The sequence below is a fragment of the Capsicum annuum genome, chromosome 6 (genome assembly GCF_002878395.1).
Source record: "Capsicum annuum cultivar UCD-10X-F1 chromosome 6, UCD10Xv1.1, whole genome shotgun sequence".
Taxonomy (NCBI): domain Eukaryota; kingdom Viridiplantae; phylum Streptophyta; class Magnoliopsida; order Solanales; family Solanaceae; genus Capsicum; species Capsicum annuum.
The window spans coordinates 148417274-148489362 of NC_061116.1; the positions used below are offsets into that span (position 1 = coordinate 148417274).

The 72089-nt window shown below is 31.4% G+C and overlaps 1 protein-coding gene across 3 annotated transcripts; it reads left to right on the top strand.

Annotated features, from left to right (window-relative positions):
• Positions 1–23931: 23931 nt before the first annotated feature.
• LOC107874156 lies at positions 23932–54248 on the top strand. Of its 3 annotated transcripts, XR_007057220.1 has the most exons (3): positions 23932–25300; positions 26120–26319; positions 53924–54248. XR_007057220.1 is itself a non-coding variant. In XM_047414912.1 (2 exons), the coding sequence occupies exons 1-2, from the start codon at positions 24234–24236 to the stop codon at positions 53934–53936; spliced, it is 1080 nt and encodes a 359-aa protein (XP_047270868.1). In that variant the 5' UTR covers positions 23932–24233; the 3' UTR covers positions 53937–54248. The 3 variants fall into 3 exon arrangements, 2 of the variants coding, with proteins under 2 accessions (XP_047270868.1, XP_016576504.2); XM_047414912.1 differs by lacking the exon at positions 26120–26319; XM_016721018.2 differs by lacking the exon at positions 53924–54248 and having other exon boundaries at positions 26120–26533.
• The last annotated feature ends 17841 nt before the right edge of the window (positions 54249–72089 follow it).

Consider the following 72089-nt stretch of genomic DNA (forward strand, 5'->3'; position numbering starts at 1 on the left):
GGGAATGTGGGTTCAGCGCATCCTATTCTCCAAAAATTATGTGCCAGTGTAGGTTTATATTTAGTGTTCTTGCTAGAGAGTGTCCTCTCCTCTACACAATATGGTCTAAGTACAGTGATCACTTTAAGTTTAGGTTCTATTTCTATGGCAAGGATAGAATAACTCTTCTCAATGTGGGTAAGTGATAGCGCCTAAGCGCACACGCAAGTGTACGTGGTCTTATCAAGTAGTAAAGTGGCTTCAATAAAGCCCAAGTATCGATCTCTCAGGGACTTGTGTTCGCCGTCTATACAATTCTTGTTTAACAATTGAGAAAAAGTAATCAAGTAGGTTTAAGAATTGTAAACTAAAAAGAAACTAAACTGATGTGGAAAGGTAAATCACTTAGGACAATTAATGGATAGAAGCACAGGGTTAAGGCTTATGAGCAATCATACTACGTTATTGAACTTCATTCATTACATTGCTTATCTTGGTTGTTGATTCATAGGGTCAGTTACATGATTATGGTTTCCCAACCTCTAATCTTTTACCTAAGTTGAACCTTACAACTACATCGTTGAGCAAAGATGTAATAGTCCACTTAAGTTCTATAAAGCTATCATCCTATGTGTGAATCGTGTAAGGCATCTAAGTACATCCATGTCCTAGATAATAATTCAAATTCCTTATTTTATAAAAAAAGAATCATACTTTGCTTATTTCCATGTTCTATCTCCCTATTCCTTCTCCCGAGATCACAAGGTTGACAATTGATGTATTCTAAGGGTAGCTAATCCTTAAAATAGTTAAAACAAGAATAAAAAAGCACCCATAATGATAAATGAATCAAATAAAATTAATTCAAATCAAAAGTAATCATGAACATGGCCTTAACCCCGGAAAAGGAGTTTTAGCCTTTGTGGAAAATATTCGTCATCCAATCCCTTGGATTGATGATACAAACCATGAAAGAAACTAAAGTAAAGAGATATAGACACTAAAAAGAAGTTTTGGTAGCCTCTTTAATACTCCAAGATGTCCAAAAGTAAGTCAAAACATGTATAAGGTCCTATTTATAGTAGAAGATATAGCCCATGCCTTGTTGAACAAGGAAATAATTTCTGGTCGTCTGCGAACCCAGTGATTAATGCATTGGAGGGCCTCGCATCGTATCTAAATTGTGTTGGTTCACTGTTTTGGGTGCCTTATAAATCCATTAATGTGTCTCATGTGCCCAGACTCCTTCCTACGTGCCCACACTCTCTCAATACTTTTCAGGTGTCCAAATTGGCATCAAGCTGTGTTTTGTGCTTCCGTGATCCATTCCAAGCCTTTTTGAGTTGTTTCCACTTGATTTGAAGCTTCTAAATCCTTCATATATCATGATAGTCCATTAAAAAAGCATGTTATAGCATTAAACACAATAATTTAGAGCTCAAAAAAATACAACATCCTCAACGATGAAATAGAAGCACGAGCTAAGCACAAGCTAAATTCATATTGAGCTTTAACTTATTGTTTTGACTCTTTTCTTGATCCAATTGACCCTTGAACATTATAACTAAGTTGTTTCACATATAAATACATAATAACAACCTTATTAACTCATCAAAACACATTAGAACCCAACACAATAGACTAGAAAAACACCTAGCTTAAGCTAATTATACTAGTTTTCTCGGTTGAACTCTAAATGCTCAAATTGAATCAAAACTCAAGTGAAACCACCATTAAACATTGTAAACACATACTTGGACACATAAATGCTCATTTATATCATTATTAACCAATTAATCACATGAATTATCCTCAAGAAAAGGCTAAATAGGCTAGAATAGTAGCGCTAGAATGCATAAATACACCCAACATCACCACCCCACACTTATAGCCTTGTTCATCCTAGAACAAATCTTAACTAAGAGCATCATGAGCTGGAATGACTCCACACTTCTATTACATGTAAGAAATTCAAGCTAGCACTACAATGACTACATGGAATTCAAGTTTACAATACTAAGCATGTTATACACAATTGAAAGCTCAAGAATCCTACTCCAAACCATCCTAGCCTCAAGAATTTACTCAATACATGGCAAACTCATGCATATTGCTCAATATACGACATCATACAAATCACCCACATTCATCAAATATGTGCCCTCACAATAAGAGAGTTACCCATAAACACTCACAATAAAGCAATTGTCATAATGGGTATACAAATCAAGTTACGCTCACTCTCACAAAGAATTCACAAATTACAAATAATGAACCATAGGTTTGCCCTTAGTGTCATGCTCCACTAATATTCGAATGATGAACCTAAGATCAAATAGGTCTTTTCCGGGTTGTAATATATGCTAAGGGACGGTTAGGAACTATTTTGGCCAAGAATAGTGACTAACCTTTGTAAGTACTTTAATACACTATATCATATATTTAAAACAAATCACTAACAACCAAATTACACTTTTTCATCCACCCATATATTTTGTTTTTGCCCCATCTCTTTTAAGCTTTTTCACAAACACTTGGTGGGCATATAGTTTATTACACAAGAATTAATTTTTTTTCTTTTTTCTCAACCATGGCAATATTTCTAGCATCAATTACATCACACCCAACCACCACACATCAATTATCAATGCCAATAACTATTACCTTAGGGCATCAAATTCACTTTTTTCTTCTTATTTCTCAAACTCCTTACTAATTCAAAAAAAAAATTATTAAAGCACTTAGGAGCTTTTTGGATCAAATTATGGTTTATAAAAGAAGGGAATTAGGCTACATATGAGGCTACCAAGGAAAATAAGCTAAAGGCAAAATGGGGTTGACTAGGATAATGCATAAAGGATAGGACAAATAGAAGGTATAAACCAAGGCTAACAAAGAAATGCCTGTATCATCTCCTAAACCCACATTCTTTATTTCGCTTCACACACATACCAAGCAAGTTCTAGACATCATATGCAACAAGAAATATACAAAAAACATTAAACACACATAGAACATGCTCAACTCAATAGGATCATCATAGACTCCCAACCAATAAAAGCATGAATTCAAATTTAAGACACAAATACAAAAGTCAAAAACATGAGCCTAAGAGTCTTAAAAGTAGAAATTCACACAATTCAACATGCTTTTACAAACAAACTCACTTGCATCATGCAATCAAAAATAGCACCAACTCAAATATCTTACTTATTCCTATCCTAAAAATTTTAAATTGAGCAAAAAATTGGAAACTTCCCCGCCCCACACTTAAAAATCTACTTTGTCCCGAAAGTGACTTAAAAAGTAAGAGATAGAAATACACCCTAAGGCCTCTAGGCCTAGTTATTAGCATCATTTTGCATAAAAAGGGGCCTATGGGACCCCACACTCAGTTTTTGCCATGCTTCTTAGCTCCAGTTTTCGATACTTAGACTTCCCATCAACCTGTGACTCGAAAAAAAAACAAAAACTATGTGAAGTAAAAAAAAATAAAAAATAAAAAGAAAACATACCTTAGCTTGGGTTGCCTCCCAAGAAGAGCCTAATTTAGTGTCACGGCCCCAATTAATTTTTTCCTCCGCCTTAAGGATATGAATTCCACCCCCAACTTAGCATCCATCTTTTTGCCTCGCTCATAGGGTGGTGGTACAAACATTAAGGAACCGAGTAATGGAATGTTCATGGTAAATCACTCAGCATTAGAGTGAGGTGTGTTGTTATGTTGCTTGTCCGGTGTAAAATCAAGAATATCGTATTTTTGTTCCTCATCTTCACGCTCTTATACTATTTTAAATGACTCCACAGACAAGATATCATCTAAACATAATGTAGAAAAGTGTTTTGAATGAGGCCCAACCAATCCTACTTCAAAATTTACACAATCTACTACACACTCACTTTTATTCACCTTCTCAATTTTAGTCTTAAGATAAAGATTATAATCAAGCGACTACTATTCTTGTGTTGCTCCACAAATTTTCTAATATCCTTCTCATATTTTTCTTTGCTTAGCCACTGTAGACATGGTGGCAATGGTATCTCCTCAACCTTTCCAACAATTTTAATTTTCGAGTACTCAGACTTCCTTGAATTATCTGCAACTTCATCTACAACAGGTTGGGAAGTCACTGTTCTCTAGCCTCCCTTTGTTTCTTCATGTATGCCAACAACTCAACATAAGATGCTAAAACTTGTTTCATTATCTCTTCCAAAAAAATTCATTTGAGTTCTGGCCTGCTTGTTTAGTTGTTGCTGCTGAAACTGCTGCTGGTTGGTCCATAATTGAATTTGTGACTGATTTAGCCCCGTTCGATTGTAGTAGATCATATAATTTTTCCTTTCAACAAAGCCTAAAAATAATTCTGAATCAGTATTGATAGCTCACATAACTGTAGTTTGACCACAAACCATACACCATATAGAATCGTCATCACTCAGAAACTATCTATCCCAGACTGTCATGTCAAGAAGTGTGATAAAAAGAATAATAAAAGAAAATAAATAAAAATATTTACAACTCAATATTTAAAAACTAAAATAAGATAGTTTCCTAGTTACAAGTCCCCAGCAACGGCGCCAAAAACTTGACAGGGCACACGCAAGTGTATGTGGTTTTATCAAGTAGTAAAGTGGCTTCAAGAAATTCCAAGTATCGATCTCTCAAGGACTTTCGTTCACCGCCTAACCAATTCTAGTTTAAAATTAAGAAAAAGTAATCAAAGAGGTTTAAGAATTGTAAACTAAAAAGAAACTAAACTAATGCGGAAAAGTAAATGACTTAGGACAATCAATGGATAGAAGCCCAGGGTTAAGTCTTACGAATAATCATACTACGTTATTGAACTTCATTCATTACATTGCTTATCTTGGTTATTGATTCATAGGATCAGTTGCATGATTATGGTTTCTCAACCTCTAATCCTTTACCTAAGTTGAACCTTACAACTACATCGTTGAGCGGGGATGTAATAGTCCACTTAAGTTCTTTAAAGTTATCATCCTACATGTGAATCAAGTAAGGCATCTAAGTACATCCCTATCCTAGATACTAATTCAAATTCCTTATTTTATAAAAAAAACAAGAACCATACTTTGCTTATTCCCATGTTCTATCTCCCTATTCCCTCTCTCGAGATCACAAGGCTGATAATTGATGTATTCTAAAGGTAGCTAATCCTTAGAATAGTTAAAACAAGAATAACAAAAACCCATAAATATAAGTGAATAAAACAAAATTAATTCAAAAAAAAAGTAATTACGAATGTGGCCTTAACCCCGAAAAAGGAGTTTTAGCCTTTAATGGAAATATTCATTATCCAATCCCTTGGATTGATGATACAAACCATGAAAGAAACTAAAGTAAAGATATATAAACCCTAAAAAGAAGTTGGATAACCTCCTTAATCCCCTAACAAGTCCAAAAGTAAGTAAAAACGTGTATAAGTTCCTATTTATAGTAGAAGAAAAGTCAATGCCTTGTTGAACAAGGAAACAATTTTTGGTCGTCTGTGAACCCAGTGATTAACGCGTTGGAGGACGTCGCATCGTGTCTAAATTGCACTGGCTCACTGTTTTGGGTTTCATCTGAATCCATTGATGAGTCGTATGAACCCATGCTCCTTACCATGCACCCACACTCTCTCAATACTTTTTAGGTGTCCAAATTGGCGTTAGGTTGTGTTTTGTGCTTCTATGATCCATTACAATCCTTTTTGAGTTGTTTCCACTTGATTTGAAGCTTCTAAATACTTTATATATCATCATAGTCCATTAAAAAGTATCCTATAGCATTAAAAACATTAATTTAGAGCTCAAAAAAATACAAAATCCTCAAAGATGAACTTGAAACATGAGCTAAGCATAGGCTAAATTCACATTGAGCTTTACCTTATTGTTTTGACTCTTTTTTGGATCCAATTGACCCTTGAACATTATAAATAAGTTGTTTCATATATAAATACATAATAAAAACCTTAGTAACTCATCAAAACACATTATAACCCAACACAATAGACTAGAAAAATACCTAGCTCAAGCTAGTTATACTAGTTTTCTCAGTTGAACTCTAAATGCTCAAATTGAATCATAACTCATGTGAAACAACCATTAAACATTGTAAACACATACTTGAACACATAAATGCTCATTTATATCACTCTTAACCCATTAATCACATAAATCATCCTCAAAACAAGGCTAAATAGGCTAGAATAGTAGCACTAGAATGCATAAATACACCCAACATCAGTAAGACGTTGGACTCCATGATAGCTCATATAGTTTATGTTGATTATAAGAATATCCCACAAAGAAATAAAGTAAAGATTCAGAAACTAAGTGTAATGACTCATAAAGCTTATCAAATTATGCTTTATTATTCATGATTTATGGTATTTTGGCTTTTTAATTTTATTCATGATCAAGGTAAGTCCTTTTACACTTTGTATGCATGATTTAAAAGTATGTTCAACTTTAGTTTTACTTATTACGTTCACATCCACATACTCAGTATATTCTAAAGTACTGACCACATATATATGTCTGTGGCTACATTACTTCATGATGTAGGTACCAGTTATAGCCCACAACAACATGATCAGAACACAATGTCCAGCTAGCAGGTAATGAGTTCTTTTGATTTGAGAACTTGATTCAACTCTAGTTCCAGTATTATATTACATTTAATCGCATCAATTAGAGATGGTTGGGGGTCATGTCCCGGCTACCTATAGTCAGTATTAGTTGAGGCTTCATAGACAATCAGCCAGATTTTATGTATTCAGCCTTAGTTTTTTTTGTATAATCCAATGATGTAAATGTTCTCAAACAGTGTTGTATTTAATAAGTTCAGCTAAGGACATCTCTTCCGCTTATTACTTCCAGTTTTATGTCTTTATTTTAGTTATTTATAATTTATGTCGGTATCATAGGTTAGTTTGGGATCACTTGTGGTTCTAAGCATCTTGTGACATTCAGGGTGTAGTCTTGAGGCGTTATAGGTTATTTGAAGCTTATGTACCTAGCTATGCTCAAGTATGCAAATGCAATTGTGTCTAATAGTTGGGGCACTGCAAACTTAGCGTACTTGTATCATTTTCTTTATAAAGCCTCATAAAGTACCCAAAATGAAATAGCAGGATTCCTACCACTACTTAGGGTATATCTAACAAGTGCAAAAATTATTTATTGATGTTTTTTAGTTTATACACACAGACACAGACACATATATATGTATGTATGTATGTATGCATAAGGTGTGGGCGTAGGAGAGGATCAATGTCCTTAGATCCCAGATATTAGGACAAAGAGGTACAATAAATATTTTTCCTATTGGTTTGCCTCGGGGTCTACATGCTACTAGATAATTTGCATATTTTAGTTGGACAAACACTACTAAGCATGTGCTAAAAGTTTGTAGGGATGCACCTGCCTCTATGACAGAGGATCAAGCAAAATGTTTATTAATTTTATTTTAATTTTATGTAGATTGTAAATAAATATATTTGCTTTTTTCTTTCCATGTAGTTTATTTGGGAACCACATAGTGATGATTTTATTGAGAGTATTTCTGACTATTACCACACTGGATAAGACACATAGCGTATTAGAGTTTCAATCTTTTGTTGGGATGTGGTGGAGGTTCACTTGCCTAATAAAGTAATGGGGAAATTTGGTTGCAATAGGTGATTCTAACTCTTTTTTCATTTAATTTCGCCCACTTTCATCAAAATCATTGTGGAAGTTCAAATACAAACTGGGAGTTAGAACATGCATAGTGATTATCTTTTTGAAATGAATGAGACCAAAATATTTATAATACACCGATCAATCATGGACTACTTTGGTATGATGAGCCTACCTTATTTGATTCAGATGCATTACTCTTCTTCTTATAGGTAATCTCACTCCTCATCCTCAATGTCAACAAGGTTATGTTCCTAATTCAACGGCATATGAAATAATGGTAAGTTGAACTTTGCTTGTCTGATTTTGCTTTATCTATTATATATTAATAATAATCAAAACCTCCAAATTAGGAACTTAGATTTTCTTTAGTCTTTTTCAAATTGTATAGTTAAATGACTTACAATTTAATTTCACAGGCGTGCATCACATTCATTTGATGCTTGATGGAGCTAAATTACTTGGATATATGCCATTATGTGAAGACTTATACATGTTTATAAAAATGATGTTGGATCAAGGTTCTAATTATTTAAGATATATCCACAAGGCTAATAAGATTTATGTATCATTCGGTTATAGAAGAATTGAGGTACAACTTGACAGTTATGCCCCCTATTCGTAAGTGAGAAAAATGTGATGTTGTTGGAAGGAAGGAATGTGCTATTGCGAGATACCAAATGCCTGTTGAAATGAATTAAATGGATCAGTCCATGCAAAATGCCCAACCAAATTCAGAAGATGATTAAGCAATAATTAATTATTATAGTGATTTCATTTCAAGGGGTTGCATTCAGGAATTCACTCAAGTATCAGGTATGACATGTCAACTTATAGATATTATGTCATACATGATGCCACAGACTCCAAAAATATCAGGGTATTCAAGTCCTTTATCATTTGAGAATATCTTTGGTAGTTATCGACCTTAACATTTTGAAAATGCCTCAAACTTTACCTTATCACTTGTACTTGTCCATTGATATCTATGATTCCATTAATAATTTAGAGGATTTGAACAATGATATGGAAGATAATGAGTAGGATGATTTCAATAATGAAGTGAAATGTAATAATCCGGAGGATGCAAGTAAAGATTGTGATACGACTATTCATCATGGTGAATCATCAATGAAAGAGAAGCGTATAATTATTGCTAAGATTTGTGGCACTGGTGTTTTACCATCTTTATGTTAGTTTTTTACTTAGCTGCACTTTTTAAGTTGAACATTTAAAAATTTAGCTTTGCATGAGAGAGAGTCATTATGTTTACTAGCACGCCAAAAAGATAAAAGCAAAATCAAAAAAGGCAAAGGGTAAAAATGGACTATTTGTATAGTTAACTATCAGCAAACAAATATATTTTTCTACTTAGCTGTTCTTTTTTTTTTTTGAATTTCATTAGGATTTTTGGTTCTACTAATGTGGCTTTCAGTCTGATTTGTGTGGACAATCTATATAGCTAATTAAGTGTTGATTTGTTTGTTTTTTGGGAGATGTTAATATGAGTATTATAATATAATTTTTAATATTCATCCTTGATTTTCAACCCTGAGTTAAGTATTTTAGCAAGTTGTGTTGGACTTAGCAATTAATTCTCTTTGACTTGAGAAAATATCCAAATTTCATATTTGCTAGCTCTAACGTTCATAAGAACATAAGTTTTTCTGATACATTTGAACTATTGTCATGCCTTTAGAATTTAACTAATTAATTAATTAGATTATATAATCAAATTTGTTATGTTGTTGTTGTTGCCGCTATAGATTTTATAAAAATTGCATGTTTTATGATGCTACAATAGAAGGTGCATCTGATATATCTTCCTCTCCCTGTATCGACTAACTAGGGAGAGTCTGTATATGAAGAACGAGCAAAAATTTTTGCAAAATGACTGTATCAAAATGCAACTTAAATTTTTCATTAAAAAAGAAAATTAGTAGTTTTAATAGTGTAAGTTAGTAGTAATTTTTTTGGTTTCTCAAGGTATCCCCACAGCTGACAGCCGTGAGATTAATCCTTCATTCCTGTGTCAGTACACTAAAAGGTAGAAAACTAGCCACAGAGCTTTCTCCATTCGCCAGAGGCAGGGATCGAACCCCCGACCTCTTGCTTAAGGAACACAAGTTAGTAGTAATTGTTATGTGTATTGATATTAGATTGTTGCAAGTATTGTATCAAGTACTAAAATGCTTACCGAATAAAAAGTCATGTTGATTGTCTTAAATAGAATTATTTTATAAAAGCACCACTATGGTTAGATTGCTTACTTCTCTCCTTTATTCATAAACTAGTGAAATAATTCGCGTTTCGCGCGGTTATAAATAAGATTAATAGAAAATTAAATTATTATAAATTTGTTAATATATAATAGCAAAAAAATTTCATGAATATGCTTATAATAATCAATTATTACATAAATTGTTAAATTACAAATATAAAATTATATGTGTTTGTGTATGTGTGACTTCTATCTATAATATATATTTTATCTCAAAAAAGTAAGTGTAAATATCATACATAAATATTTTAAATAAATAGTAACGGAAGATGTAATATTTGTCGATTCATTCACATTTTTATTATCTACGATAATTTATTTCCTTTCCTTATATTTTTTTTTCTTATTGTTGTTCCTTTTTTCTTCTTAATTTTTTTATTCCTTAATGTATGTCTCTAAAAATTTTCTACCTCAAATAAGTTTGCTTTTTCTTCTCAAATGTTAATTATTTTAAATTATCAATATTAAGTATGATAAATATCACGTTTCATGCTATTAAATTCTTCTTAAAAAAGAAGAGAAAGTTAAAGGCCTTACGTTTCTAAGTCTTATTCGATGAATCAAAAGAATATTTACAATATCAGTAAGCAGTAATATCATCCTAATAATGAACCTATTTTGCAAGAAAAAATTGTTAATTAATGACAATAGGCTATATTTTGTGAAATTATAGATTAATTATCTACCATGCAACTTTGAAATATATATACCCGCAGAAATATGATAAAAGACAAGAACAAAAATTATATAATTCAAAATTACCTTAATTTTTATGCATGCATGAAACACATGAATCGTGATGAACCTTCCCTTTTCTCACTTTCATTGTTTAGTTATATGATTTACAATATCACTATCTAATTAAAAAGAAAAATATAAAACAACTAGATACCATCTTTGAGAAATCTAACAATGCTTAGCTTTATAACTATAGTAAATATGTACAGATGAATAAATTATATATCGCTACCTTATCGATGTTGTCCCATAAAGATAGGAATAGATCGCTTAAAAATTATATATAGGGAAAAGGCATCGTTTCCACCCTAAACTATACTCGAAAAGTCTAAGCCACACCTAAACTATACTAGTGACCTATTACACACCTTAACTATAAAAAGGTGATATTATTACCTCCCCGCAACCCCCATTCTAAGGCGCATGTCTTGCACTTATTTTAGGCGCATCCAGACTATTAAATAACAAAAGTAAACGGCTAAAAACATTAAGGAAAAAGTCATCGTTTCCACCCCAAACTATAGTCGAAAAGTTGAATCCACACCTAAACTATATAAGTGACCTATTACACACCTTAACTATAAAAAATGATACTTTTTTCTGACGTGGTGCTGATGTGGCAGCGCGTGTAAAACACTACACCACATGCAAGTGGTGGTAGCCTGACAGGGTGTAAATAGTTTCACTTTTTTATAGTTTAGGTGTGTAATAGGTCAGTAGTATAGTTTAGGTGTGGCTTCGACTTTTCGGGTATAGTTTGGGGTGAAAACGATACCTTTTTCCTTATATAATTCAAAACTACCTTAATTTTTATGCATGAAGCACATGAATCGATGAACCATCCCTTTGCTCACTTTTGTTGTTTAGTTATATGATTTACAATAGCACTATCTAATTAAAAAGAAAAATATAAAACAACTATATACCATCTTTGAGAAATTAACAATGCTTAGTTTTATAACTATAGTAAATATGTACAGATGAATAAGTTATATATTGCTACCTTATCGATGTTGTCCATAAAGATAGGAATAGATCGCTTTATGCTTAAAATGAGCAATAGTAACCTCGTATGATTTCGTCAAATTATTTTTTTTAGTAATATTTTTGTCCAAGCTTTTAGAGTCTCTTGGGAATCTCCCAAGTCAAACCACCTACAAAGACAATAGTTTGAAAGATAGAGGAAGACAAACACATTTATAATAATTAATAAGAAGTATAAAGAAAGAAATTATTTTAAATATACTAATAGATTAGAAAAACTAATCAAGATTTTCAGTGATAACAAAATTCTAACATAATTTTCATATACGTCCTAAGAGGAATAGGATCTCCCCTAAAAAACATAAGGTCGACTCTGTTGTGTAGGTTTTTTTCTTTGACAAATACTTTGAAAACTCTATATGAAGCTCGTGCATTTTAGAACATGAAGAGGAGTTTATTTTTTATATTACCTACTTTTCCCTTCAAAGAATTGAAACTCATTGTTAAATTTTGCTAATCTTCATGTTGTTTATATATTTATTTTTATAAGGTATAAAGTCTCTTGACATTCAATATTATTTAATATAATTAAGAGAGTTAGAGGAGTGACTTTTGAATTCTTTTATTATAGAATAAAAATAATTTAAAAAAAGGGCAAAGAAAATGAAAATCTTCACTGCTAAGGGAAAAAGCATCGTAGCAGCCAAAAGGAGAAAGTAATGAAAATTAAAATATTACTTTATTGAATTAAATGATATCTAATTTAATGAAAATGACTTTTAGGGTATGTAAACTGAAAAATAAATGAATAACTAAGAGAATGTAATTTAAGAATTAATTTTCAGATTTTCTGGTGAATCATATACTTGAAATTTAAAAAAAAGTGTCAAAAATTTGAGAAAAAAGACAAATGTCATTCTTGGCTTTAGAAGTATGTCACATCATCACTCCTATGTTTCTCTTTTATATTATATATAGATTAGTAACTTTTTGTCTTACTAGAAATCAATATTTTTAGTAACTGTGACCTCCTGACAACCTTTATATGTAAAATCCATTACTGCTACTTAGTTTTATAATGTAAGCTCGTGTTGACTGTTTCATAATTTAGTAAAATACATTTAGTATTACAATATTAATAGTAGCGGGTTTAGATATCACAAAAAAGAAATTCTAATTGAAAGAAAAATAATATTTAAGCCAAGTGATGCTATGCAAATTGAAATGAACCAAAATACATAATTAAGCTAATTGAAAGTAAAATACAACTCAAAAGAATAGGAATATTTAAAGTATCCACTTAAGTTTGATTACGAGTTGGACATCAATGTCTATCATGCTCGATCAGCCAACAGTTCGTGCATATATTGTAGGGTCATGCTCCATCTCATTGGGTATTTTAGTTGTCCTTTGTCAATTAGGGTGACGATAGAATTCATTATTTATCATTATAAAATTTGAAATGGTCAATATGCCCCGTGCTAAATTGGTGAGAATGATCCAGAATATGTAGCAACATAAATCTGTATTGTGAAATGCTTGCTAACAAAATTTCTAGCTAGTTGTCTCAATCTTTCAGTAACTTTCATAACTTCTGAACACAAATAGTGTTAATTATACTATTTTTCACAATCATAGTTTTTTATCATTTAGTGAAACACAATGAGAATTACCACCAGTACCATCAACTTGTATAGATCTAACCTTATATACCCTGTGGATATATTTCAATAAAAAATAAAAGTGTCTTTTTGAACATTCATAGTTCTTCTCCCACTTTATTTTGAAACTGTTTGTCTATAATTACTTTTGCTCTACAAGTGGGTGCACTATTTGAGATCTACAGGTATATCGTTCAATAGTTTATGCTAATGAAAGTCGAAACATGGCAGTGACAGCCAAGCCTCAAGCTTACTTTAGAAGTCGATTGAAAGACTCTGAAAAATTTGTTGTCAACACTTTTCACTTTTTTAATCATGGCTAACCATCCATTTGTTCAATGAAATTTGCATGAGGCATTCATATGTTTCTTTATTCTCTTTCTTAATTTCCTACAGCAAACCTTCGAACTTTCTAACTTGATCAGCCAAAGAAGCACCCCAAATCAGATTACTAAGGTCCCTGTTTGAAAATTGAGATTGAAAGTTACTCTTAAGATGATTTAGGTAAAATTGATGAAAGTCCTGAGTTTTCTAGAACCTCCATAACTTCGATAAACTGATCAAGATTTTTTCCCTATCAGAGGTAATATCTACATCTTCTCTATTATTTATCACATATGCGCTTAGTTTTCTAAAAAAATTATTTTATGGATCTTTCGACTCCCTGTCAACAATAGCAAATGCTAGAGGAAGAATGTTATCATTTTCATCAATTTCAAAAATAATTAATAATTTTATCTCATATTACCAAACATAAGAGTTTTATCTACTTGAAAAAATAGGACAACATGTTTGGAATTCATCAATGCATGACTTCAAAGACCAAAATACAAACTTGAAAGTTTTTACCTTTAGTGAACTCTTTGACTCTCCGTTTTTCATTCTATAACTATTCCATGATTAAAGTTCTAAAAAGCTAAAAAAAATTAGGAAGCTCACTAAATGATTTGTGAAAATCACCATACACCAATTTAAATATGTGTTGACGTCCAAGCCACGCTTTCTTATATGTTATTTGATACTACCAACAATTTGAATTTTTACGTATAATAAAGATGAACTTAAATTGGTATCTAGGTTAGCATGACTTGTAGTAATCCCTTCAGCATCACATATATGATTATTAAAATACCTTTCTATCTTCCAAAGGCTACCTCCAACCTTCTGGCCTCAAAGAAATCATAGACAACCCAATGAATTATAAAACCTGCATCTCACAATCCATAGTTTCTTACTTCATGTTACAACCTTGAATTCTTTATTTTTTCTCAAACTCCAAATCGTCATGGCCCATTTCAATTTAGATTTGTTGCTAAAATATATTTTTTTCAAATATCTTTTGATATCCTGAGACCAAACAAAACAACATTTTATCTTGAATTCACGTATAGAGATAAAAATATCTTCTTCATTCCCAATGTTGTAAAGAAGGTTATATTATGATTTTGTATTTCAGACACACTTTGATTAAATTGATTATCAAAATTTACACCAATATCATTTTGAGGTAAATCTACATTATCACCAGTATCTACATCGAATTCACTTTCTATGGTTTCGCTCTTTCCATCATTTTCTGAAGTTTCATCTTTCTCTAAACTTTCCTCGTGAATTTTAGCATGTGCATAATTATACAAATCAAATCTATCTCATCTTCTCTGTGAAAAAGTAATAGATTAGTGAAATAGTCATGCACGAGATTTCTTATTATTTTAAAAAAATAAAATAAAGATCACTCATCTGATGTCATATTGTCTGTGGTTACTTCTAATATATCATTGACTACTTTAGCCTTCATCAGATGATCGATATCCATATTCATTAGGGCCATCATCAAATAATTAGTGGATACTAGATGTTGCATTATATTCAACATAATGTGGCAAATTCATAATTTAGAGTCAATAAATTCATATGATAACTATGTTGGCCATTCATTTGAAATAGATTTTATTGATTTGTTGGTCTAGTCTTTACATACCTCTCCAAAAGATTTATATCAGCTCTATTTGAAAATTTTTGAGAAATGGCAAAAAATTATAGCAAAGGCTGGTCATTCTCAATTTTAAACTCAATGAACTTTGTAATGTTACCTTGAAATGAGCATGAATATTTTTTAGAAATATCCATTTGAATATTTAGTTGGATGAAATAGATATGCTAACAACCATTCTAGAACCTTTGTTGTATCTGAAGTCATTTATTTCAGTAATTATTTCACCACCTCAATACAGAGCAACCATACGTATCACATTTTTTTATAAATTAGTCATCTTTCTTGCTACAATTATAATTATTAAAATAGAGAAATAATTTTAATACATTATAAAATATTGACTAGTCATACCTATTAAAATTTTATAAATATTGTTTCAACAACGAGGCACATAAGCAGAAGCTTTGCTTAAAATTGTAGAAATGTGTTAAACATTCTACTCAGACCATCTCTTATTAATATGTGGTTACTTTTTGCAATGTAACTTGTTGTTAATTGTTATTGTTAGTCACATTTTAGAGTTAAAATATTATTAGAAGTAACATTTTATTGGTAAATCAAACAGCAAAATTTTAACTTTGCAGGCTTGTAATTTAATTCGATAGAATGGTTATTCATAGTAATGTTTTTCCCCTTAAAACGTGATTACTGATAACGACTTTAATGTCAAATTTCGTTCAAAGATTCTGATGTGACAAAGTTCTAATTTGATTTGATAGTATCTTTACTCGGAGTAATGTTTCAAAACTAACTTCATAATGACGAATTTAACGTCAGATTTGTAAAAAGATTCTGATGTGGCAGAGTTGAAGAGTCTTGTTATTGTTGGTAACATTTTAAGTCAAAAATATTACTAACAGTAATGATTCCTACTCTAATGTTATATGCAACTCTTTTTCGTTCGTTAATTTTTTTTTAAAACATAATATGTCACTGCAACAAAATTCATAATAGTTTTTAAAGTTATCAAAAAATATATTACCTAAGTGAATTGATTTAAAAAATAATTTATTTTGATCAAAAATTAAAGAAAACTTTGATTAAACATAAACATATATACTACAATAATGGTTGGCTGGAGTTTATTTTTGTTTCTTTTTGACCTATTAGTTGTAACTTGTGAAGAAGAAATGTATGTAATTACATGAAGTATGAGTTGATTTTTTCAAGTATAAAGGCTAATAGAATGAGATGAGCAGCAGTCGTCTAGTTGACAATTAATTCATTTGGAATAGATCATCAGCCTCTTCTTCGTTTTATGTATGATGAATATGTCGTACCCCAATGGCGCGCAAGCAGTCAGTTAATGAGTCAATTTTTTAAAAAATAATCTCAAACAGCTCATATAAAAATCAAGATCCCCACACATCATCACTACCACTATTATGATTCAAAAAACTTCCATTAAAAATCTATTTAGATGGTGATTAATGATTGTGTCATAATACATCATATAATATTATCGTATTGAGTTGTATAGTAATGTATATAAAAAACATAAGTGATGTATAAATTGTTGGGTTCAAGGTGTATGTATGAATGGAAAATGGAGGGAAAATAGTGGAGGAAAATAGAGTCACTAAAATGGAAAGTGTACTCTTTTATGGAAAGTCTACTAAATTCTCCCACATTGGTGGGAGAAAGAAGCTTTCAAGTGTTTATATTGAAAAGCACAACTCACCATGGATAAGTGAATCAAAGAACAAGAGCTGCCTCACGCCGCTGTCGTCGCTCGCTCGGCTTCAGATTCAAATTTGGATTTTTCAAATGATCGATCGATGAGATCTACCTTTTTGGACAAAATTAATTTCAAACTTGATGAACAAGTAAAATTTTAATCCAAAAAACCTGATAAAAATATTTTTCTCCATGTGGGGGCGCATTTCAGATGGATGTGACCCTTCGAGGGAAGAGGCACACTATTTTGCGTAAAGTGGCATCTAAGCGTGCACCCTAGCGACCTGCGGCCGCAGGTATAGCACGGAAGACACTGGAATTTTGATAGTTTTACCTGCGGCCGTAGATCAGGAGTAGTTCCAGCACAGACTAGGCGCAGGTGACGTGACTGTATTTAATAGGTGTCTTATTGCTGAACCAATTCTTTCTTTTCGAAGGGGCACCTTAAGGCTATAAATACCTGACATATTCCTCAAGTATTGACATGAATTTTTATAGCAAAAACAATCTTCTTCTCTTTAAGAACTCCTTGTGATCATTAATTTTTGAGTGAGTTTGACGAATCCAATAATTTGAGGTACCACTATTGTTGGATTAAAAGCCATTTTATCCTAGGATGAAAATTTTGTAACCTCAGGTACTTGAGGGAAATTATTTCCTTAAGGACACTCTATGAATTTGGGGGACTTGGCTTTAACTTACTGTTTCATCTTATTTCTAAAAGAATAACGCACTTCTTGGATAGATCGCTTTTGATCTTGTGTTGAAGGTGTTGATACTTCAAAGTTGTTCTTGAAAAAGCTTTGGTCTTGAACTTGGTTGAAGTGTAATGTACATAAAATATAGATTTCTGTTTTACCCAAAAACATAGAAAATAGCAATCTTAAGAAAATAAATAATTTTACAGAATCTGTATTTTTTTGGTTTCTGGAAATTAAACCTTTAAGCTTTCTACTCCGTTTGAGCTTAACTAGTGGTTTACAAAAATAAAATCTCCATCACAAGTTAAAGATCACTCGGTTGATGATTGGAAGTCATAAAAACTTCATCGTTAAACTAGAAACAAGGAGTGTTTAAAGTTGGTACAACTTTATAAGTATTATTTCTATATACTAAAGTTATTGTCTTGTTGTGACAGGAAAATGACTAGTGAAAGTCAAATGCATGATACTGCAGCGACTATGTCAACAACTAGTATTACCACGATGAGTCGTACTAATACTCTGTAAGCAATGACACCAGCGGAGAAACCCAAAAAATACACGGGTATTGACTTCAAAAGGTGGCAGCATAAAATATTCTTCTACCTTACAACTCTTTGTCTTCAAAGGTTAACATTTGAAGAAGCCCAGAGGTGTCCGAGGGAACCTCTGACCAAGAGAAATTTGTTATTGTGGAGGCTTGAAAACAATCTAATATCCTTTGCAGGAATTATATTTTGAGTGGTCTCCAAGATGACATTTACAGTGTGTATAGTGAAACAAAGACAGCAAAAGAGTTGTGGGAAGCGCTAGAAAGAAGTATAAGACTAAGGATGCGGGAACCAAAAAGTTATTCATTGCAAGATTCCTAAAATATAAAATGATTGACAGCAAGTCTGTTGTATCCCAAGTGTAGGAACTGCAAGTGATTATCTATGATCTCCTCGCAGAAGGTTTGATCGTGAACGAGGTATTTTAAGTCACAGCAATTATAGAGAAGGTACCACCATTATGGAAAGACTTTAAGAACTACTTTAAACACAAGCGAAAGGAGATGTCAGTCGAAGATCTGATAGTGAGACTGCGCATTGAAGAAGATAATAAAGGTGCAAAAAGAAGGTTGAAAGAAAATTCTACAATAAGTGGAGCAAATGTTGTAGAAGATGACCACAACAACTCCAAAAATAAAAGAAATATGGACAGGAAAGAAATCAACCCAAGAAGAAATTCAAGGGAAAATTCTTTAACTATGGCAAGATTGGCCACAAGTCTACAGATTGTCCTGCCCCGAAGAAAGAAAAGAATAAGGACCAAGCAAATATGGCTGAGTCCAAGAAAGAAACAGATAATCTGTGTGCCATGTTATCTAAATGAAACTTGGTGGAAAATCCTCGAGAATAGTGGATAGATTCTGGTGCTATCTGCCATGTTTGTGCTAATAAGGAGTTGTTTGCAATGTTCACTCTGGCTCAAGGAGAAGAAAAAATCTACATGGCTAACTCCGCTACTACAAAAGTAGAGGAACAGGAAAAGTATGCTTGAAAATGACTTCAGGTAAAGTGTTGACACTCAACAATGTCCTGTATATACCGGAGTTAAGAAAGAAGTTGATTTCTGTATCACTTCTAGACAAAAACAGATTCAAATGTGTAACTGTTTCGGAAAAAGTTGTAATTAGCAAAGGAGAAGTATATGTAGGAAAAGGCTATCTCACTGTGGGCCTATATAAGATGAATGTAATGACTATTGAAATCAATAAAAGTTCTGTTTCTTCTTAATTACTTGAGTCTAATGAATTATGGCATGAACGTTTAGGACATGTCAATTATAAAACTTTGCAAAAACTTATTAACTTAGAAGTTTTGCCAAACTTTGGCTGTAATAAATCAAAATATCAAACGTGTGTGGAATCAAAGTATGCCAAGAATTCGTATGAGTCCGTGAAAGGAATTCCAATTCCTTAGACTTAATACACACTGACATTTGTGATATAAAGTCAACACCATCAAGTGGTGGAAAAAAGTATTTTATAACTTTTATTGAAAATCAGTTACAGAAAAAGATCAAAACTATAAGAAGTGATAGGGACGGAGAATATGAATCTCCCTTTGCAAAATATGTGTAGAGAATGAAATTGTCCATCAAACTACAGCCCCGTATTCACCTTAATCTAATGGAATTGCGGAAAGGAAAAACTGAACTTTGAAGGAAATTATGAATGTCTTACTTATAAGTACAATTTTACCCTAAAACTTGGGGGGGAGGGGGGGCTATCCTTACAGCTAACTAAATACTCAATAGAGTTCCCCACAGTAAGACACAATCTATTCCATATGAAAAACAAAAAGGAAGGAAACCCAACTTGAGATATTTCAAAGTGTGGGGGTGTCTAGCGAAAGTCCAAGTTCCTCTACCTAAGAGATTAAAGATAAGACCTAAGACGGTGAACTGTATATTCATAAGACATGCTAAAAGTAGCAAAGCATATCGATTTTTGGTTCATAAATTTGAACATCCGGATATCAATGAAAATACGATATTGAATCAGACAATGTTGAATTCTTTAAAAATATTTATCCGTATAGAAATAGACATGAACGGTCTAGTGGGGGGTCTAAACGACCTCAAGATGAACCAAGTGAGAATGTACATAATGATGAAAATCCAAGACGTAGTACATGTCAAAGAACTTCAACTTCGTTTGGATCAGATTTTGTAATATTTCTCTTAGAAAATAAACCTCAAACTTGTAAGGAGGCGATGTTGTCGTTAAACTCATCCTTTTGGAAAGAGACAGTCAATGGTGAGATTAATTTAATCATAAGAAACCATACATGGGAGTTGGTTAATCTTCCTCCGAAAAATAAACCTTTAGGTTCTAAATGGATCTTCAAAAGAAAAATGAAAGCAAATGGTACTATTGACAAATACAAGGCAAGACTTATGGTAAAAGGCTTCAAACAGAAAGAAGGCCTTGATTACTTTGATACATACTCGCCAGTAAAAAGGATAACATCGATTTGAATGTTAATTGCCTTGGCGGCAGTATATGATCTTGAAATCCATCAAATTGATATACAAACAGCATTCCTGAATGGAAAATTGGAGGAAGAAATCTATATGGAACAACCCAAGGAGTTGTGGTTCTAGGAAAAGAAAATAAGGTGTGTAAACTTATTAAGTCATTGTATGGACTAAAATAAGTACCTAAACAATGGCATGCGAAGTTTAACCAAACCATGTTGGCAAATGGGTTCAAGATAAATAAATATGATAAGTGTGTCTACATTAAAGATACTCCAAATCATCAAGTCATTATTTGTTTATATGTGGATGATATGTTGATCATCAGTAGAGACATTTCTAACATAAATGCAACGGAACGAATGTTCAAGAGCAAGTTCGATATGAAAGACCTTGGAGTTGCAGATGTGATCTTAGGAATAAGAATCCATAGAACTCCACAAGAGTTGGCATTGTCACAGTCTCATTATATCAAAAAGGTACTTGACAAATTCAAGTATATGAAATTTGGTATTGCAAAGACTCCATTGGATGTGATTTTCACACTTTGAAAGAATGAAGGTGAAAGTGACTCACAATTGAAGTATGTAAGAGTATTGGGATGTCTAACGTATATAATAAATTGTACACGACCAAATATAGCATGTGCTATTAGTAAGTTGAGTTGGTACACTAGTAATCTCAACAAGACTCATTGGATGGCAATGAAAAGGGTTTTGGGTTCTAAAATACACCCAAGACTATGCTTTGCATTATAATTAAATATCCTACGGTTCTTGAAGGATATAGTGATGCAAATTGGATCACCTGTTCAAATGAAGTAAAATCCATTAGTGGATACGTATTTATAATAGCTAGAGGAGCAGTCTTTTGGAAATCATCCAAACAAACATGTATTGCTCGCTCTACAATGGAATCAGAATTTATCGCATTAGATAAAGCTGGTGAAGAAGCAGAATGGCTCTGGAATTTCTTGGAAGATATTTCTTATTAGCCCAAACCAGTGGTACCAGTGTGCATACACTGTGATAATCAAGTAGTAATATGTACGGCAGGGAGCACAATGTACAACGGTAAATCTCGTCACATAAGAAGGAGACATAATACCATTAGAGAACTTCTCTCTAGTGGAATTATCACTGTTGACTATGTAAAGTCAAAGGATAATGTGTCGGATCCACTTATAAAAGGCCTATCTAGAGAAGGAGTTGAAAGGACATCCAAGGGAATGGGTTTAAGGCCTAGGACAAGTCAGCATGGCGATAACTCTACCTAGAAGACTGGAGATCCCAAGATCTAGGTTCAAGGAGATCTAAGAAAGTTATGTCTGACAAGTTCAACATTGTCAGTATACCAACTCATTCTCGTGATATAGACAATGTTTAGTAAACAAGGATAAGACTTAAGCTGAAAAGTCTTTTAATAATTATCTAAATTTGATAGATTTGACCAAATAGTTTAATCTATAGGATTGAACATTTAGAAATCACCTATGTAAGGGCAAAGTGGAAGCCGCTTCAAGGAGGATGTTCGTAAAGTCCATTCTCTAAGCTCTCATGAAACTGAGACGTGTTCATGGCTGAAAAAAACAAAATCGTGAGAACCATAAATGGTAAAAGACTGGTTGTGTGACATGTGTTGTCTAGGTGTACATTAAAGCTTGACAGTTCAAAGATATCAAATCTAACGATTGACCGAGTGCATCCGATGCATGTTAACTACGGAACGTTCAAAGGAAAACCCACTTATCCAGATGCATTCAGTCTTTGCTCAATGATCACATGTTTGTTCGTAAATTCTTCAAAACATAGTCATTCCCCATTCATTTGGGGGATTGTTAGGTTCAAGATGTATGTATGAATGGAAAATTGAGGAAAAATAGTGGAGGGAAATAGAGTCACTAATATGGAAAATGTACTCTTTTATGGAAAGTCTACAAAATTCTCCTACATTGGTGGGAGAAAGAAGCTTTCAAGTGTTTATATTGAGAAACACAACTCCACTTGGATAAGAAAGGAAAAGAACAACAGGTGTCTCGCATCATTGTCGCCGTCGCTCGCTCAGCTCGGCTTCGGCTTTTGATTCGGATTTGGATTTGGATCTGGATCAATCGATAATATCTATCATTTTAGACAAAATTTATTTGAAACTTGATGAACAAGTGAAATTTTAATCCAAAGAGTCTAATACAAATATTTTTCTCCATGCATGGGCGCATATCGGATGTCATGCAAACGCATGCACAACACACCTCGAACGGATGCAACCCTTCAAGGAAAGAGGCACACTGTTTCGCGTAAAGTGGCATCTACGCGCGCACACTGGCGACCTGCGGCCACAGGTCCACCGCAGGTATAGCACGAAAGACACTGGAATTTAGGCAGTGTCACCTGCAGCCGCAGATCAGGAGCAGTTCCAGTACAGACTGGGCTCAGGTGACGTGACTGTACTGAATAGGTGCCTTTTTGCTGAACAAATGCTTCCTTTCCAAATGGACACCTTAAGGCTATAAATACCTGACATACTCCTTAGGTATTGACACGAATTTTTACAGCAAAAACAATCTTCTTCTCTTCAAAAACTTCTTGTGATCATTAACTGTTGAGTGAGTTCGACGAATCCAATAATTTGAGGTACCACTATTGTTGGATTGAAAGCCATTTTATCCTGGGAGAAAAATTCCATAACCTCGGGTACTTAAGGAGAATTATTTCCTTAACGACACTCCATAAATTCGGGGAACTTGGCTTTAACTTTTTGTTTCATCTTATTTCTGAAAGAATAACACACTTCTTGGATTGATCACTTTTGATCTTGTGTTGAAGGTGTAGATACTTCAAAGTTGTTCCTGACAAAGCTTTGATCTTGAATTTAGTTGAAGCGTATGGTACATAAAATACAAATTTCTATTATATCCGAAAATATAGAAAATAACATAAATAAGATTGATAACTGACAAAATGAGAAAATAACTTAACAAAGTGATCATATTAAATCAATCATTACAAGACTTTCGTCAATACCTAAGATGAATTCAACAATATCATATAATTAATCTTAAATACCAATCACAACAAGCATTTATATTTAAGCTAAGGACTAAAAATCAATAAAGCCATCCAAACAAGCTGTAAAAAGACCATATCTTAATCATGATAAATTAATAATAGAATACAAGCGATTAAAGATCAAGACAACCATACGATAGCGGAGTATTAGGAGTCATCTCACAAAATCCACCCACCACCTTTCTGTGTTCGATTTACTCTCTCTCTTGATGGAACCTGAAATTCTTTAGTAAAATTGAAACATTCAGTTTTACCTGTCTCTTTGGGAGAAGAAGAGAAGGGAGAAAAATTACAACCTTTCCCTTCTCCTCTCTTCTCTCTCTCCCCCCTAACAAAAAACTATGCAATTCCAGGCCAGCTTCTTCATTAGCAACTTATTCCCTTTCCCATTGCGGCCGGGACTTAAACGTCCTCGGCCATCACCCACCGCTTCATCCTATGAGACTCCTCTCTTCTGCCTCTGCTCCCTCTGTTAATTCCGATGGCTTGGCGCCCTCGCCCTCGCCTTCCACGTCTTCATCCTTGTCCCGTTTGATTGCTTCTCCGCATGGTCCATTTGAATTAATATTCACAGATCCAACTTCTAAACCCACTGTCATCCTCCCTACTATTCCTGCTGTTGACGGCATTTCTGATTTGGCTGACATCTCGTTAGTTCTCGGTATTCTTTTTCTCTCCCTTTTCTCTTTCGCTCTTATTTTCCACCTCCGTATTAGATCCCGTCAATTGCCTCATTTACAGAATTTCAATTCTCTCTGGGTTGTCAGATTGCTTCTCGTCTTTTTTGCTTGTCTTGGTGCTGTTAACGAAGTCATTCGCCTGCCCTTCATTCGCCAAAAATATCTTTACCCTCTTTTACCATCTCTCTCCCTGGATGAACAAGCTGAGATTTGTAAGGTTCACGTGGTTCTCTCTTTGGGATTCTTCGAACCAGGTTTCCTAATTACTCTTCTTTTCTTGGTCAACGAGTCGATCAAGACGCAAAATCCTTTTCGAACGTGGGGGGTTGCACTCGTCTGCTTGGCGTGTTCTCCAATCCTCCTACTGCAATCGTTCTTCGTGTTCTTTCCACCTTTGGAAGCAAAATTACCCCCATACATTCACGCGAGTTTTTACCTTTCAACTGACCAGGTCGGAAACAAATCAGTTCTTTGCACCTATCCAATGTTCAGTTGCGTTGCGTTTGGGGTATTCAGCGTTGCTTATTCGTTAGCATTTTTGTTGTCATGTTGGAGGGTGGTTGCGTTTGTGATCAACAAGAAAATTCGGGTACGGCTGAACATGCTTGCCACATCGTTCATGATATTATTGCCGTTACAGATTCTTTGCTTAGGATTGTCGGCGTTGTGGCCACCGGCACATCCTACACATGAATACATTGTACTGGCGATGGACCTTGCCTTTGCATGGTGCGTGGTGATTGGGGAGGTCATTTTGGTAATAAAGCCAATTGCAGATGCATTAGATGCCGGTGGAGCATGTTTCGCCTGGAGTCCCGGAAGCAGGTCAGTGATCTGTCCTTTTCGAGTAGATGCACCATGTTCTAATATAATTTAAAAGGCCAATATACCCCTGTTACTGCATTAAATAAGTTCATATTCTTATGGTTGGAAAATTATCTCTTATTTGCTTTGATCCTAATGAAACTCCCATTTGAAGTGTAATTTTAATTCATAATAATAAATAGAACAATAAATCTGGTCTTCTATCTAGAAGTATTTTGACACGTCGGATCCATCTCATCTATGCTGAAGCGCCTTTAATTCAATGAAAAATAGATTGAGAGTATTTGCTAATAGCAAGTGTGTGGGATTGTTCCACAGCACAATGAAAGGTAACTTTTAAGATTTTGTCAATTAGAAAGTGCTTATAAATTGTAAAATTAAGGGTGACCAACTTAAGGTGACTGATTTTGGCGTATAACACTTATAAACATATTTTATAAAATTTGTCAAACACGTATTAAGTTATAAAAACAAAAAAGAAGAAGAAGCTAGTTTGAAAGCATACACCTACATAAAACAACAGAAGTTATTGTCCACCTTCTCGCCAATTAAGGAGGAGCTAAGAAGAAAAACTTTTTGATAGGCGAAGAATTTTGATAGTTAGCTTCGGTGTTTGCAAATGGTGTCGTATGAGTTGACATTCTAGTAACTATGTTTAGGAGACAACTTATAATTTGTAGTGGTGAGGTAGACATTACTGAAACTACTAACTAATGTTCTCACTAACTTTTATTTTTTCTTAGTATGTATGCATGGGTATGTGTGTGTGTTTATGCAGTTAATAAAATAAAATTCTGAATACGAAATTGGCACTTCCAGGTCAGGGTGTCCTAGAAGTGAGGGGAAGAGGGTGGATAATGGGAATCTATAGCAATGAACAGAGGACATGAAGGGCATCATGGTCTGATCACGTTCCAATCATTGTTTTTCAAGAGAGAAATGAGGGGGCCAATTTTTGACTATTTCAGTGTGTATATGCTTGGTGGATTCATCAAGCATAGAGGGGAGGGGGTTATTTAGTAAGTTACACTTCGTTTATACTCTATTTATTACTCCTTGGAGGAAAATGTGTACATCATTCAGTTTGATATTCAGCACTTTCTTCTGCCCTCTTGTACAAATCTTTTTCTTCTTCTTTTTAGGAGTTATATATGTCAAATTACGAAAAAGAATTTACTAAGTTTGATTTGTCTAATATGATTTTTGTTAATATGAATAATCTTGTCTTGAAAATCAAAAGAACTTGTTTTTGAGAGAAGCTATCTTTTAGCTTTTGCTTAAAATATTTACGGAAAAAATTTTGGTACACAAGATAAGTATAATAATTTTGGGATAAAATTTGAGATTAATTTTATCTCATATTGGTGTAAAAAGTTACCTATACTCGGCGTATACACCAAACTGATGTAATTTTCAATAATTAAATGATTTAGTGAAGTAAAATATATATTAATTAATTATGGTTAAGTAAAATGAACTTTAAATTTAAATACATAGCATGCATTTATTGACTTAACATATACATAGTGTGTAGGTAAGTTTTTACCACTTACGGGTCATTTACCGGTTGGTTAGAATAATAGAGGTACTACTAATGTAGGAAGTAGTTATGAGGTAATCTATGTTAGAATTTAATTATTTATTTATTAGTTATTCTACTTTCTAAACTGCATAACTCAAAAAATTTTAAGTGTTTTAGTTATGGAAGATTCAAAATAGCAAACCAAATAGTGTATTAATTAAATACATGAATAACTTATCTCCTAATGGCTATCAAACCTTGTACAGTATTATTTACATAGGATTTTACATCTATACATAACTCATCTCCAAATCGACTAGCAAATGATTCCTAATTTTTTTAAAACCAAAAGCTTGGCCAAACTCTTCATTCTCTAAATTCGAGGATACCTTTTTTATATAAATAAGTAATTACTTTTAACCTTTCATCAAAAATTTGGCCAAAGAAGTTATTAATTCAGTTCAGTATATCTCAGTCGACTTATGTTATAGTTCTATTTTCAAAGATTCCAATTTTCATTTGTTAAAAGTTGTTATGTAATAAATCTTGTGATGATTTTTAGTTTTGTTTTGTTTTTTTAATTATTTTGCCTTTTTCCGTTGTTGTATCATTTATGAGTTGTGCGGATGGTGACACGGTGTTCGAAGTGTTCAGTAGTAATTTATATGAGTTTGAGGTTTTGAATAGCCTTTAAAAGTGATATAGTTGACTTTGATCAATATTTTGTGATTCGAATGACGGATGAAATTTTTCATCAGTTCTATTAGATTTAAAATGTCAAATTTGAACTAGTAGCATGATTGATTTGGATTTTAAACCTATATAATGAGTTTTAAGTGCTTGAGCGAGAAACTATTTCCTTTGGCCTAATGGGGTTCCCGGGGTGAAACCTAATGATAACTATCTCTTTTGGTAAATCTGATGATTAAGTCCAAACATCAAAATTAGCCTCGTATCGCTATTGATTGTGCCGAATAAATATTAAGGGTCCATTCAAAATACTTATTCACTTAAAATTCAGCTAGTGCAATCGTTAGCCCTTCTTCGCATTCGTAGCCCTGCGATCGCGTTCACGGGAAGGAAATTATTATCCTTCGCATACCCACTGATGGATCCGCATTCACAAAGACTAACCGAGTCCAAATTGTTTTTTTCCTTCTATGCATTCGCGACCGATCCACAGTATTCACAGTTGGTCTACGTCAGTAGCCTTCGAGAATGTGAGGGGATGACCGCATTCGCAATGAAGGCACTGTTGACCAGAACAGTATAAGTATCCCATTTTCATGATTTAACTCCATTTTCACCTTTTTCAAGCTTGGGAAATACGATTTTAGGAGAATCTAAGAGGGTTTTGCATCAACTTTGATTTGGTGTAAGCTTTTAAACCTATTTTTATCTATTATCCATTGATTTTACTGCAAAATAATCTCCAAAACATGGATTTTATACTTGAAATTTTGGATTTTTATCGGTAAAGAGAGAAATGAGTATTTTGGTGATTGCTAATTCAATTTCAACTTGATTTTTTATGGGATTTTAGATTTAAAACTCTTATGGTATGGGTAATGTGATTCTTCATTAAAAATTCAGTTTTACCCTTTTATTTTTGGGATTGATTTTCGAGATTATTTTGGATCCAAAATCAAATGTATGCCAATATGGGTATCATAAACTCCTAATTAAGTAAACAAATCATTTTTGGTAGATCGAGAGCATTCTGAGTCCACTCGAAAAGAAAAGACTTCATATTAAGGGCTTCATGCTCGTGTCCTTGATTTTTGAGATAGGTTATGACTTAATACTATGAGTTGGGTTTAATCTCATTTTTTATATTATTTAAGATTGATTATTATTATTATCATGATGCTTGAAGGAGGGCTTGTGTTGACTTTATTTTGGTTGGAGAGCTTATTTCGTTGTGATGCCCGAGCGGGAACTTGTATTGACGTTTTTATTTATTTGAGAGCTTATTATCACGAGCAGGGACTTGTCTTGAATTCATCCATGTCTTGTATGGTTCTTTATTGCCATGAGGGGCTTGTATCATGATTTGTTGAGTTTTGGGTTATTTAAATCATTTATATTTTTTTTTCCTTTGATCATGCATACTCATTCATCACTCATTTTTATGAAATTGGTACTACTATGGAACTTGAATTTTTTTGAAAAATAAAATGAATAATTTTATAAAATGCCTTAGTCGAGGAAAGTGCCAGCAAGGTTGATTGATGAGCTTGCATTAGTATATGGGTTGCAAACTTTCTATGAGGGAAAAAACTTACCCACCCCCGAAGTACACATCAAATAATATAATTTATCATAGTTAAATAATTTAGTGAAGTAAAATACATGTTTATTAATTATGGTTAAGTAAAATAAACTTTAAATTCAAAACATGACATGCATGTATTGGCTTGATGTATACACTGGGTATGCTTAAGTTTTTACCTCTATGAATCCTCTCTTGGAATCTTAAACTCAGAGGGTGTATACGATGTGAGTGTTGAAACATCACATTAATACCATACCATCTGTTTCTCTACATTGCATCTCTTATACATGGGTGATATTGTGTTTTAGATATCTTTTTATGCGATGTTGTTATACTTATATTGTTGTTGAGATTGTATCATTATATTGTTAGGAGCAGTGTGGCTTCATCCACTGAGACGTTTTTGTATGTAAAGCACTTATCATATCTGTAGTATTATTTTGCTTATTCAATTGTCTACTTATCTTGGTCGATCTATGATATCTATTGGGTACAAGTGGACCGTAATCACTCCTACCTTTTAGTGCCTTTTTTATGTAGATCCTAGTTTGAGTTCTATTCGTAGTTCGTTATTCACACAACCTTGAGATCTATCTGAGTTGTGGTGAGCTTATCTACCAAGGTTGGATTAGGATAGGTGCTATTATGACCTCAAAATTCTGGGTCATGATAAGTTACAAAATTTTGGGTCATGGTGAGATGGTATCAGAGCGCTAGGTTGACCAGTGCCATAAATAAAAAAACAAAATGTCTAATAGAGTCTCATAGATTAATATGTTAGCATTTGTATCTATCTTTGGAAGGCTATGAGATATTTTTAGGAAAAATCTGTAATTTGATTTCTTATCGTGTGTGTTGTTCATGCTCAATATTCTAAACTTGTATCTCATTCTTTCTACATATATAGTGATAACTCAATCAGGAGTTATTGATAATACTGAGCCAGCACTCGTTATGGGGCCTTTATCATGGGTGAGATAGATATTGCGATCAAGACAGGGATAGAAGTAGGGCATGAGGAGTGGTTCTAGCTAGAGGGTATGCTAAAACGGCCTCTCACGAACCAGTGATTTATCATGTTGATGTGATTTCTCAACTAGATGGTGTAAAACCAACCCAGGACCCGTAGGGTTTCATTGCTATCTTTGTATTATAGGATGTTTTGATTTGGCATTTGAGACACCTGTATGGCACCTTTTAGGCAGGTACTACCAGATACACCATTTAGTTGTTAGATGAGAAAGGGTATTCAACCACCTTGGCAGGTTTCTATTTAGGGTTTTCAAACTTCTAAGACACAACTATATGTTGGTTTATCCCCATATGTTGATTTGTTACTTGCCAGAATTGTTACTCTGCATATGATTCCTGGTATAGTGATATTTGTTGATGTGCAAAAGAGCTTTGAGAGATTTATGAGAATGGCCCCTCCTAGGTATTGTGGTGCTATTGGTGAGGATACATACGAGTTCTTGGTCAGTTGTCAGGAGAGGTTGCATACCCTCAGTTTGCTTGAGTTTCATGACTTTGATTATACTACCTTCTAGTTGACTAATACAACCAAACAGTGGTGAAGGTCCTTTGTTGGTTGTAGGATGGTAGATTCTCCCTGTTTGACTTAGACCTAGTTATTAAAGATTTTCCTTGAGAGATATATGTCCTTTAGCTTGAAGGATAAGTTAAGGGTTGTGTTTGATGACTTGGAGAAGGATACATGATTGTTGCTGAGTACGGGTTGTTTTTATGCTTTGTCTAGGCATATTATGGCCACCATCTCTACAATGGTCGAGAGGATTAAAAAGTTTGTGAAATAATTGACTACTACTCTTCAGTTGGCTATAACTTAGTTAGTGACTATAGTTGTCTCCTTTCACTAGCTTGTGGATCATGAAAAAAAAATTAGGAGTATTCATCTAGGTATTCATGGTAGCGATGGTAAGAGGTTACACTGATAGGGCAGTGTTAGTGGTAATTCATTATGAGGTAGGGATTCTTTAGGCAGTCTCTCATGGTTACCACAGTAGACTAATTCAGGCAGTATTATAGGTTTAGATAGTTAATTTGTGGTTTTTAAGGCTTTGAGTGGGTAAAGGTTAGGTCATGCACACATTCAAGCTTTTGAGGTTATGGAGGGTGTTCTGGTTCTTTTATGCCCTCATAGCATGATTCGTCTATCAAAAGATGCTATATATTTGATAAGTTTGTTCACTTAGCCCAAGATTTCCCAAATATATAATAGAGTTTATAGCTTCAACTTTGGCAGACATCAGTACCTCCAGGAAAAAAAAGGTGCATAGGATAGTAGATGTGGATCTTTGGGTACCAAGGATGGAGATCAGAGATCTTGTGGTAGTGGACGAGGAGTTGCTCAATCAAAATGAGGAAGACATAGGCAACTCTATGCTTTTCTAGGGAGACCTGAGGCAGAGGGCTCTGATATCGTCACCACATATATCATCCTAGTTTGTCATTATCCTACTTTAGTGTCGTTTTTCCCTGGGTCTATATTCTATCTATCTATATATTTTTTTTCTAATTTGGTTCTATATGTGAATCCCTTGTTGTACCCATTCATATTTCTATTCTCGTAGGTGATTCTTTAGTGGTGTATCAGGTGGACCGATCGTATGCAGTGACTTTTTTGGGGAATGACCCTTAGGAAAATTTGATAATCATAATATATTCAATTATTATGTTATACTGGATATGGACTAGCCGTCTCCTTATTGTATTTTTTTTTATTATTGTGCCAAGACCATTACCTGAAACATACCAGATGTTACAAGGTTAGAGCAGGGCACTCCTAGTTCATGTCCTAAAGGGGTTATATTTTTTCCTTATGCCTATTACATGGTAGAGAAGGGATGTCTATCTTACTTGGTTTATGTGCAGGATTCCATTTTTTATTCACCAACTTCATTGTATTATGTGAGAGTTGTTAGGGAGTAATGGATGTATTTCCTATGGACTTGCCTGTCCTTCGAATAGGGATATTGATTTTACAATTGACATGGAGATAAGGAGCACTAAGCCCATTTCTATTTCTACTTATAGGGTGGCTCTGACAAAGTTGACAGAATTAAAGGAGTAATTACAAGATTTGTTGATTAAAGGGTTTATTCGATTGAGTATTTCACCTTGTCGTACTCCTATTTATGTGTTAAGAAGAAGGATAGGACCATGAGGATGTGTATTAATTATTGATAGTTGAACAAAGAGACCATCAAGAACAAGTATCCTTTTCCACTTATTAATGATTTGTGTGATCAACCTTAGGGTTCGACAATGTTTTCAAGATTGACATGTGTTCTGGTTTTAGATGTTTTGAAGATGGATTTTAGAACTTGTTATAGCCATTATGAGTTCTTGGTTGTGTCTTTTAGGTTGACCAACACCCCGGTAATATTTATGGAGCTGATGAACAAGATGTTTAGGCCTTAACTTGATTCTTTCGTAATTGTGTTCATCAATGATATCTTTGTTTACTCCATGAGTGAGGTAGAGAATGTGAGGCATTTGAGGTCCATACTTCAGATGTTGAGGGATGAGAAGTTGTATGCCAAGTTCCCCAAGTATGATTTTTGCTAGATATGGCTCCTTTCTTTGGTCATATGGTGACTAAAGATGGTATCATGATCGATTCAGCCAAGGTGGCAGTAGTACAAGATTGGGCTAGGCTTACTTTCCTTATCAAGATTTGGAGTTTTTTTAGGTTAGAGGGATATTATCGATCTCTTCCATTGCAGACCCTTTACTAGGTTGACTCAGACTAAGGTCTTTTCTAGTGGCCGGACAAGTGTGAGAGGAGGTCTCAAAAGCTCAAGATCTTGTTGACTTCTGCTTTTATCATAACTTAGTCTGAAGAGGACATGGGTTTTATTGTGTTTTGCAATGCTTTTTGAGTTGGCTTAGTGGTGTGTTAATGTAAAATAATAAGGTGGTAGCTTATGCTTCTAGATAATTGAAAGTACATGAGAAGAACTACCCTGGTTAGGATTTAGATTTAATGGCAGTTGTGTTCGTGTTGTAGTTGTGTGGTCGTTATTTTTATGGGTCCATTGTGAAATTTTCACTTATCATCATTTCCATTAGTAGTTCTTCGGTTAGTGTCACATTCCTTTTTTACCAAAAAACATTATTGATTTTAAATTCGAATGGGTTTTTATTTATTAAAAGTGACAAAGAAGATGAAAAATATGTTTCAAAAAGGATTTTTAAAACTTAAATTTAGAGTCACCACTTGGCACAAATTTGGTATGCCAAGTCACCTTAGAAAATCCTTTTTCAAAATAATTTGACTCTTTAAAGCTGGTCCACGAACAGAGATTTCAGCTAAGGAATTCTGTTAACTGAGGGGAAGGTGTTAGACACCTCTCGGTCTCGTGGTTCAAACATGTCACTTCGTTGAGTGTATCGGCTAATATGATACTATGAAATGTATAAACCAACAAAACACAAACAAGAAAACACACAACCACATAGTCAAAATTTTAAAAAATAGTGTCCAGTACAGTTAATACACACCAAAATAAAAATGCTGAAATAAAAATCTAAACTATTCTAAATACCCTAAACTATGCTTTACCCGTCGCCTCAGACCTGGATCGTGAACGTCCTTCGAAGACATGGTACTTGGGGCATTTCCCAATGATAAATACAATTTTCCTCGGGGCATTCCCCGACCAAATGATTATAATGAATTCAACTGTGATAAAGCAAAAACCATTCAACAAAACATTCAAAATCCTCAATTTCTAAAAATATGACTACCCCAAACCTAATATTTGCCTAATGATTCTCGGCCTAAAATATGATACTACCGAGTTTGATAAAATTAACATTCATTTCAAATCAAACAACAATGGATGAATCGAAGTAAAACAATATTCACTTTTATCGATATTCAATTCCCGCCTTAATCTAACTTTTCAATCACATGATTAACTACTTGTTAAATAAGCAAGCAATCACCAATCATGAGTAACAAACATTACCAACCATGCATGCAAAATCCAACACTCAAATGTCAACAACGATTCGCATCAATAAAATACATAGAACTATCATGGGAATAAATGAGAAATGACAGAGAGTGGTACCTCAAATTGACGTTTTACTTTCAATTAAATGGAGAAGCTTTGTGGATTCAGAACCTCAAACTAACCCATAAACTAAAAAAACTCAACCTCGATTTCCACTTTTCTTTAACCGATGGTGCAATGAACCCCAAGTTATCGACCCGCGAACTTAAAATTTTAACTCGAAATCTCAAAATTAGTTGACCAGAGTTAGACAGAACAAAGAGGTCAGTTCTTTGGGAAGATTGCACACTAATTTTGGGCATTTCTGGTGAGAATCAATGGTAGTCAAATATAAATTTGTTTTCCAGCAGAATTTCATCAAAATTAACACAAAAATAGCCCATTTTGGTCATAAATGGGGCAGCCGGTGGCTATCGATAGGGAACATATTTTGGTTGGCACCGGTGGTGGATTTATTACTGGAATAGTAACCCACATCAACTGTTATCTCTTTTCTTTCCTCTCTTGTTCTCTCTAATATCCCTCTCTAATTTTCCAACTCTTCTTATTCTCTATTTTTGTATTAATTTTCCTTTCCTCAGTTCACTCTTTCCCTTTCACCCTTAGTCTCACAATTCCAGTATGTGTGTGCGTGAATTCATGTGTGAATCTTCGATCGAGTAGTCTATATAGGTGTGTTCAAATATATCTATATATGTGTGTATTTTGTATTGAATATATTATGTGAAGGTGTGTAAAATGTAGGTTTATTATGGAGAGTGAAACTATGACTTGAGTGAGGGGGTGAGGTAGGGGTACATGGGGTGATGGTTGGGTTTGGTGAGGAGTGTGTTGGATTAGGGGTGGGTATTTTTGTTGTAGTTTTTCTATTTTATTTTTTAGCGAGGAAAGTATCAAATGGGGTGGGGTGTGTGGTATAGGTGTTGAGTAATGGGATAAAGTAATGTTGAAAAGGGTGAAATTTATGTGTCTACATCATGTCCCTCTTTGTCTTCAAACACAAAGTATTTCCAGACAAATAAGTAGACAACAAGATAGAATTTGATATAGACTGCAATCAAAACTTTATTTTGGGTATCTTACCTATCCCAGGTTATGTGGGAATCAAGTTACTTGTAGTTTTCAAGTTTAAAAAAAGAGGGACTATAACGAGTTGGAGAGTCGTGTGCGGTTCTATCAGGGTTTCAATCCGTGGCTTTGTTATTACATCAAAAATAAAATTACAAGTTTAAAAAAATAAATAAAATTTCAAAAGTCCTATCTATGCAACTTCTCTTAACTCTTGACTAGAGTCTTTAATGCTATCAAAAGTAATAAAAGATCTGATCTTCTTTGGGTTGGACTTAAAAATTGACCATGTTTTGTAGGTGGTACTTTTGAATTTGAACTTGAACTTGACAATCCTCACCCTATTTTTCAAGTAGTCTCCTAACTTTTAATTTATTCACCCAGTGCGTAAGGCAAACTCTTAACTTGCTATTGCATCATCCTATTCTTCAGGTGGGCTCCAAGCTTGCTGTTTCATCACCTTATTCTCTAGGTAGGCTCCTGACTTTCTATTTTATCACCCTATTCTGCAGGAAGGCTCCTGACTAGCTATTTTATCACCCTATTCGTCGGGTGGGCTCCTAACTTACAATTTCATTACCCTATTATCCAGGTAGGATTCTGACTTTTTATTTTATCACCCAGTTCTCCAGTCAGGCTCCTGACTTGATATTTTATCACTCTGTTCTCCAGGCAGGCTTCTGGCTTGTTATTTCATCACCTTGTTCTTCAGGTAGGCTCCTAACTTAAAATTTCATCACCTTATTATCTAGGAGTGCTCCTGAATTGCAATTTCATCACCCTATTCTCCAGACAGGCTCCTGAATTGCAATTTTATCACCCTATTCTCTAGGTAGGCTCCTTACTTGCTATTTCATCACCCTATTCTTTAGGTGGGCTCTTGATTTTCTATTTGATTACCATGTTCTCTAGGCGAGCTCCTGACATGCAATTTCATCACCCTATTCTCCAGAAAAGCTCTTGACTTGCTATTTCATCACCCTATTCTCTAGTCGGACTCCTGACTTACTATTTCATCTCTCTATTCTCCAGGAGAGCTCCTAACTTTCTAATTTACCACCCTATTCTCCAGGCGAGCTCCTGACTTACTATTTTAGATGGGTTCCTAACTTGCTATTTTATCACCTTATTCTCCAAACAGGCTCCTGACTTGCTATTTCATCACCCTATTCTCTAGGCGGACTCTTGACTTGTTATTTCATCACCCTACTCTCCAGGCGGGTTTCTGACTTGCAATTTCATTACTCTATTCTCTAGGTGGATCCTAACTGTCTATTTCATGACCCTATTCTTTAGGTGGGCTCTTGATTTTCTATTTGATTACCATGTTCTCTAGGTGGGCTCCTGACATGCAATTTCATCACCCTATTCTCCAGAAAAGCTCTTGACTTGCTATTTCATCACCCTGTTCTCTAGTCGGACTCCTGACTTACTATTTCATCTCTCTATTCTCCAGGAGAGCTCCTAACTTTCTAATTTACCACCCTATTCTCCAGGCGAGCTCCTGACTTACTATTTTAGATGGTTTCCTAACTTGCTATTTTATCACCTTGTTCTCCAAACAGGCTCCTGACTTGCTATTTCATCACCCTATTCTCTAGGCGGACTTTTGACTTGCTATTTCATCACCCTATTCTCCAAGCGGGTTCCTAACTTGCAATTTCATTACTCTATTCTCTAGGTGGATCCTAACTATCTATTTCATGACCCTATTCTCTAGGTGGGCTTCTAACTTGCTATTTATCACCCTGTTCTTCAGCGGGCTTCTGACTTACCATTTCATCACCCTGTTCTCCAGGCGGACTTCTAACTTTATATTTTATCACTCTATTCTTCAAGTGGTCTCCTATCTTGGTATTTCATCATCCTATTCTCTAAGTGGGCTACTGACTTATTATTTCATCACCCTATTTTCCAGGCGGGCTCCTGACTTGAAAGTTTATCACCTTATTCTCCAGGTGGGATCTTGACTTGCTGTTTCATCACCCTATTCTCCAAGTGAGATTCTGACTTGCTATTTCATCACTCTGTTCTTCAGGCGGGCTCCTGACTTACTATTTCATCACCCCATTTTTTATGCAGGATCCTGACTTGTCCTTTATTCACCCTATTCTCCAGACGGGCTCCTGAAATCAAACTTAAAACTAGAACGAAGATTATCCAAATTAAAGATTATGAGAAAGAGAGATCTCATTTTCAAACAAAGTCCCACTTTCCAAAAATGTTCTAATGTGAAGTTCCCAATAACATGAATGAAATTTTTTGCCCAGTTTATCATCAGAGAAATTTTGTGAGGGTCAAACCGAATCCAAACTACTTGAAAAATACATAATGAAAAGGTGAAGCAAGACTTTGACCAATAAATATATCTCTTGAGGATAAAATTAAATGACTAAGTTAAAACAAGTGTGTCTTTTAAGAGTAAAAGTGAGAGATCCTGACTAAAAAGTGCATTTTTTAGGATTTAAAGGATCAAATTAGGAAGTGCAACTCTTAGTCATGTAACATGAAATACCTAAATTAGAAAGTGTGTCTTTTAGGGGTAAAATATGATGAGTTTTACCATAATTGTGATTACCAAACCTGTGCAGCAATATCGCCTCTTGCATTTGCAGAAGTGAGGCATTGCAGCCTTTGATATTTAGGCTCTAAAGTACTTGATTTAAAAGGTAACTTGTGTTTCTGTTTCATACAAAGAAAATTTGTAAGTATAAAAGCATGGCGGGCTGGTTTGTGGCTTTAGCTTTTGAAGCAATTGCTCTTGCACTTGTCATATTTAACTTACTTCAAACTGTTGACGTGTTTCAATGATTTTTTGCATCATTAATCCAAACTTAGACTATTAAGAGTGTTTCTAAAAGAAACATAATATCTCAGTTTTTCTATGTCTCTCAGATAAATCCGTTGAACCTTGGTATTTTCATGAATCCCCAAACTTGTCTATCAACAAAACTTTCAGCATACCTTGTTTTGGCTTACAATCATGTATCTTCCATGTGCTGGCCTTATGTCTTTCTTTGTGCAATTGAAGAAGGTGGTAGCAAGTTTTGTAATCCTTTCTCACTTGTTTTGACATAGACTTGATTCAAAGATGTGAGAAAAATAATAAGAATTTTCTATTTGGATAACAGACTCAAAATTACAAAAGTAGCAATATAGAGAAGAACGTAAAGACAATGAACATCCCTTTTTGTAAACTATTCAGTCAACTCGAAAAATGACTATATTTTGGATAGTCAGCTCGAATGATTATGACATGCATTTTGGATTAAGCTGTCTGATCTTTCCATCCAAACTATTCACCAATTGTTGTTGAGTTAATGACCTGAAACTGAGTTGCTTCCTTAAGCCAACTGCACTTATAGACCTCATTGAGCCAGTGATGCCTTGAAAGATTTTTGCTAATAAGCCTCTCTTATTTTTCTTTATCTCAGCTCATCATCGCCTTACGGTGCCCATGAGGATTTTTACCCATAAGACTCTCTCATTTTCATCTCTCTCAGCTTACCATCACCTTATGGTGCCTATGAGGGTTTTTGCTAATATGACTCTCTCATTTTTATTTTCCTCAACTCATCATCTCCGTATGATATCCGTGAGAGTTTTAACCTATGAGACTTTCTCATTTTTATTTCTCTTAACTCACAATTGTCTTACGGTGCCCGTGAGGATTTTCACCAATAAGACTCTCATTTTTATTTTTCTCAACTCACAATCTTTTTATGGTGCCCGTGAGGGTTTTCACCAATAAGACTCTCTCATTTTTATTTCTCTTAACTTACTATCGCCTTATGGTGCCCTTGGGGATTTTCACCAACAAAAATCTCTCATTTTCAGTTTCCTTACCTCATCATCTCATTATGATATTCGTGAGGATTTTCACCAATGAAACTCTCTCATTTTTATTTCTCTCCTGATTCCTTATGTTGAGGAAGACAAGTAGTACCAAAAATGCATCATCATATCCATTACATGCTTAGCCTTAACACTCTCAAAGATTGATCCAAAGGTCTTTCTTTTGTTGTAATATGGCTTTTGGGTAGGGTTAGAAAGAAAGGATATCATGAGGCTTAAACTGCACTTGAAGTGGTTGAGATTTACAACTTTTGAAATCAACTTAAATAATGAAAATTAACCTATGACCCAGCTTCGTTAACTTGGTGATTCAAAATTGTTTATTTTATTGGACCAAATCTCAGAGTGGGGTTGCTTACATATCTCATCCCTAAAAAGGAAGAATCAAGTCAAACGTAGTTCCAACAATATGTTCTTTTACTTGATTTTGATTTTTGTAGGGGAGGGGGGCTATTCTGACTCTATTTTTTCTGACACTCTTTATCTCTTTTTTTGGCTCACTCTTTTTTTATGATTCTATTCTTTTGCTCAACACTGTTCTTCTGTAGCTTGATTCCAAAAGAGGGGTATGAAAAAAAGTAGAACTAAATCTCAAACAAGGTAACAAGGATGATTAAAATTTTTAGATAGCATAACGAAATGTCTTCGTCATATCAAACTTTAAAAATTCAAGTACAAAACATGTAATATAAAAGTGAAAGATGAAAATCACTTATATCATTTTTCCATAACCCAAATTTTAACTTAGCATGTGTGTTACTTTTCTTATACACTTGTATAATATACACCTCTATTTTTATTGCACGCACCTCACACTGGACACTTATACTTTAGTGGAGTAAATTTTCCTTTTGTTTCTCTTGACATAAGATCGTGCATCCACTATTTGATCCAATTCAAAATGATTGAGATGTGTCTTTCAACTAACGACCATGTTATTCTTGTGATTCTAAAAACGATTGTCTTAATTTATTCAAGTAAGACTTCAACTCGATCGCCATTGTCTCAAAACTCTATCTACTCTCTGATATGCTCCTTTTCTAACTTTAACATTTTGATTCAATGCCTCGTGATTAAACTAAATTTTAAGATCTGATTGAAAAATTCATAAGCATGTCATATCACTAGAACTAATCATAAAATGAAGTATGTAAAGAAGACAAACAAACAACATGAAATAAAACAAAACAAAAACAAAAGGGATACTACGTTTCACTGAAAGAAAAGATGGAACGGTTTGAAAAAAGACAATAAGAAACAAAACAAGATAGATCCCAACCACAACCCTAAAATAATTTGGATGACAAAAAATATAAGAAAAGAAACAACCAAAAACCTTTTCTAGTAATGAGAGAAATAACTTTCAATTGCTGAGCATAACATCCTAGTCACCGGTTTGCACATCAGCATGACTAGAACTTTCACCACCGTCAAGTACATTCCCCTCAACAAATAATTTCAGGATCCTCATGCTTAACTCATTTCTTCCCATATATTTTGCATTATCGTGTAGTGATGGACTTTGTGTGACGCTTGAAGTGTCAATTTCTTGCACCACAATTAATTTTTCTTGAATCATCCTTTCTATTTCTCTTTTCAAAGTATAACAATCTTCAGTACTGTGACCCTAAACATTGGAATGAATATGAACATCATATATTAGGATCAAAATTTCTTTAATCTAGGTCAGAAGTACACCCAAAAAAAGGAGTAATCATGCTCCACTATCTCAATTTCTAGAACAAACTGGTATAGGATTCCCCAATTAGTATGAAATTATCCTTTGGCTTCTTCCTCTTTGCAAATTCTGGCCTGGGTTAAAACTTGGGTTAGGAGTGCCTTGGTAAATATGTGAGGGTCGAGTATGATTTTGATGAATCGGTGCATGACATCAAGCCCATCATGCTCTTCAAATTTTGATATCTCAAAGCTAGGAGGAAGATTAACACCGGAAGACATGCTCCAGTCCTTATATGAAACATCTTCATAATTTGCAAGTCCCGGAGAATTTGTTATAGCCTTTTTTATACTCTTCATTCTTCTAGTTGTGTTCTCTTACTCTTCTTCCATGTCAGGCTTCTTGGTAAGAAATTTTGAGGGTCCAATTAACTTAGATGTGGGCTCAAGAATATAATAGTGATCATCAAAAGTATTGAACATAGACTCACGAGCCGATTGGGGAAGCATAATCGTTGGGCTGATAGCAAAAGTGGGAGCCTCAGTAGAGGGTGGAGCAACAAACACACAGACGGTAGGTAGTGATGTAAATATGGTAAGCTTATACTGAGGAGATAAGAAATGAGTGGTGGAAAACTGGGATGTTTTTGGCGTGGAGTAAATTCTGATGCATGTTGTGGTGTGTCAATGATAGTAGGAACTGAGTTTATTACATTGGTAGAAAACTAAGATATTTGTAGAGTCAATAGCGAGAAATGGAGGATAAGGCAACCCACTAGGCCAAGCTCGGTGCATTTCTGTCATTTGTCGCCTTAATCTCAAAATATCTTGCTTTAAACTCTCATTTTCCCAATTCATTGTCCGAGCCATGATGTCACTCTAGATATCCTTGTTGAACATAAATAACTCTTCCTTAAACTTAGTGTAATATGGATGACCAGCCAGAATGCCACAAATCAACCACCTTAAATTAACTGGACAATCGAGATAACAAATGCATTAGAGTTCTACACTTTTTCAAAACTTATCTCTCTTTTGCTCTTGTTTTTTTTAAAAAGATCACTGAACCTTAGAAAGGAACCTATGTATCTCACCACCGAGAGAGGAGAATCAGGTGTGAGTAGTTCGTAAAGTTTCAAACTCTCTTTCTTTCTTTTTTTCTTGAAACTTTAGAAAAAAAAAAACAAATTGACAAATGAAGCTGGCAAAAATATTTTTGAATTTTTCAGCTTTAAATCCCCTATGCAAAATGAAACCTATGACTATCAAAATCTTTTTAGATTTTCGTAGGAAGAAATGCATGGGTTAACTAATCTATTACTAAATGATTCTTTTTTAGATGAAGAAACACACGAATAACTAATCCAAGAAGAGTAAAGAATTTTTTTCAAAAGATATTTACTCAATCTTTCTACATTTTTACTATAAATTTCATACCAAAATGAAATAAAAATTATCAAAGAAAATCATTTTGTATTTTTCAGATGAAACAACATGTTCTAACAACTAATCTAAAATGAAGAACAAAGAATTTTTTTCTTTATTATTATTTCAAAAGATATTGACAAATTTTTTTGAGTTTCCGATTTTGGATTTAATACACAAACAAAACCTAAAACTATTAAAGGAAAACCAATTTGTATCTTTTATTTTTAAAGAAGTGTATGAAACAACAACCTTAAAACGGTCTTTTTAGATTTTTTTTAATAAGATCATTGAACTCAAGAAGGGTTGCCTACGTATCTCACTCTCAAAAGAGGAGAATCAGGTGTGCGTAGTTATCTAGATTGGACAATTAAAGATTAAATAACAGACTGCACCCTGATATAAGAGACACAATGAAACAGACGATGAAAATGTCAATAAAATCTTTTTTGCATTTTCGATATGAAACTTCTTAAATTATGAAATCAAAAATTACAAAGGAAAAATCTTTTTGGCATTTTCATATGAAATTTCACCAAAAAGCAGCAATAGAAATAAAATATTTTTTCTAAATTTTTTGACGCAGAAAAACATGAAGACTTTTTGATATTTTCATTATAGGGAATGTACAAAACTTCTAACATCTTTTTGGATTTTCTTCTGAAAAATATTTAAAGCTCCTACTTAATAAACTTCTTTGGAAATTTTCAAGTTGTGAATGGATGCTAAAGGAAAAAAAAGTTGTCTTTTTGTTTTATTAAGAAAAACATGCAAAAGGTAAAAAAAAAATTGAATTTTTTTCTTGCGATTGTGAAAACAAAGGCCAACGAGAAACCCTACAAACTAAAAACTCTTTTTTGTGACTCACTCTTTTTTTTTCTCTCTCTCTTTTTTTGAACTTTTCCTAGCCTAAACACACTCTTTCGCTTAATTCTAGCGCATACTTCCCCAAATCAATCCATCAAAAGACCTTGTTGCCCTTAAAGATACAATAATTAGTGCATAGGGACGCTTAGAAATGAGTGTCCTATAAAGGACCAAACGGGTCCCACTAGGTCTCAATATGATGCAAATAAGAATAACATAAAGGCTGACCTAGGCAGGGGTTTAACTAACAAGATTTTTTAGGGAAGCGTATGACCAATAGTGGATACAATAGCTTTTCGCCCACTCCAAACCAGCCGACAGCTGGCTGCGATAGCTTTTCGCTCACTCTAAATCAATTGATGGCTCGCCCTCCTAAAATAAGGGTGACTCACCAAAGGGTTATGCATACAACATGTACTGCGGGACTTATTACGAAAGAAATTACTTGAGATAATGCATATGATGTCAGATAAAAAGTGATAACACATAAAAAGAACTATAAATAAAGAGCATGTAGGCATCCCATAGTGGTAAAAAATAACACAAATGATAATACAAACAAAATATCTATGCACCTATAGTGTCAAAATAAGCCGACACAACTCAAAAATAAGCTTGAATTCTAAAAAAATTCCCAGCAGAGTCACCACAACTGTCACACCCCTTTTTTACCAAAAAAAAATTACTGATTTTAAATTCAAAAGAGTTTTTATTTATTAAAGGTGACAAAGAAGATGAAAAATGTGTTTTGGAAAGGATTTTTAAAACTTAAATTCAGAGTCATCACTTAGCATAAATCAGGTGTGCCAATTCACCTTTAGAAATCCTTTTTCAAAATAATTTTTGAATGTTTAAAATTGGTCTACGAACAAAGATTCTAGTTAAGGAATTTTGTTGATCAAGGGGAAGGTGTTAGGCACCCTTCGGTCCCGTAGTTTGACCATGGTCGCTTTGTTGAGTGTATCGGCAAATATGACACTATGAAATGTATAAACCAACAAAACACATAAACAAGAAAACAAATAACCAAACAGTCAAAATTCCAAACAATAGTGTCTGTTCCAATTAATACATACCAAAATAAAAATGCTGAAATAAAAATCTAAACTATTCAACCTATCCTAAACTATGCTTTACTTGATGCTTCGGGCCTTGATCACGAACCTTCTTCGAAGACATAATACGTCGGGGCATTTTTCAGTGAATAAATATAATTTTCTAGGGGCAATCCTCAGCCAAATGAGTATTATAAATTCAAATGTGATAAAACAAATACCATTCAACAAAGCATTCAACAAACATTCAATAATCCACAATTTTTAAAAAATTGTCTATCCCAAACCTAATATTTGCCTTTCGATTCTTGACCTAAAATATGATACACTCGAGTTCGATAAAATTAACATCCATTTCAGCCAAACAACAATCGATGAATCAAAGTAAAGCAATACTCACTTTGATCGATTTTTAATTTCCCGCCCCAATTTCACTTTTCAACCACATGATTAACTACTTGTTCAATAAGAAAATATTCACCAATCATGAATAACAAACATTCACCAACAATGCATAGCAAAATCTAACATTCAAATATCAACAACGATTCACATCAACAAAATACGTAGAACAATCATGAGAGTAAAAAGAGAAAAAAGAGAGAGTTGGACCTCAAATTGACGCTTTACTTTTAATTAAATGAAGAAGCTTCACAAATTCAATTTCTCAAACTAACCCATAAACTAAAATAAACTCAACCTCGATTTCTACTTTTCTTTAACTGATGGTGCAACGAACCCCAAGGTATTAACCCATAAACTTAATATTTTTACCTGAAATCTTGAAATTAGTTGATCAAAGTTGGATAAAATAGAGGGGTTGGTTTCGTGGGATATTTGCTCGCTGATTTTGGGAATTTTCGGTAATAATCAATAGTAATTAGAGAAAGTGTTGCTTTTTGATGAAATTTCACCAAAATTAACACAAAAAAACATTTTGGTCAAAAATGGGGCAGACGGTGGCTGTCAATGGGGAAAATATTTTGGTTGGTGCTGATAGTGGATTTACCGTTGGAATAGTGATCCACATCGGTTATTATCTTTTTTTGTGCCTCCCTTTTTCTCTCTAATATCCCTCTCTCAATTTCTATGATTTTCAACCCTCTATTTTTGTATCAATTTTTCTTTCTTTATTTCACTCTCTTCCTTTCACCTTTAGTCTCGCAATTCTAGTATGTGTGTGCATGAATCCATGTAGGAATCCTTAATCAAGTAGTCTGTGTAGGTGTGATCATATATATCTGTATATGTGTATTGTGTATTGAATATATTTTATGATGGTGTATAGAATGTGGGTTTGTTATGGTGAGTGAAAAAATATGACTTGGGTGGGTGGGTGAGGTAGGGAGTACGTAGGGTGGGGGTTGGGTAAAGTGAGAAGTGTGTGGGATTAGAGGTAAGGAAGCATCAAATGAGGTGGGGTGAGTGGTATGAGTATGGAGGATTGGGATAAATTTAGGTCTAAAAGGATCAAATTTATGCGTCTATAGTTAGTAGTAACTTAATATAAGACATGGTAGATAGTTGGATTTGGTTAAGAGTTATGACCTTACTATTCTTTATTATCTGAGAAAGTCTAATGTGATGGCGGATGCCTTGAGCTAAAAAACAGCGAGCATGGAGAGTTTGGCTTATCTTGTGGCTAAGGAATAATTTTTGGCCTTGGACATTTAGTCTTTGGACAACTAGTTGATTTGACTTGATATTTTAGTACCGGGGCAACCAACGTGAGATAAGCACGACATTTCACCATCAGACGGATGATCAGCCAGAGCAAACCATTCAGGTGTTAGAGGAAATACTTTAAATGTGTCTTATGGATTTTGGTTGTCAGTGGTACCAGTTCTTGACTTTAATATAGTTCACCTACAACAACAGTTACCATTCTAGTATTTAGATGGTGCCTTTACAGGCTTTGTATAGGAGGATGTATAGATTTGTCATGGGATGGTTTGATTCCTTCAAAACTAGGTGTTGTGGTACTTACTTGTTGAGAGACTTAATAGATCGAGTGAGATTGATTCGACAGAGGTTTGTGACTACCCAAGTAGGCAGAAGAGTTACACTGATTGACGAGTTTGTGATGTAAAATTCATCCTAGAAAAGCAGGATTAGTTAAAAGTGTCAGTTATGAAAGGTGTAATAAGATTTAGGAATAAAGAAAAGCTCAGTCCACGATTTATCGAACCTTCTAAGATTCTTGAGAAAGTTGGGGATAGGGCCTTAAGGTTAGCTTTACCTCTAAACCTGTTAGTTGTTTACCTAATATTTCATGTTTCGATGTTTAAGTGATATTATCTAAATAATTCTCATGTGATTAGGTGGGATTGAGTTGCTTTAGACCATAATTTGACCTTTGAGGAGCCTATTGCTATTTTCGATAGGCAAACTAGAAAGTTGAGATCCAAGATATTACTCAATAAAATTTTAATGAAGACATCGCCTGATTGAGGAGGATATTTGGGAAGTTCAGTCTGATATGCTCAGTAGATATTTCCATTTTTTATTTGTTCAGGTACTTTCCTTTATTTTCCATTCAATGATGAACATGTGTTTTAGTGGTGGATAAAAATAATCCTTGTGGTGATTTTGAACTTTTTCTACATTTTTCCATTTTATTCTTCTTCATTATTGATTTATAATCATTTATTATTGTTTGATGGTTGGCACAATCTCCAAAATATTCGAGAGTGATTTATATGAGTTTGAGGTTTTAAGTAGCCCTTAGAGTGATACAGTTGACTTTGATCAATACTTTGTGATTTGAGCATCCAAAGAAAGTTTATCAATTTCATTAGATCCGAAATATCAAATTGGGCTAGTAGCATAGTTGATTTGAGTTTGAGGCTTTATTACCAGCTTTGAGTGTTCGGGGGAGAAACTAGTTCTTTTGGCCTAAAGGAGTTTTCAGGATGAATGGTTATATTGTGTCCGAAATGTCGAAATTAGCCTAGTAGTACTGTAGATTTATTTTTTTTATTTTATTTTTATTTTTATTTTTTTTATTTTTTTGGGGCGGGGGGAGGGTCCTAAATAAATTTCGAGGATTCATTCAAAATATTTTTGTACTTAGAATTCATCTAGAGCAAGGTTGCTAGTGCATCCATCAATCATTCTACGCATTTACAGAGAAGGAAATTACTATCCTTCATGAAGGCGATGGTGAGGCCACATTCAAATCGAGTAATTGGATTCAAGTTGATTTTATTCCTTTCAAGCTGCAACCATTCCACTACATTTGAGGTTGGTCAAGGTCAGCAGCCTTCACGAATGCGAGGGGATAACCGCATTCACGATGTAGGCATTATTCATCAAAATAGTATAAATACCCCATTTCACGATTTAACTCCATATTCACTATTTGTCACACTAGAAAACATGATTTTGGGAGAATCTAAGAGGGGTTTTCATATACTTTGATTTGGCTAAGCATCTAAACCCATTTTTATCGATTATGCATTGATTTTATTGCAAAAAACATCTTCAAAACTTTGATTTTAAACATAAAATTTTTAATTTTACTCGATAAAGTAAAAAATGAGTATTTTTATTGATTCTAGCCCAAATTCAACTCTGTTTTGTAATGAAATTTTAGATTTAGAATTCTTAAGATCTTAAAGTTAATTATTTAATAAAAATTCATTTTTACCCTTTTATTTTTGTTGTTGATGTTGAGGAGATTTTAGACCCGAAATCAAAATATGTCATTATGGTTACAACTATTGCATGGTTTAACCACAGTGTAAAACCAAAGTATTTCTATTTTGGATAGGCAGACTAAAAAGCTGAGATCCAAAATATTACTCAGTAAAATTTTAGTGAGGAAGATATTTGGGAGGTTGAGTCTGATATGCTCAATAGATATTTCCAGCTTTTATTGGTTTAGGTACTTTCCTTGATTTTTTATTCAATGACTAACATGTGTTTTAGTGGTGGATAAAAACAATCCTTGTGGTGATTTTTCACAACTTGATTTTGCTTACTTGATTTGTGTATCTAGACAAAGTCATATTTAGCAAGGGTTTCTTACCTTTGGACCTACTTTTGACTTCACTTTTATTGAGTTTGAAATATGTATTATTCAGATTGTTCAAACTTCATTCCCAGCAAATACACCTGCCAAATTTAAAGACAATGGAGGACTGTCACTATCTCATTTTCATGAGCAGAATATCTTTGCTCTATAAGATTCAATTTCTGCTCTCAAATGCCACTGCATTTTCCTCATGCACTAGTGCATCACTAATTCCATAATCAGAAGTATCAATGTAAACTTCAAATAACAAATCAAAACTATTGATTAAAAAGTAATCGCCTTCCTCAAAGACTTAAAAATCTTGTCACTTGAATCTGACCAAAGCTACTTAACATTGCTTTTAAATAAATCTATCAATGGGGTAGCCTTCTTCTCAAAGCTAGTAATAAAATTTTGATAATAGTTTGCTAAGCCTAAAAATGATCTCAGTTCTTTAACTCCACACGATGCCTACCAATCGATAATAGCCAGCACTTTCTTAGGGTCTATCAGCCCCTGGTTTTCACTAACCAAATGTCTTAGAAATGTGATCTCGTGATAAGAAAACTTACATTTTTCCATTATTACATAAATTTGATACTCTCTAAGTTGTTGCAGCATCATTTGCATATGATCTTTAGTGTTGTACTATAAATGACTGTACTATCTAAATAAACAATTACAAAGTCATCATGGTACTCATAAAGAACATTATTCATTAATTTATAGAAAGTAGTTGGGGCATTATTCAACTCAAACAGAATTACAAAAAACTCTATCATACCTATTTACATAAGTCACACTTGTCGATACCCATACCTTAGGTTTAACTTAAAAAAAAAAACTAGCCTTAGATAGACTATTCATCAAGTCTGGAACTAGAGACATTAGATATTTGTTCTTCATAGTCACTTTATTTAATGCAAGATAGTCAACACATATTCGCATACTTCTATTCTACTTCTTTTGGATCAGAAATGGGGAGCCATAGGAGTCTTTAAAGGCTAGATCACTCCAGCATTAAGCAATTCAGACAACTGGTTTCTCAATTTTTCCAACTCTAATAGAGATATATGATGGATAAGGAAAGTCTGTAGTGGAATTGGTACAAAAATTAGTTCAATCTTGTGATCAATTTTTCTTAGTGTAGGCAAATCTTTAGGAGATTCTGTTGGCATCACATACTTGAATTTTGCCAACAACTCAGCAATATTGTACGAAACTTCAATTTACACATCAGGCTTTACTTTGACCAAGGTAGCCAGATAAGCAGTCTTGTCCTTCTTCAAGACATTTTCAAAAGCCATCCCAGACAGCATTGTAGTAATTTCAAAATGTTTTCTACTGTTTCCCACTTCAAAGGGTTGAATTCCTTTAATAAATCTAAAGTCATTCTGCCCTATAATCATGAAACCATCCATGTGAGGAATCGGAGCAACCTTGGACCTCCTCGAAAAGTTAATCCCAAGCTATTGATTAAAGTCATCAGCGACACCACAATCAAGTTGTGAATTCTAGTCCAATTACCTATTTTTATTGGGACATCTAGCCCCATGACATAGCCTGGTTGTGTTGTAAAATTTATAGTCTTCATTCTCGTTATATAATTAGTCACCTTTAAACCATAAGCCTGTATGATTTTTTAGGACACAAAAGTGTGAGTAGGTATTCGCCATTATCACCACACTTCTGACCCTAAATTTTAAGTATTTATCACTATATTAATAAATCTTTAATACTTCTAAAAGTATTTATCAAGGAAACCTTTCCAATAGAACCATCTTCTTTCTTTTTGACCATATTTATGCTAGACCGCGTATTCAGCAAACATAATCGGTTGAAATAAGCAGGAATTTCCTATCCCTTGCCTTGTTTCTCATCTTCAGTAAGAAGAGCATTGATCTTCCATAGCTTTGGATAGTTCCGTACTTGATGCTCTAATTTTTGACAAGTCCAACTAAGTTGTTCACCAGTCTACTTTGATTAGACGTAGTAGCATCCATCATTCCCTTGCCTTTGTCATTTTCTTCTTTCCTTTGATTATCCTTCTTCAAATATCTACCCTTTTCCTTATTCTTTATTTTAGATGGAGTAGGATTAGAGACAATATTTTTAAAACAAAAATCAATCAATGCATCTGCTACAGTAATGTCACTAGGCATATCTTGAACTTTCTGTCGGCCTAGTTCATTTTGTGTCAAGTTTTGCATTCCAAAACTAATGTTATGTAACTCATCTTCATCAGACATGTTTTCAATATCAAACATCAAAGATGAAAAACCATCATATAGTATGGATCCAACTTTTTTCAACTACTTCAATCTGTCCAGAGAATCACATGCCAAATTGTTGGTTTGAAACTTTTCATGAAGTCTATAACTCAAATTTTTCCATATATCACATTTGAGTCGACCAATACTTTTGTCATCAACATTCTTTGTACGCCACCATGCTACTGTATCATTCCTAAAATAACAAATTTCAGGAACATGAGTCATAGCAAAATAGTGATCCAAGTCCCATAAAAATGTTCCAATTCCTTAGCACTACAAAAACCATCAAACTACTTTGGTTTTGGGATCTTAATTTTTCTATATTCTTTACTACCACGAGATAAACCAGCAATAGCTCGGTGAAGGACCACCACCTCCACCTTAAAATCTTTATTTTGTTAAAATACCCTTAATTTGTGTCACCACAATCTCACTAAAAGTGACAAGACCAGCTACTAACTATCAATAACAGCATGATCACTCACCAGTTCTTTGTTAATGCGATAAATTTTAGTCATGATATCAACTAGTTCGCCTGCGTCTTCTGTTAGGCTAATAATGGCCTTCAACCTGGCAATGTTTTCATGTAGCTCATTGTAGTTACTTTTTCTAGTCATCATAATACAAAACTCTGATACAAATTATTATGAGGTCAATTTTTAATTAGAACCCCACACAACAGCCACACACTTTGGATTTAGCCCACACTTTTTCCCTCAACACTTAGTTTGCCTAGGCTCATAAAATGAAATAAAAATAACCATTATAGTAACTGTTTCCCAAATTTGTATTTAACTTGTGCCATAAAGAAGCACACAAAATAGTCTTTAATAAAATTTAGCCAACACGGTCAAATCTAGCTTGTGATAGCCTTTGTATACCTATTTATAGGCCACAACTCTGTCACATGCCAAGCACATGTCCATCACATGCTCCTATCCTAAATTAGTTGACACCCCCAACTAATACGCCAATTAAATTCAAATACGAATTTTAAATTACAAGTTCATTTAATGTTGTCGACAAGAGCCAAAAATGGTTACAATTGCCAAACTGCCTACACATATGCGAGGCACATGCATGCAACCTTCAAATCTGGTTCCGAACACCATTCTTAATGCCAAGCTTAATTCTTCCCCTCGTGCCTACCTTGTGGTACGTTCTTCCCCATACAATTTATCTTGCTTATCTCATCACCCATAAACTTTACTTAGTCATGATCACGACATATTATAGTCTTGACTTACCTTAACTTGCCATCCTTGGTCATAACTTAGCCATTTCATATATTATCTAGCCAAGTGATAGCCAAGGTCTTGCCATGCCCTGTCGACACATGCCATACCCTACTGACATGCCTAAGTAGATAGAATGACCTCATGTAAACTTGATCTTAACCAAAGTCATATAGTCATGGATAGGTTCATCATATAAATCCCTAGCCTTTTGAATTATCAAGATAAGATACTAACAGGTTTTCTCCTAGAATCTTAGGCTGGAAAGGTGTATATGAAGTTAGCATTGAAACACCAAATTCATACCATATCATAATATTGCACTATATTTTGTCTCTAATACGCGGGTGATATTGTGTTTTCAATTTCTTTATACATTATGTTATTATACTTATATTGTTGTTGAGATTGTACTATTATATTATCTGGAGTAGTGCAGCTTGATCCGTTAGGCCTTTTTCAGTATGTAGAGCAATTCTTTATTCATAATATTATTTTTGTGTTAGTTATCTACTTGGCTTGGTTAACCTATGACACCTTGTAAGCGCAAGTGGACCTCACTGTAATACCTCAGAAACTCCTAGTTAAGCTTCTAATCGTTCATCATATATTTATAGATCCAAAGATAAGATAATTATTTTAAACCTTAGATAAGTGTCGTTATCATTAACCTAGTGTTTAAAGTTCTTTCAATGTGAACCATGGCCATAGAAAGCATTTTTGAGTAAAGTTGAGTTGAGAGCATCTATTATCGATTGAGTTTTAGTATTTGAGCCTACAAGGATCAGCTTCTAATAATCATAAATCCTTGAATATTAAGTGATTTTCAGAAAAATACCCACCAAATGAAGGTTATTTGAGTCCTTTTTTCAATGTATTTGATTTCACCTTAATTCGATATCAGAGTAGAAAGTTATGTCCATTTTACACGAGGGTGCCTATCTGCTAGGGATTGACGACGGGAGTTGATGAGCTTCATCAACCCTAGGCAGTAAAGCTCAAAATTATCCCTAGATTGATGATGGGAGTTGATGAGCCATCAACTTTTGACAGTCCACCAACTGAAGTCGACAACTGAGAAATTTCTGTAAAAAAAATTAATTTTCTTAGGGGTATTTTGGTCTTTTCCTCACCTCAAACTCCTCCCCACGACTTAAGTCACTCAATAAACATCCTCACTCATCATTAGTACTATTTCAATGTTCATTCTCCTTTCCACTCTCAAGAAAAAAAAAGTTAAAGTTTCTTTCCAAAGTTCAATTTCTAAGGCTCCAAACTGAAGTCTCTCAAGAATTTCATCTAGTTCAGGTATGTGGGGTTAAACAAGAATTTTATTTCATCCTTGTTCATTAAAAACACAATTTTCATATGAATTTATGAAATTGCTAAATAGGGTTCATATTCACTTTACATGATTTTGAAATTATAATGTTTTCTTATGATTTAAAGTACATTTCGCATGAAAATTCATGGTTTACTCATATTTTTACACGCATAGTAGTTATCATGAAGTGAATTTTAGTGTTCATGACAAAAGTATCATTATTTGGTAAAAGTATGTGATTTTAGCATAATTCATTCAGTTTATAAGAAGTTCAAACTTACTATTTCAGATTACATACTAGTACAACATGATTAAGATTTCAGCTTTGATCTTATGATCTCAAAAAAGATATGAAATTCACATAAGTAATTATTATTATGAGGTAGAAACAAAAGCATATTGTGTTTTAGAATTATCAACCCATATGCTTATTTTAAGGTGAATTTTATATGTATTTACGAGCAATAGTATGATTTAGGAATAGTACCTAGCACCGAGGAGCAAGGGTTTAGCATACCCTAGTTTCATAAACTACGTGTCACCATTGGTTAGTATTCATCTTGTCCAAATGGGCATGTATAGAAATTATTCAGCTTGTTTAAACGGACATGTATAGGTGATCAGCCATGTAAGATTCTTTACCAATGGCAAAGTATAGGATAACCCTCCTTTATGTGGGTCAAAAGTTGGACTCCATATTGCTCTCATGGTTTGTGTTAGTTCAGAGAATCTCCCACAAAAAAGAAGGTTTTAGAACTAAGTGTAATTGCTCACAAGCTTTACTGAGATGTTGTTTTATGACTTATGCTTATGTTGATGTAGTTTTCAGTTTTATTCATGATAATAGTGAGTCTATTTACACTTAGTATGCATGCATTATGATTATGATCAGTATCAATTTTACTTATTGCATTCACCCCCACATACTCAATACATTCAAAAGTACTGACCACATATACGTTTGTGTGGCTATATTATTTCATAATGTAGGTATCAGTTGTAACTCACAGAATCTTGATTAAGCAGTTCGTAGCTTCCAGCCAGAAGTCAATAAGTTCTCTTCATTTGAGGACTCAAGTCAGTTATAATTCTAGTATTTTATTATGATTCAATTGTATTAATTAGAAATATTTGGGGGTCATGTTCCGGCTACTTGTAGTCAGTATTAGTAGAGGCTTCATAGGCAGGCAGGCAAGCATAGTTGAGGCACTCAGTTTTAGTTTTCTTTTTGTATAATCCAGTGATGTAAATGATTTTAAACAGTATTGTATTGAACAAGTTCAGCTAATGACATTGCTTCCGCTTAGTATTTCTATTTTCATGTATTTTATTAAGCTGCTCACGAAGTATGCCAGTATTATGGGTTATCTTGGGATCACTTATGGTTCTGATCACCATGTGGCGTCCAAGGAGTAGTCTCGAAGCGTTACATGTACTCACTCTTACTTTTCTGTGGTGTAGATCCTATTTCATGTGCTATCTGTGATTCGTGATTCGTGCAACCTTGAGATCTATCAAAGTAGTAGCGAGCTTTCAATTTGGAGCATGTTCCTAGCTTCATCTATGTTTTTATTATCTTTACATTATTTTGGAGATAGACAGTTGTATATTCATACTTTATGGTAGTTTTAGAGTTGCTCTTATTTATGATACTAGATCATTTGAAACTTGAGTTGTTTTATCTAGATATTTGTCATTCTTAATACTTGACTTTATCCTGAAGTCTTGTATTTTACTTTATAATTTATCTTCTTTCTATTATTATTCATTTTTTGTGTTAGGACTACCTAATAATGTTGGGTCAAATGGGTGCAAGCATGACCTCAAATTTTTTGGTCATAACATTTTATTAGAGTTCTCAATTCGTGGATACTTTACTTAGGCTTATACATGATTTCCACTTGCAAGAAAAAGTTGCAACTTATATGGTTGGGACCTTTTATTATTGTTGTTTGCCACGTAAAATGTAAAATTAAATTTATATAAGGTCAAGGACATTTTTCTTAGCTTAATTCATTAAATTCGGTTACCAAAAGTTGGATATTATGATATTAATAAGTAAATCAAGTAAAACAAGTGACAAAAAGAATTGTACGAAGCTTCATGCTTCAATTGTGTTATGAGCACTATATTCGAAGACATAGACTTAGCCCCAATAACAATTATAAGTAATGAGTGCCATAAAGGATAAGAACTAAGTAAATAATGAAAAATTGGAGCCTAAAAACAAGTGTTGTTGTTGTATTACTTGGAATTCAGAATGCCTTTACAAATGAAGAAAATTAACTATTTATGAGTTACCAGGATGAGGTTTCAACTCAGGTAAGAGCTCCACTCAAGCCCTAAAAAGTACTGAAACCAATAGAGGTTGTCCACATGTTGATGTGATTAGTGTTTCCAATCAATATTCTTAACATGCACATGCGATCTATAAGTCAATGTTTGTGTATCTATTTTTAAGGGAAATTATATTTGACTCTGAGGACTTTTATGTCGAAGGACACGAATTGTACTTTTTGCCTGGTAAATTCATAAATAAAGTGACAAATAAGGATGATATTATCTTTTCATTTTTTTTCATATTCAAAATAACCTTTCTTAATTGAAAACTACCCTGTTTTGACCAAATCACTACCCCAAAATTCAAAAAATTGGCTGACATTGTCCATTTCTTGTCCCCCATTTTCTCCTTCCCCCCTTAATCCTTTCCTCTTCACTTATTACTCATGAAATGTTTCATTTTCTCAAAAAAAATTTATCATGTTGGCCAAGTGGTATTTGGTTCTTTATCTACTTCTCCAATTAATTTTTTATTTTTATTCATTCAATATACTCTTTAAAACTTGAAATTTTATTTACTTTACATTTTCATTCACAGAAGTGGAAGTCAATATTTCTTGTAAGAGTATTCGCTGTTTGATTTTGGTCAGTTTTTCGCAAAACCAAAATTAAATCAAATAAGTCATATTTTAAATATCGGAATCAAATCAAATTAATTAAAACAAATTTATTGCTTTGATTCTTTTTTTGGTTATTCAATTTAGTCATTTTAAAAATAAATATTACAAAATCAATAACTCTTTAAGAAAGAAAGACCTACAAACATTTTATCAAGTTATTTATGAAACTTTTTCAGAAAATTGTAAACATTGTCAAAAATTTTAGTCATTTCAAATGAATATAAATAAAATTCCTTACAATAAATTTTTATGCAAATAATAAAATATTTAGTCGTATATATCTTGATGATGGTATTTGAATTAAATAATTATAATTAATTAAAGAAGTACAAATTATTTTGAAAATTTAATATATTCTTAGAAAAATTACGTCATATCACTATTTAACTTACCATAACTATTAAAAATTTCAATTCTTAAATAATTATATAAATTCATGATTTAAGATAAAAGTTTGGATAAGAATCTGATATATTCTTGTAAAATTAAGTGATGTGTCCGGAAAAATGTGATGCGTGAAATGTAATGTATCCATATAAAATTTAATAATATATTCGAAAAAATATGATGTATACGTATAAATTAAATCAAAATTATTATCATAATATTAAAAAGAATTGAATCGCTATGACAAGAAAAGACAAAAAAAAAAGAATAAATAAAACTAACCTACAAAATCACACGAGCACCTCTATGTTAATTGTTAATACATTGAATTTGATTTTATTTTTTGAATTCTTAACAAATTAATTCAATAAATAAAATAGTATGTTATATTATAATATAATGATAAATATGATATTCAGATCATATCTTTTATTTATTTATTTTGTAAAATTAAATTTTAATCCTTATCACTTATTATCTAGTATGATTTTTAAATTTGAATTAAACAAAATTGAGTTGGAATCCTATTTATAATTATTTTTTTAACACCAATCGCACATCGCGTGGGTACGAAGACTAGTATAATTTCTAATAAGGAATGAACCTCCACGTGGATCTTGGCTTACTAGTCATATACTTCGACAATCTTCATACTTTATAATTTTATTGTGTACTTTGCCTATTTTCAACTGTTCTTTTGTAAACTAGATATGCACAACCCGTACTAGCACGGACCCAATATATATATTTTTATTTTAATTTATGTGACGTAAATAGAATTTAGATAAGTAATCATTAAAATAATTTAAGTTTTTAATTATTGTGATTTATAATACTTTTTTTTCTATTTCAATTTAAGTGACAATGACATAATTTCGAGAGCCAACCAAATATTTTATATTTTTAAATTGTAAAATTGTTAATTATGTGATTTATAATATTTTTTACATAATTTTTCAATAAAATATGAATACTCTCTTCATCCCAATTTATGCGGCACAGATAAAATTTTGGCAATCAGTCAATTTTTAAAATATTTTTATTAATTATTGTTATTTACAGTACTTTTTATTTCACTTTCAAATAATATATGTTGCTTTATATCTTTCTCTGTCCCGTCCTAATTTATATGACACTAATATAATTTTGATAGTCAATCAAATTTTTTATGTTGACATATCATTTTGTTAGTCTTAATTTTCTAATGCATAAATGATTTATAATAAGGGGTGGTATGGTAAAATCATCGTTTGATAGACGACAATTTTATCTTTTTATTAAATATTATTAAATTTTTTAATATTTAGATGACTCATAATAATTAATTAAGAGCGATTGATTATGTTACTCCTATAAAAATTAACATAATTTTTTTATATCCAATATTTATCATCGATAACGCACCGAAGTAATATATTAATTAAATATGAAATGCAATATTTTGTATATACAAAATATGATAATATTAAACATTATTGAATAGTGCATTATGTTTATCTCTCACAATAATAAAATTTCACTACATATTTTTCTTTCTTTCTTTTTTACTTGATACATATTGACCCAATACAAATCTTAAGAAAATATTTATTAGAAATTTATTTAATTATATTAAATTTATTAATTTTGTACTTTAAAAATTCAAAGTTAAGTTTAAATAATAGTATTTCTATAGAAGAAAAAAATAATTTTAAAATTTAAATTTACCAAAATAAATAAGTAAAAAAAAATAATTTTGAATATAAAAGTCAATTAAAATAGTAAAATTGATTTACTTTAAATATTTAGTTGCAATTAATTAAGAAAAAATTATTATATTATTAAATTACTTAAATTTAAATAATTTAAATTAAATCTATGGAAAGTTGAAAAGTACTGTGGGACCCACCTACTTAAATGTAGCTTTGAGGGCAAACTTGTAAATAAATAGAATAAAATGTATTTTTTAAATGGCATGGTCTGTAAGTAAATAGAAGATTGTGGATATTTTTTAAAGTTATTAATAAGATACAACTAACATAGCACAAAAGACAAATTTTTTAAGCAGATTTTTCTTGTAAAAGGAATAAAATGCCTTCAACTTTTCATTAAATTCCAAGAAGCAGTCATGTTGAAGTTGGCTCTTCTTATGTCTTCCTCCGTTTTATCCCAATTTATGTGCACTAATATAATTTCGACAGTCAATTAAATTTTTTTTGTTGACATATCATTTATGTCTATTTTATCTTTTTTTGAATTATTTTAAATATTTTAAATCTTAAACGATCATAATAATTACTTAGGGGTGATATAGTAAAATAACGATTGAAGCAGCGAAACAAACATATCTTAAATGACTTATAATAACTAATTAGAAACGATATAGCAAAATCATCATAAAAGATACTTGTGAAAAAAAGTAAGTGGGTCTCATATAAGACGTCAAGTTAATTTAAATATCAAGAGTTAATTTATCATTTTATTTTTATTTTATTTTATTTTTCTATTTAATATTAAAGTTTTTAATATTTAGATGACTATTATAATTAATTAGGGGCGATATAGTAAAATTACGGTTAAAGTAGTTAAAACAGTCATGTCATAAATATCTATTTTATTTTTTATTAAATATTATTAATTTTTTAATACATGACTTATAATAATTAATTAAGAATAATATAGTAAAATTATGATTGAAACAGCTAAAGCAGATAACACAAACAGACATGTCGACCTATTACCTGAGTTAACTCCCTCTTAATAATGGGGAGCACCATGACTATTTATATGGTTAATTTGGTGTAGATTCACATTTCTAACATTTTAAAAGATCCACAACTAAATTAAGTCTTGCAAATTAATAAAAACTAAATTGAGTCTCAAATTATCACGACTTCAGTTATCACAATAATTAATTTCTAATTGAGAAATATTGGCTCAATATATGTTAGAATTAAATTGGGTGTCAATTTGTCATGACTATAGTCAACATAATTAGTTGACTTCTAAATGGGATATATTAATTCAACATAGGATCGAATTAGGCCTCAATTTATAACGATTACAGTCAACATAAATAGTTGACTTATAACTGACAAATGTTGATTCAATCTGTATTATATTTAAATTGAGTCACAATTTGTCATGACTAAAGTTAACATAAATGTTTGGCTTCTCTTTGAAAAATATTGATGCAATTTATATTAGACTAGACATCAAAGGACTCGTGCTAGCACAGACACAGTATTATTATTTTTTATCTCAATTTTATGTGACACAAATAAAATTTAGATAATGAATCATTAAAATAATTTAAATTTTTAATTATTGTGATTTATAATATTTTTTCTTCCATTTCAATTTAAGTGACCCTGATATAAGTTAGAGAGTCAATCAATATTTTATATTTTTTATCTGATTTATAGTGTTTTTAGCATAATTTTTCAATAAGATATCAATACTCTCATCGTCTCAGTTTACGTCTCTTCTCATTTTTAAATAATATATATTACTTTATGTCTTCCTTTGTTCTATCATAATTTTTATGACATTAATATAATTTCGATAGTCAACCAAATAATTTATATTGACTTATCATTTTGAGTGTATTTTTTTTATGAAATATTATTAATTTTGTAATGTCTAGATGACCATAAAAATTAATTAGATATGATATAATAAAATCACAATTGAAACAATGAAGCAGACATGTCTTAAATGACTTATAACAACTGATTAGAAGTGATATAACAAAATTACTATAAAAAATATTTGTGAAAAAAATTTAAACGAGTCTCATAAAAGACATCAAATTAATTTAAAACTTCAAAAATTAATTTATCATTTTATGTCTAATTTATTTATTTTGCTAACTATTTTTTTAATACTTAGATGACTTTTAATAACTAATTAGGGTGATAAGTTAATTTACGATTGAAGCAACTGAAGAAGGTATCACAAAATATCAAGAATTAATTTATTATTTTATTTCTATTTTATCTTTTTATTAAATATAATTATTTTTTTAATACTTAAATGACTTATACTAATTAATTGAGAATGATATAGTAAAATTACGATTGAAGCAGTTGAAGGAGGCATGTTGAAGACGTGCTTGCTTATTGCCCTTTGTTTTTATTAGTAAAATTAAACTAAGTCTCAATTTGTCACCACTATAATCAGCGTAAATGTTTGACTTCTAATTGAAAAATGTTGATTCAATCTATATTACGATTAAATTGAGTTTCAATTTATCACGACTATGATCAACATAAATATTTGACTTTTAAATTTTTTTTGATAACCATGATTATCGGGTCAGCTTGCGTGCATCAATCAATGTTAGGATTAGATTGTATCTTAATTTGTCTTGATTGACTATAGTCAACATAAATGGTTGACTTTTAATTGAAAAATATTGATTGAATCTATGTTAGGATTGAATTGAATTTCATTTTGTCATGATTATAATCAACATAAATGGTTTGCTTCTACTTGTAAAATATTGATTCAATCTCTGTTAGGATCAAATATTGTCTTAATCTATCACGACTATAGTCAAAATAAAAATATTGACTTCTAAATAAAAAATATTGATTCAATCTATGTTAGGATTGAATCATGTGTCAATTTGTCACTATAGTCAACATAAATGGTCGACTTCTATTTAGAAAATGTTGATTCAGCATATACTAGGTTAAATCGAGTCTTAATTTATGGATTTTATGGCTCGCCAACACAAGTGATGACTTCTAGTAACTCAATTTCACTTCTTAAAATTTTTTAATGATAATGATGATGATGATGATGATAATAATTATTATTATAATAATTGACTTGATAATTTTTTTAGTTTAATTTTGATCAACTGTTTAAAATACTTAAGTGAAATAATATGAAAAATACTTTAAGGTTTTAGTTCACACTATTGTTGACTTCTAATAAATCAATTTCACTCTTATGTATATTTTAAAATTTCATTTTCATGAGATTAAGTGAAAAGAATTTAAAAAGACACTAGCTTTGAAATTTCTTTTGAGTTTAATTTTGAAAAATTATTAATATGTATGTTAGCAAAAATATATAAAAATACTTTAAATTTTTAATCAACACGATTATTAACTTCTAAGAACTTAATTCACTCTTATGTATATTTTTCAAATGAAAAACTTTCAGAAAATAGCCTACATTTCAGCAAATTGGAGGAACCCATAATCTAACTTCAAAATTATTATATTTAGTGAATGTATCAACCTACTTTATTTGGTGTAAGATATAAATACAATGAGAGCAGTTAAATGCAACCTTTTTCAATTTTTTCTCTTTTAGTTTTCTTTTTTCTTTTTGTTTTTCACTCTCTTTTATCTCTAACTTTTATTTCTCTTTCTTTTTTTTTTCTTTTCAATTATTTTCTTTTTTTCATTTTTAGGTACTTTTTGCTCTCTTTTTTTCTTTTTTTGCGTTTACCTTTTTTTATATAAAAAAAATATGTGTTTTGGGTACTTTTTCCTCAGTTTTTTTTTCTTTTGCATGTTTTCCCTCTTTTTTTTCTTTTTCCGATTTTTGTTTCATTTTTTTTCACCTTTTTCACTTTTTTTCTTTATTCTATCTCTAACTTCTATTTCTCTTTCTTTTTTGAATTTTTTCCCTTTTTTATTTTTTTTCCTATCTCCTTTTTGTTCTATTTTAGTTTTTTTTTTTTTTGTATTTTTTAAAAATATGGCTACGTCAAGCATAATTCATGAATGATAATGAAAATAACGCAATCACTTATTATATTCGCACTATCATTTATATTTTTCTATTTGTTGATGCAATTCTATTTTTATTTCTATTTATAGTTCGCACTTGTATGGATGCACTTAATTGGAAAGAGAGACAATAAATTGTAACTCCTTTCACTCCCTCTTCTATTACTATTAGGTATCGTTTGAATTGTAATTAATTAAAATTTAGGCTAAATGAGATAATTAAGAGTTTATGTTTGTTCAGTTATGTAGTTTTTTTCTTTTTAATATTTATTTTTTGTGAGATGAAGTAAGAAATAAATAAACAAATTACCCCTCCCCCTAACCTACCCACCCCACTAGTCTTCATCTTCAAACACCCCACCCACCCCACCATTCTTCTTCTTCAAACATCCCTCCCCCCACCCGCCGCCCCTCCTCCACCCCACCCCACCCCACTAGTTTTTTCGTCAAATAGCCGCCCACCCCGCCAGTCTTCTTCCCCTCTTTATCTTCTTCAAAGACCTCACACCCCCTCCCCACCCCCGCACCCTAGTCATCTTTAATTTTTTCATCAATTTTTATTTTTTCTTCACTGATTTTACTTGTTTTTTAGATTCGATTTTAATTTTTTTTCATATTTGCTTCATCTATTTTGCTTCAATTTTTAATTTTTTTAATTAATTTTGTTTGATTTCAATTTTTCTTCACGTATTTAACTTTATTTTTAAATCTTTTTCATCGATTTTTAATTTTTCTTTACTGATTTTTCTTGGTTTTTATGCTTCGATTTTAATTTTTTTTTATTGATATTGTTTGATTTCAATTTTTCTCCATCAATTTTGTTTGATTTTTAGTTTTTCATCGTGGATGTTGCTTATTTTTATTTTTCTTCATCAATTTTGCCCTTAGTGATTAAAAAAAAAGGTGTTTATTATTTAATCTTCACGAACCTTTAAATGCGTATATAAATTTCTCTCAATAATTTTTACCGTTAAATAAATTAAGATTGACAAAACTAACGGATAAAAATGTGTAAGAAGTATAAATTAATGGGCGTTGAGTTAATATATTATTTTTTGCAAGACGAACTCTTAAATGTGTATCTAATTTTTAAATATCTCCAATAATTTTCACCATTAAATAAGCTTAAGATTGACAAAAATGATGGATAAAAATAAGGAAAAAGGTATAAATTAATGAAAATGAGTTAATATGCCTTTGGTGGGCCAAATTGGGCGCCACATCAACCAAAAAAGGGCTTTCACGCACCTTCATGGAGGTATAATACACGCACCTTGTCAACTCAGCAAAAGATGTCAAAATGACACACTTTACGACTACTTGAGATGCCAAAAGTGAGCGACGTCCTCTTGAGGTGCCTAAGTGAAAGATCGCGCGTACTTAAGAGGCCTGGTGATGGGTTTGCCATTTTCTTAATATAGATAGGGGTCGTTTGGTAGAGTGTGTTGACAAAAATAATGTCTGTATTAATTAATGTGTATTATGAATACCTTGTTTAGTATAATTTTTAGTCAATGTATAACTAATGCAAGCATTAGTTATACACTCTGTTGTGTATTAAGGTGTGTATTACTAATACCACTCATTTTCTATGTATTAGTAATGCAAAATCTTTAATACGTGCATTAACTTATTAAATGACCTTAATACCCTCAATTTTCCTCTCAAAATATTTCACCATTCCTTTTCTCACCATTTTAATTTGTAATAGTGAATCTTTTCAAAACATTTCATATTTTTTTCCCCACCATTTTAATCTACAACAATGAATAATTGATTTAAATCATTGTAATATATTTTTTCTTTGCTTCAAGGGACTTTAAGAAGATTAAAAAAAATGAGACTATTTCTTATTTTACGTCTTATATTTTATTTTTGTTTCGACTATGTTAATCAGTTGGCATAATATTTCATGTGCAAAGACGAAGGTCTTGCAAATAATCTGAAACCTCTATATATTAGTTCAACAATACTAATTCTATTTGAGATGACAAAAAAAATTATTGCAAAAAAGTGTACAAAATCAAAGAAGGATATTTTTGTAAACAAATATTTCTTTTATAGAAATTATGTTAAATGTATTATTTCTTATACATCAAACCAAACAATGTATAAGAAATAATATATGCATAACTAATACAAACATAAATAATACAAATATTACTAATATATTATATTTTGTATTGATCTTATACACTCTACCAAACGACCCCTAAGTTTCTTCACTTCTCAAATACAATGTCAATCAAAGGGAGGAATCAAGGAATCAAGAAAAAAGAAAATTGAAATTCCTTAGCTTAAACATCAAGGAGGTGTTTGTTCCCTATGAAGATTTTTGTGTCCCTTCGACTAGGCCACACATCGCCTGACCAGTATCTGAGGACACTATATCCAATCAAAGTCATCATAACCCTTTTCTTTCCCACTATCCAACAAATACTCCTTTAGTGGATTTATGCGACTTTTTTTTTCTTTTGATTTCTCCTGGAACACTTCAAATTTCTCCTTTTCTACCTTTTTTTCTCCTTTCCTGTTCATCCATAAATTCAAGCATGCCTTCTTTCCCCCAAATGACCTCATCAAATCCTCATACAGAGCCACAAGAGGCTTAAACTCGTATCTTAAAAATTTGAGAAAAGACATCTTTTCTCTCATGGATTTATCCTCCAAAATTACTTTAACACTTAAATTTAAATTTCATTTATTTATCACTTTTAACAATTTTCTAAGTAAATTAAATTCACCCCTTATGTCTGACGTGACAAAAAAAAAGCGAGTGAATTTTTTTGTTAAAAAATGATCCACTTTATTGTTATTATTATTATTATTTATATATATACATATAAATTTATATATTCTTATAATAAAAAAAGTGTATTATATTATATCAAATGATTTTACTTCCATCGTTTTACCCATCAAAATGTCAACCACATTGTCTTCTTTAAGTTCCAAAGGGAATCCACTTCTGCTAGCTGATTCCATTATCTACTCCCTTTCATTCTACCTTCACCTTTTGATCTGTAACTTTTTTACTTATTTATGCACGTAAAAAAATCAAGAAAGAGTATCATGTTCTTCCATTTTCATCTTCTTCATCAGTACTCCCCTTCCCCACCCCCACTTTCACCCTCAACACTCCATTTCTTCATCTTTTTCATACCCCACCCTGTTTTTTCGTAATCTTCTTCCTATAAAGTCCTAATTGATCTAAAATTTTATTTTTTGATAATAAAAAAGGATTCAAGATTGATGAACAAGTTTGATTCTTGGCTAAAAATTTCATGTCATGCGAATGTAATCTATGTCATTTCTGAATTTCGAACTGTTTACGTCATTTTTGTAGACATTTTTGAGTAAAAAATTGAAAATTTTGAAGTTTTGGGATTTTGGGTTTTGATTAATGTGAAAGAATTTGAATTTGAGATTTTGTGTATTGATGTATTTTTGTGATCATTTAATTGTATTTAGTTCATTGTTGAATTTGCTCAAGTTAATTTTATATTTGATGAAAAAAATTCATTAAAAAGCTTGCAATAATGGTGAAAGAAGGAGAAAAAAGGGTACTTTTATGTGAAGAAAAAGAAGGAGGAGGAAGGGGGGTGTCTACTGAAGAAGAAGAAGAAGGAATTGGGGTGGGGTGGGGTGGGGGCTGTAAAGAAAAAGAACGAAGGGGGTGGGGTGGGGGCAGGGGCTTTGAGAAGAAGAACGAAGGGGGTAGGTTTATTTTATTTATATAAAATATATATTTTTATAAAAAAAAGAAAAAAAATTATATATATATAATATACTCTTTTAAAATTTAAAATATATATATATATATATATATATATATATATATATATATATATAAAGTAAGCGTGTGAAATTTTTATTTTTTAAATTATAATTTATTACGTGGTAATGACATGACACTGATGTAACAGTGATTTGACAATGACATGACACGTATGTAGTGCACTCTCCATTGTGAGAGTGAGATTTTGACTTAGGGGGTGAATTTAATTCACTTTAAAGTTGTTAAGAGAGGTAAATAAACAAAATTAAGTTTAAATGCTAAAGTAAATTTGGAGAACAAGTTCAGGGGGAAAGATGTCTTTTATCTAAAAAAAAAATAAAAAAAAAATCAATATTTAAGAGGCCTTTTTCATAGATCGGAAAAAAATCAATATTTAAGAGGCCTTTTTCATAGATCATTTCCGAAGGCAGACACCAAAACTTTTGGCTAAACCTACCTTCCTATAAATAAATGGATAAATCCTTTTGGCCATAAAATTTGGCCATAATAGTGATAAATCATATTCACACTATAAAGTAGTTTTCTTTTGAACATTTTTGTCCCTTTCATCTTAAATTTAAAACCCTTATTTTATTACTCTTTCCTAGTACATTGAAAACTATCTCAATGCATGAGAATTGACAAATTAACATCATTTTCATAAATATGATTGCATAGTATTTATTGCTTGAAAAGAATAGTGTAGGATAAAAATAAAAATATTAAATTAATTAATTATATTCTCATATATCTAAAATTAGTGTGGCCAAAGTAGTATTATCTAAAATTTTAAATTTAACATTATATATTTATGTATCATATCTACTTAATTATGCATTTTATCCTATAAATAATTTTTATTTTTATTATTTTATTTTAAATTTTATATCTCTTTATTTTATATAGATAAATAAGAGGTATATATATACATACATACATACATACATACATATACATATATATATATATATATATTAAAACCTATCAATAATTTGAATAACTTTTAGTTTTTTATTTTTGCTGAAATCTGATTCATAGTTTAGTATTACATAAAATAAGCAATTATCGAAATTTCCAACACAAAAAGTTAATTATTTTTTTATGAATTCAGTTGTACAATTTTAATTATGCTTTAATTTTTTTCATGATAGTTAAAATGTTTTTTTTTTCATTTCAAATGTTTTCTATCTATTTTTAGAAGTACAGAGGAAAGAAGTCACATAACATTTGAAAATTTCGCATAAAAGTTTTCTTAGTTAATAAAAAAATTACCCTATGTTAATCTTACACTTAAATTATATATAAATGATAAGAAAAATACATAAAAAAAAGAATAAAAATTATTTACGAGTTTTAAAACTAAAGTTTGCATAGTTAAATAATTTTTAATATAATATGAAAATATTTTAATAAAAACAATAAAAACTTAAAACACTTTAGACGTGATAGACATTGATAGGTTATAAAAATAATATAGTTCATAAGTGTCGACTTTAATTAACAATAACCTAAGAGAGTCACACATTGATGTTGTAGTCTTGCGTCACTCTGTTACGCCGATTTGATAACGTAGGAATTATTATTTATATTTTTATTAATACATATGACTTCTAATTAATGAACTATATTAATTTTTATGTTTATATAAATTTAAACTACATATTTGAATTTTTTTAAAAAAATATAATTTAAAAATATTTCAATATTGTTAGTCAAAGCTCAATTTACTTTAGATATGATAGATGCCGACACAAAATAAAAATTATATAGTTCAAAAAAAGTCGATATTGGTTAAGCATCAATTCAAGAAAGTCACACGTTAATGTTACGCTCTTGCGATCCTACGTACTTTAATTATTATATCTGTTAACTGGTGAATTAAAAATATAATTATTAACTGGTGAATCATTAATTATATTTGTTATTAATATGAACTTTAACTACGTAATTTTATTTTTATATTTAAAAAAATCGAACAACATATTTAAATAGTTTTAAAATATAATTAAGAAATATTTCTATAACGATTGTCTAAATTCAAAATTCTTTAGACATGATAGATATTAGCACATTATAAAAATCATAGAGTACATAATTGTTGACCCTAGTAAACATCAACCTAAAATAATCACTCAATATAGATATTAAGCTAACCATTGTCATAATTTGTTAGCACTCTAAATAAAAATTAACTATGTCCACACTTAATTGTTTTCACATTTCTTAATAACCTGAAGTAGAAATATTGATTAATTATAATATTTTGTTTGAAATAATTTACTGAGGTTACTTTTGCTAAATTAGCTTTTATCGTGTGAAAAATTATTTTTTTCACTTACACTAGACATGTTGTAGGTGAAAATTAAAAAAAATTGAAAAATTGAATAACTGAAATCAAAGATAGGTAAAATTTATCTGCTATTACATAACATTGATTCTATCACATAAAAAAACTTCAAACATAAACGTCATTTAACTTTAAAAATTAATATGTTTGTGACATAAAAATATTCTATCTTTAAAATTTAGAACACAAAAATTATTTGACCACAATTTTTGTGTACTATTAGAAAATAACAAAGTAAAGGACATATAATAGCTACAATATCGATTTTATGAAATTGATTTGAGACACATAATAAATACTAATTCTCATAGCATTTGATTAGGATAAGCTTGGGTGAGACTTATTAAAATTTTGTTTAGATTTGATATAATTAGTTAATCAAAGTTAATATAATTACTTGTTTTTAAAAATTACATTTAAAATTTATAAGCTATAAAATTGGATCCAATCGTCGACAACTCTAATGACACTTCAAATACTCTCTATGTAAGACAATGCTATCAATTAATTTTAATCGTGGATATATATATATATGCTTAAGATACTGAAATAGCTCATTATTGGTATCAAATCAATAATAATTCATACAAGCTAAATCTACTAATCGATAACTAAGTCAAAAAAAAAGAAATTTAATTTATTCATTTTGCTCTTTATAAAGAGGTTTTCTTTCATCCAAAAATTGACTATAATTTCTTACATATATTTTATTTCAAAATACTGAACTTCTATCGACGCCATTACAATAAAGGTATTATTATCGAACAAACATAACGCAACACTTAGTGAAATTAATTTGTTTAAAATTAATATAATTAGTTGATCAAAAGCAATTAAATTTAATTATCCATTTATTTAGATATAAATTATTGTATAGATACACTTTTATAATTATTATGTTCAGCTATTAATCCTTGTTCAATAGATACACTTTTATAATTATTATGTTCAGCTATTAATCCTTGTTCAACTAACAATAATTACATTTGCAATAATTATTAGTTAATTCAATTTAATAATAGACTATAAAATTATCATTCCAATAAATAATATTTGAGATTCATAACAATTATCAAAATATCTTATCAAGATAAAACTTAAGTTAAAACGCAGCAAAATTTTATTTGAATCACCTATAATTAATTAATTAAAAATAATTACATTATAATCATTGATCTAGTTAAATTATATTTTAAATTTACTTGTAAGACTCGGTAAGATTGTATTAAATCAAATCAAATGATTAAAAATATAATTTAATTAGATCGACAAATATATTATTGTGATGAAACTTAGTGTTTGATTTTATGATAAAAAAAATAAATTAATCACTATGTAGACACAATATAAATTTAGTATTGTATTTTTGAAATCTTTTTTCAAAGAAGTTTATTCAACCTAGTTAACAACAACCTAGGAGAGTACTAACAAATTAATATTGTAGTTTTTGTGCCCTTGTTTTATGTCAATTTGACAACTTATGAATCATTATTTAAATATTCTATTAATATGAGCTCTAATAAGTAATTTTATAAATTATTGTCTTTGAATAAAATTTAAACTATATAGTTAATTTTTTTTAAATATAACTTTTAAATATTTCAATAGCAACTCTCAAAATTCAAAGTACTTTAGTTATGATAGACATTGACATATTATAAAAATCACAAAAATTATACAATTCATAAGTGTCAACCCTAATTATGAAAATCAAGCATAAATATGCTATATTATAAAAATCTTACACCTATACTTTCCTTAATATTATACCTATTTTTTAAACATTTTAAAAAATTATGTATAAAACAATTTTAAAGTGAAAGAATAAAATAAAATATTACATTTAAATAAAATTACAAATAACTTAAGTATTTAAAGTGAAAATAAATTATTACTAATAGTTGGTTTATCCTATTAAATAATTTGTATCATTTCATATTACACTCATTGGACACAAAAAAAATTCTTTTATCAAATAAATAAATTATACATTTACTAACTTTTTATTTTAAATTATTTCCAAATTAAAAATAAAAGAAAAAAAATAACAATGTAGCCTCTTTCATCAATTTCTATCCGAATCAAAAGGTGTCGCATGGATATTTAGGCTCTTTCATCATTCGATTTTTTTATTACTATTTTAGTTTTTGCTTTTTAATTTTATTTTTTTTATTTTACATTATTTATGTTCCATTTCCTTTTTTTTATTTGTCACTCATTACTTCTTGTAATTTTATGTTATGCAACGTATTTTTATTATTATTAATTAATTAATTAATTTCTTCATCTAGAATAACTGATTAACTACACTATTATTTTAATTATTGAATTAAAATAGAATTTTATTGTTGAACAAGGTTATAGATTCATATTTTCTTTTCTTTTGAATTAAATTATGTGGGTCATAGAAAAATATCAAAAAACATGAATCAATTATTTTTATAATATTATTTATAATATATATAATTATTTATTAATATATTTTTAATAAATAATATATGTATCATGAATATCAATTTAGTATCATTTATAAGGGTTAGTTGCTATCAAATACGAGTCTTACTTTAGACATGGTAGACATCAACACATCATAGAAATTATAAACCTGATATAGTTCATGTGTGTCAATCTAGTTAGCAACAATTCTAAAAAGTCTTCCGCTAATGTTGTGGGGGCTTATGCTCTCGTGTTACGCCGATTTGATAACTTGCAAATTATCATTTATATATGTTATTAATCTGACCTCTAATTATTAATTATTTTTAAATTATTTTTTGTAGTCGTGCTGTCCGAACCAACTTGTAATAAATTTAAACTATATATTTAAATAATTTAGATAATATAGTCAAAATTTCAAACACACTTTAGACATAATAGATGTCGACACATTATAGAATCCTAAAAAGTATACAGTTCACATGTGTTGACCCTAGTTAACAACAACTCTAGATATCAAGACGCATTAATGTTATAGCCTTAGATCCTTAGGTTATGCTGATTTGATAATTTGTGAATTATTACTGATAATTTTTATGAATATGTCCTTTAATTAAGCAATTTTATTAAATTTTATATTTAAATAAATTTAAATTTTATTACAATTATTTTTAAATATAATTTCAAAATATTTCAATATCGACAGTCAAAATTCAAAACACTTTAAACATGAGAGACATCCACATATTATAAAAATCGTATAGTTCACATATTTTGATCCTAATTAACAGCAACATGAGAGTCATGCATTAATGTTGTCGTCTTACGTCCTTATGTTACGTCGATTTTATTATTTGCAAATTATAATGTATATTTATTATTAATATGATCTCTAATTAAGAAATATTATATTTAAATAAAATTTAAGCTATATATTTAGATAAATTTTAAATATAATTTAATATATTTCATTAACGACAGTCAAAATTCAAATCATTATACACATAATAGATATTGACACATTATAGAAATTGTGAAAATCACAAAATTCACATTTGTGGGCCCTAGTTAACAACAACTAAAGATATCAAGACACATTATTATTGTAATTTTGTACCTCTATATTATGGTAATTTGATAACTTGTGAATATTACTTATATTCACTATTAATATATCCTCTAATTAAATAGTTTTAATTAATTATGATATTTTAATAGATTTAAACTATATTTAAATAATTTATAAGTCTAATTTAAAAATATTTCAATAATGATAATCAAAATTCAAAATATTTTAGACATGATAAACATTGACACATTATAAAAATCATATTTTTCATATTCATTGAACCTAGTTAATGTTTTAAGAAAAACACTTTTGTGATAAGCTTTAGAATGAAATGACTTTTATATAATTAATAAATAAATAAATTTCTGTGATAAATTTAAAATTTAGTTAACCACTAATGCCTTTATCCAAAAATATTTTAAATAATTATGATCAATATATAATAATATT

Bases quoted from the DNA above. Each gene is read 5' to 3' on its own strand.
- LOC107874156 (XM_016721018.2), top strand. From the start codon at position 24,234: ATGAGACTCCTCTCTTCTGCCTCTGCTCCCTCTGTTAATTCCGATGGC. The intron at 25,301-26,119 runs GTCAGTGATCTG...TGGCACTTCCAG, and splicing joins GCCTGGAGTCCCGGAAGCAG to GTCAGGGTGTCCTAGAAGTG.